This window comes from Humulus lupulus, chromosome 3 (genome assembly GCF_963169125.1).
Source record: "Humulus lupulus chromosome 3, drHumLupu1.1, whole genome shotgun sequence".
NCBI lineage: Eukaryota > Viridiplantae > Streptophyta > Magnoliopsida > Rosales > Cannabaceae > Humulus > Humulus lupulus.
In genome coordinates this window covers 185,993,079-186,065,167 of record NC_084795.1, presented here as the reverse complement: position 1 = coordinate 186,065,167, position 72,089 = coordinate 185,993,079, and positions in this window count along the sequence as shown.

Below are 72,089 nucleotides of genomic sequence, written 5' to 3'. Positions count from 1 at the left end.
GGAGAGGGTCCAATCCGGAGCAGCCGCGGGTCCTTCTGGCCAAGGTAACCCTTACTTGTTTAAGAGTCTAGATAGGGCCACTGCAGACCCCCGGCTGGTTAGGTTCAATCCTATGCAGATCGTCCATCGTCACCGAAGGGATCCGGACCTGAACACACTCCTGCTCAATTGTGTTGACCGGCTCGTGCTGGATCACCAAGAGAGTCGGCCTAGGGGTATCGTAGTAGTAGATAACACCCTAGCTTTTAGGTCGATCTTATTCGAGGAGTATGGGACCAACCTACGCACGTGGCCATCACTCCAGATGGGTATCTATGCTCCGGGGCTTAGGCAGTATGTAGAAGAGTCTAGCCCTGAGTCAAAACCGGACCTAGAACCTGCGCCAGTTCGTGAAATAATCGTCTTAGGTTCTTCCAGCTCGGGGGGTAGGGCTCCCTCAGTATTCATATTCTCTTTTAGCTTTAACCTTTTGTCTTTATCTTTGTATGATTGCTAACTTGTAATAACCATGTATATTTTTTTTTTTTTGACAGAAGAGATGTCTCAGCCCGAGGATAGCTTGCGGGGCATAGTCTTCGGGGGGAACCCCCCAGCTGGCCCAAGATCGAAAAGGCTCCGGGGTTCCAAGAGCTCTGCCGGGGTCTCCACTAAATCTCCTGCAAAGGAGAAGGAGAAAACCCCGCCAGCCCAGGTCGTGGGGGCGATCCTTCCAGCTGCCGGAGCAGGAAAAATGCCTCCGCCACCTCAGCGAACTCCAACCGTCACCCAGGACGCAGGGACGGAGCTCGGGACTTCGTCTGCGGCGGTCTCCGATGTACGCATCCCGGTCAATCCCCAGGACCTGGAGAAGATCCCAGAGGTCTTCCGGGGAACGGTGTACGAATCGGCGAGCTACGTCGTTAACCATATCTACAAGTTCACCGATAAGGAACTCCGGAGTATTGAGACGATGAGCCCGGTTGACGTCATGGACTCTTCCATGAGCATGACCCTAACGGTAAGCTGCCCTATTCTTTTAAAGATTTTACCATTACACTTTGCCTAATTTTTTCTCTGAGCCAGTTTATCTTTCATTCCTCGCAGGGTGTCGTCGCCCTTCACCGAAGCATCATCAGGGCCAGGACTCAGCTCGGTGACATGAGGACCGAGCACCAGGCCACCCTTCAGGAGGTTAAGGCGGCCAAGGATGCCCTGAAGACCTCGAAGGGCGAGTTGGAGAGGGCCCAGGTCGACCTGGAGAAGACCCGTTCGAAGGTCCAGGAGCTCGAGACATCCCTTGCCACCTCGCAGGCGGACCTTGAGGCATTGAGGACAGAAGTCCAGGCCGCCCTGGAGGAAGAGAAAACCATCTCGGAGCAGTCCATGCAGGATCTGTTCTACCACTGTTGGCTCCATAATCCAGAGGCTGACTTCTCTTTCATGCCACCGAATTTCTGGGCGCGCTTGTTGGTGAAGTTCCAAGCTCGCCTCGACAAAGAGGCGCCACCTTCGGAGACTGGGGAAGCCTCTGGTGCGGCGGAGCAAGGTGAAACGGAAACCTCCAAAGGGCCGACTGACGGAGCTTAGGGCGCTCTTCTCTTTTTCTCTTTATATATTTTGAAGTATTTTTTTGTAACTTTTGCCTGAGGTGTCTTTACCTCGAGACAATTTGCCATGCGCTTTTAACTCATATTTTTTCATGCTTTCGGCTACTATATATATCCCTCTTTTTTTTTTATAAACTTAGTTCATGTTAATTTTGATCCATATCTTGAATTCTTTAAGAAGAACAACGATAAATAGATTTAAATTAACTTCCAAGTTGTATGACCCAGTTAAAACCAGGAACTTATTTTGAAAACTTAGTTCGTGTTAACTTTTATCCATATCTCGAGTTCTTTAAGAAGAAACACGATCAATAAATTTAAGTTAACTTCCAAGTTTTATGACCTAGTTAAAACCAGAAACTTATTTTGAAAACTTAGTTCGTGTTAACTTTTATCCATATCTCGAGTTCTTTAAGAAGAAACACGATAAATAAATTTAAGTTAACTTCCAAGTTTTATGACCTAGTTAAAACCAGGAACTTATTTTGAAAACTTAGTTCGTGTTAACTTTTATCCATATCTCGAGTTCTTTAAGAAGAACCGCGATCAATAAATTTAAGTTAACTTCCAAGTTTTATGACCTAGTTAAAGCCAGGATAGGACATAGTTGGCGTTAACCCTTATCCGTGTCTCGAGCTCTTTAAGAAGAGCAACGATTCATAGATAAAAATCAACATCTAAGTCGTTAAGGAGACCTGGTTATATCCAGGTACCATATGCCCCGCAAGTAACTGGGAAAGGGTCTTTCGTGGTTACTTTAAGATTACACTTCCAAATGTGCGTAAAAAGCTGATTTTTATTAATATATAGAAAGTGGCCTTCCAGGACTTACAAGTGGATCATTGATAATATTTCTTTAAGTGGATGGCGTTCCAGGTCCGTGGTACGGCTCCTCCATCAAGTCGGGCTAACTTATAAGTTCCCTCCTTGACGACTTCGTTGACCTGGTATGGTCCTTCCCAGTTTGGTCCCAACACTCCATCTTTGGGATCTTTTCCGGCCAGGAAAACTCTCCTTAGGACCAAGTCGCCAACGCTAAAGGCTCGTTTTTTGACTTTAGAGTTGAAGTAGCGAGTGATCTTCTGCTGATAATGGGCAAGCTGGAGTTGCGAATCCTCTCGCCTTTCATCAATTAGATCGAGGGAATGGGACAGGAGCTCATGGTTCCGATCTTGGTCGTAAGACTGGACTCTATGTGACAGAACCTCAACTTCCACGGGGAGGACTGCTTTACTCCCAAAGGTTAGGGAGAAAGGAGTATGACCCATAGGAGTCCGATGCGAGGTCCGGTATGCCCATAGGACCTGGGGGAGCTGTTCTGGCCAGACCCCATTTGCCTGATCTAATCTCTTCTTAAGGCTCGCCTTTAGAGTCTTGTTGACAGCCTCGACCTGGCCGTTCGCCTGAGGATAGGCCACGGAGGAGAAGCTTTTTGCAATCCCGTGTCTTTTACAAAACTCGGTGAACAGGTCGCTATCGAACTGAGTGCCGTTGTCGGAGAAGATTTTCTTCGGTAGACCGAATCGACAGATGATGCTTTTAACCATGAAGTCGAGTACCTTCTTCGATGTTATTGTTGCCAACGGCTCTGCCTCGACCCACTTAGTGAAGTAGTCTATGGCTACCACAGCGTAACGGACTCCGCCCTTTCTAGTGGGCAGGGCGCCCACTAGGTCTATTCCCCAAATAGCAAACGGCCAAGGGGCCGAGATCATCTTCAGCTCGACTGGAGGAGCTCGGGCAACTGCGGCGAATCGCTGGTATTTGTTGCACTTCTTCACGTATGAGATCGCGTCTTTGGACAGAGTTGGCCAGTAATAACCTTGCCTGAGAACCTTTAAGGCCAGGCTTAGCCCCCCAGCGTGGTCTCCGCAGAATCCTTCGTGAATTTCCTGCAGGATGGTCCTTGCCTCACCTGGAAGAACGCATCGGAGGAGAGGTAGGGAGTGCCCACGTTGGTACAATACCCCATCAATTATTGTATATCTAGGGACTTGATATAGGACTCGCCGCGCATCGCTACGTCCTTCAGGCAGCTTGCCCTCGACAAGATATTCAAGAATGGGGGTCATCCAGGTCGGTCGAGCATCAATCATCTCGACCTCTGCCCGATCTCCTTCTATACTTGGTTTTTCCAAGAATTCTATTGGCACCAACCCCAGGGTCTCCGTCTCTCCCGAGGTGGCGAGTTTGGCAAGGGCATCCGCATTGGCGTTCTGTTCTCTAGGTATCTGTTCGATCGATCCTCGCTCAAATGCGGACAGCTCGACTTTTACCTTTGCCAAATAGGCGGCCATCTTGGGTCCCCGCGCCTGATATTCGCCCAGAACCTAGTTTACCACGAGCTGGGAGTCACTAAAGCACTGGACGGAGCTCGCTTTTTAACTCATTGGCTATCCTCAACCCGGCTAACAAAGCTTCGTATTCCGCCTCGTTGTTGGAGGCCTTGAACCCGAACCTTAGCGCCGAGTGGAACCTATGTCCCTCGAGGGAGATCAGAATGATTCTGGCCCCGGAATCGTTCTCGTTTGATGAACCATCCACAAAGATCTTCCACAACGATTCGGGCGAGGTGAGCTGATATGAGCCTTCTGATGGATCCTCCTGGAATCCCGTGCACTCTGCCACGAAGTCGGCCAAGGCCTGACTTTTTATGGAAGTTCGTGGAGTATAGAAAATCTCGAACTGACTGAGTTCGACCGCCCACTTTAACAAACGTCCCGATGCTTCAGGTTTTTGCAAAACCTGCCTTAGAGGCTGATTGGTCATGACGTGTACCGAGTGGGACTGGAAGTACGGTCTGAGCTTTCGCGAGGCCGTGATTAGGCAGAATGCCAATTTTTCCATCAGTGGGTACCGTGATTCTGCTCCAAGGAGTCTCTTGCTGATGTAATAAACTGGCTTCTGAACTTGGTCTTCCTCTCGTACTAGTACGGCGCTGGCCGCGTCCTTAGTGACGGTCAGGTAGAGGAAGAGAGACTCTCCTGCCTTGGGCTTGGATAGCACAGGTGGTTCGGCCAGATGTGCCTTCAGGTCGAGGATTGCGCTTTCATATTCTACTGTCCATTCAAACTTCTTGTTTCCCCGGAGCAGGTTGTAGAAGGGCAAACATTTATCGGTTGACTTGGAAATGAACCGGTTGAGTGCTGTTACCCTTCCTGTGAGGCCTTGGACATCTTTTCGCGACCTGGGGGAAGGAAGCTCGAGCAGTGACCTGATCTTGTCGGAGTTTGCCTCGATTCCTCGGGTATTAACTATGAACCCCAGGAATTTCCCGAATGCGACACCAAAAGTGCATTTCTGGGGATTGAGCCTCATGTCGTATTTCCGTAGTATTTTAAAACATTCTTCCAGGTCGGAAACATGGTGGTCGGCAGTCTTTGACTTGACGAGCATGTCATCAACATATACTTCCATGTTCTTTCTGATCTAGTCCGCGAACATTCTGTTCACTAGCCTTTGGTAGGTAGCTTTGGCATTCTTCAAACCGAACGGCATGACCTTGTAGCAATAGACATTAGTCGGGGTCATGAAGCTAGTGTGTTCCTGATCCGTCGGATTCATCGCGATCTGATTGTAGCCTGAGTACGCATCCATAAAGGGCATGAGCTCGTGCCCCGCCGTGGCGTCCACCAGTTGGTCGATCCTTGGCAATGGAAAACAATCCTTGGGACAGGCCTTATTCAGATCGGAGAAGTCAGTGCAGGTCTGCCATTTCCCATTGGGCTTCGAAACTAGCACGGGATTGGCGACCCAAATTGGAAATTTGGCTTCCCGGATAAAGCCACATTTATTGAGTCAGGCTACCTCTTCTTCTAGGGCTTCAGCTCGGGTTGTCCCTAAACGCCTTTGCTTTTGAGACTTGGCAGGAATGCTTTTATCCAGATGGAGCGCGTGCATGATGACACTAGGGCTAATTCCTACCATGTCCTCGTGGGACCAGGCAAATACATCTAAATTAGCCCGGAGAAACGTAACCAGCTCCGTCTTCCTCTTGCTACAGAGGTTTTTTCCGAGCTTGACCATCCGTGACGGAATTTGCGGATCGAGGTTCACCTCCTCGAGCTCCCCAATGGCCTAGAGCCCAGATCTGTCTTCGCCTACCCGGAGCTCAATGTCCTCACTCAAGGCAACCTTTTCCTCTTCGGCGCTCTGAGGTTTTTCAATCTCAGGATCCACCAGGGGTCCCTGAGATTCCTCTTTGCCCTAAATGGCCATTTCCAGCTGCCCGGGTTTAGATTTTCCCTTCATGGAAATGCTGTAGCATTCCCTGGCAGCGAGCTGATCGCCTTTGATAGTACAGATTCCGGTCGAAGTAGGGAACTTCATGGTGAGGTGTCGAATGGAAGTGATAGCCTCGAAAGCTATGAGGGTAGGCCGGCCTAAAAGGGCGTTGTAGGCAGCGGAGTAGTCAATGACCACGAACTCAAGTAGCTTGGAGACTGTTCGAGATTCTTCTCCTAGGGTGATCACCAGCTCGATCGTCCCTATCGCTGCCGACCCTTCTCCCGAAAAGCCATACAGCATCATGGAGGTCGCCTTTAGCTCGACGACAGTCAATCCCATCTTTTCTAAGGTGGATCAGAATAGGAGGTTTATCGAGCTTCCGTTGTCCACCAACACCCTCCTTACTCTCCGGTTGGCTAGCTGGACTGCTACTACCAAGGGATCATTATGAGGGAATTGGACATGGCCTGCGTCTTCCTCCGTAAAAGTGATCGGTTGCTTTTCTAACCGCTGCTGTTTTGACTGGCGCTGCTCCGGGACGAACTCCGCTCCGTTGTGGGCCTTTAATTCATTCACGTATCTCTTTTGGGCGCCTCTGCTCGTTCCAGCCATGTGCGGTCCTCCAGAGATGGTGGATATCTCTCCTTCGACCACGGGAGGAGGGACGTCCTGATCTACACGAGGCCCGGGCTGACTGGCTGGGACTTCTGGAGCGGGTCGACTCGCTGGGACCCTGTTTCGTGAGTGTTGCGCCAAGGGGCCTGCTCGGATGAGAGTCTCGATCTCATCTTTTAGATGCCTGCAATCGTTGGTATTGTGGCCGACGTCGTTGTGAAAACGGCCGAATTTGGAAGTGTCTCTCTTTCCCTTATGGTGTTTCAATGGTTCCGGCCTCTTCCAGGGGACCCGAGTAGAGTTGGCCAGGAATATACTTTCCCTGGACTGGGTGAGCTCGGTATATGTTGTGAACATGGGCTTGAACTTATCCACGGACTTATTCTTCTTTTGACCGTGCTGACTGTTTTCACCATTCCCCTTTCTTTTGCCACGACCGGGCTGGTTGTTCTGCGCGACGTCGGGGGTCACCATCATGATCTCCGTCCCCGTTCCAGCGGGCTTCTCGGGAACCTGGCTGGTCCCCGCAGCTGAAGCTTCAGCTTCTTCCAAGTTTATCCCCTCTTGGGCTCTGTTAAGGAATTCGTTAACTAAGCTGACTCCCTTCCTCTGAATGTCTTTCCACAGGTCTCCCCCGACCAGGATTCCAGTTCTCATGGCCATGAGCTTGGAGCTATCATCTGCGTCCCTGGCCCGAGCAGCGACATTCGCGAATCTGCTCAAGTAGGCTTTCAGCGTCTCACCGGGCTGTTGCCTTACGTTGGCTAGGGAGTCGGCCTGAACACGGGCGGCCTGAGAGGCGCGGAATGCCCTTTTGAAATCAGCTGAGAAGGTCTTCCAGGAGCTGATTGACTGTCTTTTACTCTGCTTGAACCACTGCCTGGCAGGTCCAGTCAGTGTGGAAGGGAAGATCAAGCAACGCAGCTCCGGGCCAATGTTATGGGCCATCATTAGGGTGTTGAACATCCCCAAATGGTCCGAAGGATCTCCGTCCCCGTTGAACTTTGACAAGTGAGGCATACGAAAACCAGATGGGTATGCCGTCGCTGCTATGTTGGGGGCGAAGAGTTCCATCTCGTCTCCCGAATAATATTCGTCTTTTTCTTTTTCTGATAGGAGCTTCCTCATCAGTTCCTCCATCTGAGTTAGGCGCTCGAGGGTTTGGTCCTGAGATCCTGGGTCATTCCGGGGCTGCTCAACAGCTCCGGACCCATTGTACATATTAGGTGGGTTATTGCCCCTCCTATCTTGAGATAGGTTGTTCGGGACATTCCCTCCGTTATGTACTTCGGATCGGACCCCCCCCCCCCCCGAGCGAGCCTGGCTACCATCTCTAGCTCGGTCCTCTCTGTGAGAGTTGAGGTGATCTCGAAGGTCATCTCCCTGGGCAGTCCGGTGGCTATGTGCCGAACTTAGCCGCTGGCGCAGGTCTCCTCCGAAGAGATCACTCCGGCGACTGCCGGTCCAATGACTCCTGCCGGATAGGCTTGGAGTCCGCCTTTGGTGGTGAGGACCTGAGCTTTCTTCGGGCGCCCTGCTACGCCGGGAAGGTCCCGCTGATGGTGGATTTCTCCTACTACTTCCGTAAGCTGGGATGTCTCAGACGGGCCGAGGAGGAGACGGATATCTGATCGGAGATGGAGGATGCCTGACTGGAGAAGCGATCCTGGTTCCGTCTGGACGGATCAAATTTGGTGGGGGACTTTTGGCCCTGCCAACTTACTGGTCCCGCGCCGGGCGATCTGGACGAGGCGCAGGACGGTCTTCGGGGACGGGCTGACGTCGAGGGCCCTCCCCGGATCTCCTCCGGGAACTTCCTCCAGCTCTTCTGGGTGTCCTCGAGGAGGGTTGAGAGCTAGGAGTCGACGTCCTAACCGAACGGCTGTATTGTTGTTGTCCGGTCCCAGGCATTTCCCTGAAGTTGGCCTCTCGATGGTGTGATGAAGGGGTGGAGTTGGCTGCCGAAAGTCTATCCGAACGGCTATGCCTGGACCGATTACCCCGGTGAGATTTTGGAGCCTCACCTTGCCTCTCTCCAACATTAACGTTGGTTGTGAGAGGGGGTAGTCGGGCCAGAATATCCTGGATTTGCTGACCGGCTGCTGCTAACTGGCTCCTCAGTTGAGCATTCTCATCTCCACCGCAGTATAATAACATGGGTTCGGAGTAGGTGGCCGGGGCGCCGAACTACCTGTATCGTCCTGGCCCGCCGGCTGCTTTCCTGGCCTCTGTTGGACTTCAGGAATTTGTTCGTTAGGGATGGCAATATGATGAGCCTCCTACCCATCATGCTGCTCTGTTTCGTTGCCATGCCTGGATCGAGTGGTCACCATAGTTGGATATTTGCAGCAGCACTAATCGAACTTGCTCTCAATGAAAGCACCAAACTGTTGACGCGGTTCTTCGCCAACAGGTAATTAAGAGAAGAAGAGAAAGGGATTGGTACTGAATATAGAACCGTCATAGATACAGAATCTTAGAGAATGAACTAGGTGACTCAAGACACGTTTTTAAGTGGTTCGAAGGTTAAAATCCCTCTACTCCACTAGTCAATATTATTGATATATTCTGGGTATTTGGTTGCAAAGCATATATCTATTCAGATACTATTTTTCCAACCCCTATCAACTCCCAGGTTCTCCATATTTATAGGAGAAGGCACCTGGAAGTTGGTAAGGAGGTCATCCCGTGACCTTATCATTTGTCATATCAACTCTGTGACATTCATGATTAATTCCTAAACCTGACACATAAGTATGGTCAAATCGATAGGTAAGGAGATAATGGGCCGCACGGCCCAACCCAGCCGTGGATATCTGAACACGCACGTTCCTGCTGCGTGTCCGAGAAGTCAGGGAGATATTGGACACGTGATGTCAGATATATGCACGTTTATCTTGCGTGTGTTGACTTTACAGAGGGTCAGAGCTCCATACATAGTTCGTGCCACGAGCTGCTCCCCTGACCCGACCTTCGGCCTTCGGGTTCCTTCCCCCAGTCTTGGGCAACCTTGGCGAGTTCTCAGGGATTGCTCGAGCTAAGAAGGTACGACCTCGAAACGGGAGCTCCGGCCTTGGGGATGTTAATGGGCAAATCGTGATTATTCCGTAGCTCGGCCTGCTAATCAGCCCGTGGGAAAACCAGGGCGTACAGGATCGTAAAAGGACTTTTGGCAAATTGAGAATTAGTCTGAGTTCTAGAGAGAGAAAGTGTGTTTTTCTTGAGAGAACCCTTTTTTGTATTCTTGAATATTTACACTTAAGAAACTCAGTTGACACTGGGTCATCTTATCTTCAGTGTGAATAGAGTAATAAAATCTCTAAGTGGATTAGGCTATTACCCACTGATCGGGGCTGAACCACTATAAAATCTCTTGTGTTATTTACTTTCATTGATTAAACTGTCTGTTGTCGTTTACATTCTCTTGAAGGCTTGTCGTTATTGACATTCTCACGTCGTTGGCTAAAAACACAATCAAATTTTGGTGCTTTCATTGAGAGCCTGAAGAGAAGGACAGACAGTCCCTGAAGCTATATGGCGCCTAAGAACACTTATGCGGCCTCCAAGAGGGCAAGAACCTCTAAGGAGCATGCTAGATCAAAGGGTCCCAACGTTCAAGATCGTGAGACTGAGCCTAGAGTCATGCTCGAGGATGTAGCTCCAAAAGTTGAAGAGCTCCAGCAGACCATGAGCGCATTCCAGGAGGAGCTGGCTCAGTTCAATGCTAGGCAGGAGGCGTTTGCTGAGGAAATGGCCAGGCAGAAACGGGAGATGGACGCTAGGAGCGAGGAGATCCGTCGACAGCAGGAGGAGGCCGACAAGCGACATCGCGAAGCTGCACTTGCTCTGGAGGTAGCTACGCAACTGACCCGAGCCAATGCTCAGGCTGCACCTGGGATGGCACCCACCCCAGAGGCAAGGACCACAGGAGTTGGTCGTAAGAAAACTGATTGACCAGGCAGGGGTGGTGGTAACCCACCTGGTCATGAGGAGGAGGGAGTCCGATCGCGCACTGCCTCAACCCAAAGGGGGAACTCTAAGACCCCCTCAAGGAGCCACCGATAAGAGACTTCTAGGTCAGGGAGTCATAGGTCAGGCAGTAAGAAAACACCCTCTGAGCAGGAGCACAATAAAGCTCCTCTTAACAAAGAGACTTCCCACTTCAAAGATGGGCATGGGTGTGATGAGGCTGACAGTCATCACACCAACCAGTCGAAGGAGAAGAATAATAACCAATGAGGAGGAGAGGATCGACCAGCTCAAACAGGAAAGCCACCGAGACATCCCAACCAGCGCAATGGCAAGGAGCACGCTCCACCCAGTAGACCTTCCGAGAAGACTCGGAGTACGGTGTTCGACTGGTTAGGAAAGAACACTGCTCAGAAGGACCTGAGGGATGTCATAGTTGATAGAAGGAGGACCGGCCCGGTCGAAGGGCAAGAGCCAATCCGTCCTACCTGTCGAGTAGAAATACTCGACGATGGTGTGCCGGATAGGAGTGCCCGACCAGGCGGTCCCAAGAGTGAGTCCCCAGTAGTGGCCCCAGGCATCCAAGCCCAGCTTGATGCCTTGACAGCGGCAGTCAAGAGTTTGTCAAAACAACCAGCTATTGATCTGGTAGACCACAAGAGTGGTAGCCCTTTTTGTGCTCGAATTAGAGCAGCTCAACCACCAAAGAAATACAAAGCACCGGTATTGCCAGTTTATACAGAAAAGGCAGACCTGGTAAGGCACGTTGGGAAGTTTGAAGATCAGATGGAGCTGCTTTGGGTGAGTGATGACTACCGCTGCAGAGTCTTCCCCACCACATTGTCAGACACTGCCCAGGAGTGGTACTGGAAGTTCAAACCAGACTCCATCACCTCTTGGGAGAGCTTTAGGAAGGAGTTCTACAAGCAGTTCAGCACTGCCCGAACCCCTTTTGTTTATGCCAACCACTTGGTGGATATTAGGCAGGGTAAAGATGAGTCTCTCAAGAATTACATTCAAAGGTTCATGAGAGAAGCTAACCAAGCTACCGCGGTTGGAGATGAGGGGAAGATGGTGGCGATCTCTTCCGGTATTATCTATCGAAGTCCTTTGTGGGACAGCATCCATCGCCATCCAATTTCAACTTTACAACAGTTTTTAGACCGGGCGGACAAGTACATGAAGTTGGATAATGCTATTGAGAAGGGAGAGAATGGGTTGAACAATCCAAGTGGATCAGGTGATACTCCGAAGGATAGCGGAAATGATCAAGGTGGTAGTAAGAAACGTGGGAATAATGGGTCTGACCGCCGCAATGAGAAAAAGGCTAAGTCGGGATCAAGCGACAAGCCAACGAAGTATGAACCTCGATTCACCAACTACACCACTCTTTCGGCGACCCGGGCGGAGATCTATTTAGCCAGTCATCACGAGGTCCCTTACCGGAAACCCCCACCAATCAAGAAGGAGATGAGTAAGAGGGATATGAACAAGTTTTGTCGTTTCCATGGAGACTATGGTCACGACACGAATGAGTGTAATCACCTTAAAGATGAGATAGAGTTTCTCCTCCGGTCGGGGAAGCTAAAAAAGTACCGAGCAGAGAAGACCCAAGGAGAGGGGAGCAACAATAATCCTGGGTTCAAGCGGCAACGGTCCCCACCTTTGCAACCTGAACCTGTGGACTTCACATTAGATACTATATGTGGAGGACCACATCTTGCTGGAGATAGCAACAAGGCAAGGGAGAGGTATGCTCGCACCCTTCGTCATGAGTTGGGTGCGGCATCCACCTCCGAGGTTATGACGGTGGAGGAGCGACCACCAAAGAACCCAAGGTATGAAAGTGAGTCCCTCACTTTCACTGAGGAAGATGCTAAACACGTGAGGTATCCTCACAATGACCCTCTTGTTGTGACAGTCCAAATAGCTAATATGAAGGTGAAAAGATGTCTGGTCGATACAGGAAGCTCCGTAAACATTATTTATAAGTCCTCTTTTGAAAAAATGAAGCGATCTATCAATGACTTGAAGCCATGCTCTCACGTCATTTATGGGTTTACTGGAGAAGGATTGTCACCAGCTGGGACAATCAAGTTACCAGTCACGACGGGGGAAGCCCCCAAGCATGAAACCGTAATGACTGAGTTTTTGATTGTTGACTGCCCGTCCGCCTACAATGTGGTTATTGGTCGACCACTACTCACCAACTTGCATGCGGTAGTTTCAATCTGGCACCTATCCATGAAGTTCCCCACCAGCGCTGGCATAGGCTGTGTCCAAGGAGACCAAAGGGAAGCTAGGGAGTGCTATAATGCCTCGGTGGCTAAGGCGAAGAAAGGTGCCAAGGAGAACAACATGATTGTGTGTGTTGAAGGAGAGGAGGTGGATGAGATGGATGTAGACCAGAGTCTTATAGTAGTAAACGATGAAGAGATGTTAGAGGAGTGTGGCCAGGAGAGCACTCTTAGTTTGAAAGAGCAGAAGACCCCATCCGGTGATGAAGTCACCAAATAGGGCGTTGCCCAAAGCGAGGGAAGAGATTTTGATCCTCGCTTTGGGGATTATGAGAGTGATGTGGGACCGTCCGAGGAGTTAGAGGAGGTCCCTATAGATGAGAATGAACCGACAAGAGGGGTCAAGATTGGAAAGAAGTTGAAAGCTGAGGTGAGAGCACAGCTGATAGAATTCTTGCGAAGGAATCAAGATGTCTTTGCCTGGTCTCACAAGGATATGGTGGGTATCTCACCAACTGTGATCAGCCACGTGCTCAACATGGATGAAAGCTATCCAGCAGTGCAGCAGAAGAGGAGGTTGCTGAACAAGGATCAAGCAAAAGCTCTTAAGGAGGAAGTAGAGCGATTGAAGGAGAATGGGTTTATCAGGGAGGCATACTACCCTTCATGGGTTTCAAACCCAGTGTTGGTGCCCAAACCCAATGGAAAGTGGAGGACTTGTGTAGATTTTACTAATCTAAACAAAGCATGTCCGAAGGATTGCTTTCCTTTACCGAGAATAGACCAGTTGGTAGATGCAACCTCTGGTCATGAAACATTATCCTTCATGGATGCATATTCGGGGTACAACCAGATCAGCATGCATCCTCCTGATGAAGAGCATACCTGCTTTCGAACGGATATAGGGCTATACTGCTATAAGGTCATGCCCTTCGGATTGAAGAATGCAGGAGCTACCTATCAGTGCTTAGTGAATGGTATGTTTCGTGACTTAATCGGCAAGAGCATGGAGGTGTATGTAGACGATATGCTGGTGAAGTCAAAGGAAGCTAAAGGGCATGTGCGAGACTTAGAGGAGTGCTTCGCAATACTGAGGAAGTATAACATGAAGTTAAACCCCCTCAAGTGTTCATTTGGAGTGGGTTCTGGAAAATTCCTTGGGTTTATTGTGAACTCCCGAGGAATAGAGGCAAACCCAGAGAAGATCAAGGCCCTCGTTGAAATGAAGTCTCCAGCTAGAATAAAGGATGTGCAAAGCTTGACTGGGCGGATTGCAGCTCTAAGCAGGTTCGTTTCGAAATCAACGGAAAAGTGCGTCCCGTTTTTTAACCTGCTTAGAGGAGGCAAGAAGTTTGAGTGGACTGCAGAGTGTGAACAAGCTTTCCAGGCCATAAAGGAGCATTTGGCCCAACCTCCTGTTCTTTCTAAGCCAGTTGATGGAGAAGACCTATTTCTGTACCTAGCAGTCACGGAGCACGCTGTTAGTGCTGCCTTAGTATGTGAGGAAGATAAAGTGCAGCACCCGGTATATTATGTTAGCAAGCGATTGATAGGAGCGAAGTCCCGTTATCCCGTGATCGAGAAGTTGGTACTTGCATCACGAAAATTGCGGCCATACTTCCAAGCACACCCCATTAAGGTCCTTACTGATCAGCCTCTATGCCAATTCTTGTAGAAGCCGGAGTCATCTGGTCGGCTACTTAAATGGGCAGTTGAGCTAGGCCAATTTGAAATCAAGTACCAGCCGAGGACTGCTATTAAAGGCCAAGCTTTGGCGGATTTCATCGCCGAATGTACCGGAATCGCTGATGTTCCCGACCAGCAAGAGAGTGTTACTGAGCAGAAAGAAGAAATTCCTACTTGGCAACTTTTTGTTGATGGGTCGTCGAATGAGCACCATTCAGGAGCTGGAATTATATTAGTCACACCAGAGAAACACCGAATTCATTGTGCACTGAGATTCAGATTTAATGCTTCTAACAATGAGGCGGAGTATGAGTCCCTCCTAGCAGGCTTGCGACTAGCTAGAGATGTATGTGCCCGGTCGGTGGAAATAAATAGTGATTCCCAATTGGTGGTCTATCAAGTATTGGGGGAATACCAGGCAAGGGGCCTACGCATGGTGGCATACTTAAACAAGACCAAAGATCTGCTAGCCCAGTTCGAGGAGTATACCATCAAGCTAGTACCACGGGAGCAGAACTCTAATGCAGATGCTCTAGCAAAGCTTGCTAGTGAAAAAGACGCCGAAACTCTGAATATAGTATCGGTAGAATACTTGGCGGAGCCGAGAATTGATAAACAAAAGGCCATGCCGATCATGATAGCCGATACTTGGATGACTCCCATCATTGCTTACCTTGAGCAAGGGACCCTCCCAGATGGTCGTAATGAAGCAAGGAAGGTTATGAGGCAAGCTGCTAGATACACCATGGTGGATGGAGTGTTGTATAGGAGAGGGTACTCCTTACCTCTACTCAGGTGCATAACACACGACCAGTCAAAGAATCTATTAGCTGAGGTGCATGAAGGGTTTTGTGGAGACCATGCTGGGGGGCAGAGTCTATCTAAAAAGATCTTAAGGCAAGGATTTTTCTGGCCTACCATGAACGAGGACTCTATGGAATACATGAGGAGGTGTGACAAATGCCAAAGATTTTCCAAAGTGCCCAGAGCACCCCCAAATGTCTTGAAACAAATGCAAAGTCCATGGCCTTTTGCAGTGTGGGGTATTGATTTGATCGGGATGTTGCCCAAAGGAAAAGGAGGAGTGCAGTTTGTAGTGGTCGCGGTAGATTATTTTACTAAGTGGACTGAGGCCGAACCATTACCAGGCCCACCATCTGAAGGAGGTCCACAGTGACCAATTTTTTCACATCTTTCTCCGCAGGACTCATGCTAGCCAACTTCTCTGCTCGCTCGAATGGACCCGCACGTGTAAAGGCCAAGTTGTTGGCCTTAATGTCTGATGTAAGGAAGTATTCTTTGTGATACTTCCCAGGGTTCGATTTGTGAGAAATACCACTGAGGTATGTAGTCCCCCTTTGCCTGTGGTAGAAGTGGAAGAAGCCCGTGTTGTTGTGGGAGGGATTGGTCCTAAGGTCAAATAAGTAGTGCACCTCGTGAGGGGTGGGCTCGTCCCAACAATGCAGGAAGTAGAGAATGTACAATGCAGACAGTGCCTGGATCCCATTTGGTGCAATCTGGAATGGGGAGACATTGAAGTAATCCGCTACAGACTGGAAATACGTGTGTATGCTCCCCCAGGCCGATTGGCTCTTTGATGAGGGCCCGGGCATATCACGTTCGCCTCGCTAAAACCCAAAGCCTCGATGTGTTTGGGGAACAACGCGGGATTAAGCTTTGAAGCTTCGGCAATGAACCAGGAAGGTTCTTCTTCTCCCCCCTTCCGTGGCCTTTGAACAGCCAAGTCCTAGATCACAGTGGCAAACTTCTGAGAAGGAGATCCTGAAGGAGTTGCAGTACGGGCATCACTGCGTTTCACCACCTTTTGCACCGCTCTACGGGCAACTTGTGGATCTTATTCCTGGGGAAGTCTGTTAGATTTCTTCACCCTCATCTTCGACTGAGAAGCTTATTGAAGAAACTGTTCCTCGTGGAGGAGATACAAAGCTGAGCGAGGAAGGATCTGCTTGAAGCGGCGAAGGCGGTCTTCTGGAGTACAACTGGAAGACGATTTTGATGAGGAATCGCTGTTTAGAGGAGTCTCGATTGACTGCGGGACGGATGTATCGGAGTCTGTGTGGCTGTCACCTCCCCTATAATCAGAGCGATTCATCTACAAAAATAAATAAAAAATGGGGAGGTGAGTAACCATACAGAGAGCATTCAATAAGAATAAAATTTATTTTTATACTTAGAAAAATTTATCTAAGTGGTAAAAATATAACACACAGGGGAAAAAATAATTTTAGTGCCCCAGAGTGCCTAAAAAGTACTTGAAGTATTTAAGGTCACTAAAATTTATATAAATGGAAAATTTTGGAGTTTTCCAAAGAGGCTAGATTCCCTATGTGTGCGTATGTACATGCCAAAGTGTTGTGTGTGTGTTTACAAGAAAATCAAGAAGGCCGAAGCCAAGGGGAGTGAGTGTGGTCCGATCGGACCACATTAGTGATCCTAAGAAATGGTCGTGCCTAGTGCATCCGCTCGGATGCCTAGGCACTCTAAAACATGCGACTGAGGAGATGAGTAGCAGCTGCCTGGAACCGAAGAGACTACCTCCGTGCAAGCCGAGCGCCAAGTCTCCCCAAGAGGCCCGATCGGACGTAGCACACCCGAGGAGATGCGTGCCCCACGGTCCGAGCGAGTGGCATCCGATCGTCCGAGCGCCTGACACCTCCGAGGATCCTAGCCACTAGCAGCCCACTATGTCCGATCAGACATGGGCATCCAAGAAGGGTAAAATGTGGTCCGATCGGACCACATACTTGCCCAGAAAATTCAGTGGCCGATCGGCCACTTTCCCTAACTATCCATTTTTCATACCCCAAGTCTAAACATAAGACCCAAACCGTACAAGCAAAGCCCTAATATCCCTATCATAAACACACTTTTTCATTCACACATACAAAAGCAAGATCAAAACATGGAAGTGGAAAGGTTTTTTCATGTTCTTGAAAACCCATTATACTATCAAAAACCCCAAAACCCATACTCATGATATATGTCAAATTAACCCATTTTTCTTGAAATTCCTATGAAATTGAAGGTAATGTTGGGTTACCCATACCACAAACATCATCAAAACAACAAGCTAACACATTATACAAGCATTCATATGAAATTCAAGAACAAACTCAATCAAAAAAGTTATCAATGAGTTTCGGCCATGACATATGTTTCCATAGAAATTTTTTGAAAAATTACAACAATGTAAAGGCATGGAAAAGAAGACTTACTCAAGGTTGGAGAACCTTTGGCTTGCTTGAATATTTCTTGAAGGTGGAGAGCTTTCCTTGAAGTTCTTGAAGATTCGGCAAGAAGAAAAGGAGCTTTGGGGTTTCGGCCAAGAGAGAAGGAAGAAGAAGAGAGGTTTTTTAAAAAAAAATGTGATTTTTCTTTTGTGAAGAAAAGTGTGTAAAGTTGGGTTATTTAAAGGGAAAAAAGTGGGGTTTATTGTTTATTTTTGGACCCTTGGCATTCTGGGACTATTTTTTCTCCCCACGATCATGGGTAGTATTTTGTAGTGATCGTGGGTCTGCTGCATGGAGATGAACAGTTATTATTTTTATAATGACGTCGATTGGAGAAAAAGTTTATTATGTGAATGTATCATATAATATACTTGGGGGGAAAATGTTATCCCAAAATTTGAAAAGGATGATGTGGCAGTAAAATTGACACGTGGCATGGATTAGTTGGGTGATCTGGCTTAGCAGTAGCCCAATGCATCAGTGAAGAATTTGGACTGCTTGAGAGATGCCATAGTCAAGCCAAATACACCCGAGGAGAATACTTGGGCTAAGGCGTGCTTGGCTCAGACCCTAGTCTGAGGAGCCCAAGTGTTTGGTTCAAACCCAAGTCCAAGGAGCTTAAGAAATGGGTTTGGACTTTGGCTCGCGGGAAATTCGCAACAGGTCCGATCGGACCTTAGTTTGAGGAGCCCCTAGATGCTTGGCTCGGACCATGTCCGAGGAGAACCTCTTAGGTGATTGGCTCGGACCATGTCCGAGGTGGGCTTCCTAGGTGGTTGGCTCGGACCAAGTCCTAGGAGAGGTCCCATGCATGCCAAGAGATGGACTTAGACCTTGGCCAAGGAGAGGCCACAAAAGGTCCGATCGGACCTTAGTTGGAGGAACCAAGTGCTTGGCTCGGACCATCTCCGAGGAGAGTCTCCTAAATGCTTGGCTCGGACCATGTCCGAGGGGAGCCTCCTAGGTGGTTGGCTCGGACCATGTCCGAGGAGAGCCTTAGGTAAATGGCTTGGACCATGTCCGAGGAGAGCCTCCCAAATGTTTGGCTCGGACCATGTCCGAGGTGAGCTTCCAAGATGGTTGGCTCAGACCAAGTCCGAGGAGAGGTCCCATGCGTGCCTCGGACCATGTCCAAGGAAGGCCTCTATGTGTGTGCGAAGGAAATGGCCTCGGACCCTAGTCCGAGGAGAGGCAAGGGTGATTGCCTCGGACCCTAGTCCGAGGAGAAGGCAAAAATTGGTCCGATCGGACCCTAGTCCGAGGAGCCAAATGACTTGGCTCGGACCTTGGTCCGAGGAGAACCAAGTGAAGTTGTGGTAGGATTTTGGTCCGAGGAAAGCAAGGGGTATGGTCCGTATGCAGGTGTCCAACATGCATATATCCAACCAGAAGACGATAATCATCAACAAACAAACTAGACTATGTCAAATTCCCGGAAATGACTTCAGTAAGAATCGGTCTGGGTACCGCGGGAATCTCTCATTCCTCACCCAAATTGAGGAATCTGTTGTATTTTAAATATTTCTTGTAATTTAAATATAATATGAATAATAAAAAATTCCTATCTGAAGGGGATATCAGTTGAGGATCCCAAGCCTATAAATAGAGGGTTGATGGGATCGTAAAAGGACTTTTGGCAAATTGAGAATTAGTCTGAGTTCTAGAGAGAGAAAGTGTGTTGACACTGGTTCATCTGATCTTGAGTGTGAATAGAGTAATAAAATCTCTAAGTGGATTAGGCTATTACCGACTGATTAGGGCTGAACCACTATAAAATCTCTTGTGTTATTTACTTTCATTGATTAAACTGTCTGTTGTCATTTACATTCTCTTGAAGGCTTGTCGTTATTGACGTTCTCACGTCGTTGGCTAAAAACACAGTCAACACCATGTATGTATGAAACTTTTTAAATGAAAAGTCAATAGTTCCTTTGATCAAATTTTGTAACCCTAACCCTTGGCGTTAACCTTAGTTACATGTTTATAACTAAATGAATTGATTAGCAAGTCTGACACAATTTAAAATACACAGTGTAACGGTCCTAGATTAGGTGGGCGTTACAATAAGCCTGCGTGCCATAGTTTATTGGGGTAAAAAAAATCAACGCTCAAGCCCCCAAGCACTATTGTAAGTATTTTTCCATTTAAACATATGCATCTTGCACTACTTTTTTGCCATGATTGTACTCTTTTCATTGAAATGACACTTAGTAAATATGCAACTTGGACTTTGTTAATTCAACTCAACATAACGTCACTCACGAGAGTTCAAAGTCGCCGACTTAGGTCTTGTGCTCGAGTCTCAAAGCTTCAAGTCTTTATCGAATTCTCTTAGCACTTAGACAATCTTTAGACATTTAGTGTTGCTCTATAGGCTCATGGTCCTCAAGAGTATCTTTAATGCGAAGTCAACTGACACTCGACGCAGCCCTGCATCCCCGAGTTCAATGACTCAGGACTGGGCCAGCGTGCGGTGCTTAAAGCTTGAGGATCTTCCTGCAAAAGTTTCAATAGTTAAGTATTTAATGTTTCTTCTTAGGCTCGTGGTTCTAACAGTAACTTTGATGCCGGGTCAAGTGAGGGCAATTGACTATCCTATGTCTTCGACATTCAACGACTCGGGCTTTGAGGAGTCTGTTTGTACTATATGGTTTTGCCTTAGTGCTCAATGTTTAGGACATTTAGTGTTGTCTTCCAGGCTCGATGTCCTTGATAGTGACTTTAATGTCATCCTGTGTTATCGAGTCCCAAAGACTCAGGTCCCTAGGCTACCTGCCCCCGAATGCATTGTCACCGCTTGGTCAGCATGGGCCTTTCAATTTTCCCCTTGACTACACAACTCGGGACCTAATTATGTGGAAGTCGTGAACTCATCATCCTGCGTTCATGTAACTGAGTTCCCCACCCTTAGACTAGTTTTTTTGTGACACTCAAGTTTTAGCACTCGAGGTCTAGCTCCAAGTTTCAATGACTCGGGCTCTCTCTCGCATCTCGAGATCGTAGGACTAGGTTAGTGCTCCTCGGGCACAATACATAGGAGGTGAGGTAAGTCTATTCTTGCAAAACTTAGGTATTTTAAACATTGGGTCAACTCCTGACTCTGAGTGTAAGTGACTCAGGCCCCAATTTGTATCTTGAGATCATGGGACTTGGTTATTACTTCTCGGGCATGAAATCCACTGTCGATAACCCTAAGTTTATTCTTGCACTATTTTGGGGCAACTAGTGCATGGTCCCACAGAGTATTCTGCTTAAGTCTTAGGTGACTTTGGCTTGTACTCGAGTACAAACGACACGGGCTTCTATTCACATCAGAAGGATTGGGATTTGGTTATCACTCCCCGGGCTCGCACTGTCCTCGTGATAATATGCTAAATCCAATCTCGCGTTACTTGGGTCTCTTTAGTACTGGGTATTTCACCAGCCAGTTAGCTATGGGGTCTTATGACATCAGGGGAACTTCAGTCGTCGACTTGCTTAGCTTCCTCAGTTATCAGCTTCCCGATGCTGTTCTTTCTTGAGGCTTTCTGGGACTTGGTCAGTGCTCCTCGGGTCCACGGGGAGGTAACTCAAATCTAAGCCTCAGAACCAAGTATAGAGGACTTAGTTTTTCGTTCACATCTCGAGATCAAAGGATTTGGTCAGTGCTCCTCTGGCGCATTGTCCACTGGAGGTTACCCAAGTCCATTCTCGCGCTACTAGGACTACTAATCTTTAGTCTCTAGACACTAAGCCTACCTCGCTCTTAACAAACTTAGTTTCTTTGGTCGCAGACTAAAGACTTCTAAGTTTCATAGGTTTTTCTGTTTTTTTCTACTCTCTGGGTATTGACACTAGGCATACTCCCCTTTTGACAAGCTTATTTTCCAAGGTCATCCTCCCTGAGGTGTGGTACTCTACGAGTCTACCCTAACCCCATGCCCCCCAAGTGATCGGAGACTACTCTGCCTGCACTAGCCCAGGACAGTGAGCAGGTGCTCTACGAGTATTACATACAGAATAAAGGAAACTAAAAAATATAAGCAGGATTTCTGAATTTTTTTTACTGTGTTTTGTCTACACGGTTTCTATTAATTATGCTCAGAGGCTACGGGGAGATTACAAAATAAAATTATTGCTCATATCATTGGTAATACCGGCGAAGGTGCTTGGCTTTCCAGGCATGGGGGTATGAACTCCCCATTTAGTCGGGCTAACTTGAATAACCTCGGACATACAAAACTCTCAACTTGCTATAGGACCTCCCAGTTAGGTCCTAACACTCCCGCACCAGGATCATGGGTGCCTAAGAAGACTCTTTGCAACATGAGATCTCCGACCCCAAAATTTCTATCATTCACAAGAGAGATGAAATATTTGGCTACTTTCTGCTGGTAGGATGCTACTCGAAGCTAATAAGGTTCAAGGAGAACCTCCACAAGGTCCAGGGAATCTCAGACTAAGTCATGGTTTGTGGTCGGATCATACATGGTTTGTGATTTCTACCTCAACCAGGACCATGGCCTCATACCTATTGGCCATAGAGAATGGCGAGTGGCCAGTGGAGATCCTAGCAGTGGTGGGGTAACTCCACAATGCCCTAGGCAACTCCTGGGGCCAAGCGCCTTTTGCCTAATAAGGCATGTTCTTGAAGGTGGGTTTGAGCATCTTGTTGATTACTTCGTCCTGACCGTTTTCCTCTGGGTGGGCCACAAAGCTAAAGCTCTTCTCAACCCCATGCCGCTGACAAAAGTCTGTGAATACCTCGTTGTCAAACTGCAAGCCATTGTTAGAGACTATGTTCTTCGAGATACCCTAGCGGCAAATTATGTTCTTGGTGAAGAAATCCAGTGCCTTCTTAGAAGTGATTGTAGCGAGTGGCTTGGCCTCGAGCCACTTCGTGAAGTAGTCGAATGCCACTATAGCATACTTCACTCCTCCTTTTCCAGTGGGCAATGTCCTTATAAGGTCAATCCCCCATACAACAAAGGGCTAAGGACTAGTCATCTAGGTGAGCTCATTTGGAGGAGCTCAAGGTATATGGGTGAAGCATTGCCACTTGTCACACTTCTTGATAGATTCCATCATGTCTCCATTCATGTTAGGCCAAAAGTATATGCGTCTCAAGATCTTCTTGGCGATGCTCTACTCCCCAGCATGGTCCCCACAAATTCCCTCATGCACTTCACGGAGTATCAGATTGCCGTCCTGCCTGGACACACACCAGAGCAAGGGCAACAAATATCCTTTTCTATACAGTTTGTTGTCCCTGATAACATACTGAGGCGCCTGGAAAAGCAGCTTCCGAGTTGTTTTCTTAACCTATGGTAATTTCCCAAACACAATATTTTTCACTATGGGCTCCATCCAACCGTCCTAGGGTTGTACTGGTTCTACTTCCTCGGGAGCCGAGATGCTCGGCGAAGCTAAGTGGTTAATGGGGACTACATTGATTAGCTCAGCATCCTTGGTGGTTGCAAGTTTGGCCAGGGCATTAGTGCTAGAGTTATGTTCCCGTGGCACTTGTTGAATGGTTAATTTTCTAAACGCATTGTAGCATTTCTTGGGTCTTCGCAAAAATAAGTGGCCATTCTTGTCTCTGGAGCCTGGTACTCCACGAGTATCTAATTACCTACAATCTTTGAGTCATCAAAAATCTCGAGGATCTCAGCCTTGAGATCATGTGCTACTCGTAGCCCAATAATTAGTGCCTTGTACACTGCTTTGTTGTTTGAGGCGTCGAAACCAAATCTCAGAGCGCTATAAACTTATAGCAAAATGAGGCCTACTCCGACACCATTTTAATTCGATGATCTATGTTTGCATAGCTTCCATATGGGCCCAATCATTGGGGCATCCTCATTTCTCTTGTGGTTTCCCATGCATTCGATGATGAAATCCACCTGCACTTGACCCTTTATGGAAGTCCTCGGGTCATAAGTTATGTTAAACTGACTAAGTATGACCGACCACTTGAGGATTCTTCCAGATGACTCCGAATTTTGGAGGACCTGGTGTTGGGGATTTCTCGAGAGGACCTTGATGGGATGCACCTAGAAATAGGGCCTTAACTTATGAGAAGCTACCATTAGGAAAAAGGCCAACTTCTCCATTAGCGAGTATCTAGACTCTGCTCCGAGGAGTCTCTTACACATATAGTACATGGGGTGTTGGACGTGGCCTTCGCCGCATACTACGGCGGCACTAACGGCATTCGCTGAGACAGCCATGTAAAACAAGAGGGGCTCCCTGTCTATGGGGTTTAGTAAGATAGGTGGGTTTCACATGTGCGCCTTCATCTGTTGGAATGCCTGTTCGTACTCCTTCGTCCACTCAAACCTTTGACCTCCTCGAAGTATGTTGAAGAATGGGATGCACTTGTCAGTGGCCTTGGAAAAAAATTGACTTAGAGCAGCGATCCTCCCGGTGTGGTTCTGAACATCCTTATGCTTTCGGGGGGATGGCATATCTACCAAGTCATTGATCTTCTCGGAGTTTGCCTCTATCCCTCGTGCATTGACAATAAAGCCCAAGAAATTCTCGGAGGCAACCCCAAAAGTGAACTTGTTGGGATTTAGTTTCATCCCAAACTTGCGAAGTACTGAAAATAGTTTTTACAGGTGCTTTACAAGGTTAGAGGTTGTTCTAGACTTGACTAGCATGTCCTCTAGATAAACCTCCATGTTTCATCCCAACTGTTTGTTGAACATACGGTTCATGAGCCTTTGGTAGGTGGGAACAACATTCTTCAACTCGAAGGGCATCACTTTATAGCAGTAAACTCCTTTAAGCAGTTCGGAAGCTGGTTTGTTCTTGATCTGCGACATGCATGGAAATTTGGTGATAGCCCGAGTATGTTTCCATTAAAAACAAGAGCTCATACTCGAAGGTGGCGTCGATCATCTAATCTATTTTCGGCAACGGGAAATAGTCTTTTATGAAAGCCTTGTTTTGGTTAAAGAAGTCTATGCAGGTCCTCCAGGTACCATTTTGCTTGGGTTCAAGGACCGAATTGGATACCCACTTAGGGTATTGGTTGTCCCGAAGGAATCTATTTGTCCGTCTTTAAGGATTCTGCCCTGGTCTGGTCAAACGTTCTCTGATTTTGTTGAATTGAAGCGACGGTCGGACCGACATTCAAGGCATGACAAATGATATTTTGGTGAATGCAAGTCATGTCGGAGTGAGACCAGTAAAAACATCCTGATTTCCCCACCAGCGCTTCTGAGACTTCTGCCTTTAGATTTTTTCTAACCTTGGTCATCCTTTCAGGGATGGAGGCATCGAGGGGCACTTCCTCGACTTCCTCCATGGGCTCGATTTCCTTCTCTTACAGAACCCACGGGTCCAACTTGTTGGTTTCATCAACCCAAATGACATGCACCTCCACCTCCTCGGGAAGAGGTTGCTCGGGAGTCAATGCCTTGACCACCATTAGTGGTTTCCTGAGGGGAAAATTGTTTCATTACCTCGCCTCTTTGTGGTCTCCTCGGACTGTGCCAATCCCTGAGTCCGTGGAGAACTTCTTGCAACGATGTCGAATGGAGGTAACCGCCCCAAGATGGCGTTATACGCTGAGGAGAAATCCACCACTACGAAGGTGCAATACTAAAAAGCATGGTGTGGAACATCTCCAAGCATCACGGGAATCGTGATCTGGCCCATCGGTATGATACCTTCTCCTAAGAACTCATATAGAGTTGAAGTGCACGGGAAAAAAATAGCCTATGGTCAACCCGATCTTCTCGTTGGCTAACTTGAACAGGATGTTCACTCAACTCCCATTGTCCACCAGGATCTTACCCACCATCTTATTGGAAACTTGGCTCTCAGCCACCAAAGGAACGTGGTTTGGAAAGTGCACTATGTTAAGGTCGTCCACAGAGAATGTGATAACTTGGTCGGTCATCCTTGGCATCTATGTTGGCAATTTGGCTAACGCCAACACTTCATCGTCATGGTATATGGCCCGCGCATACCTATTCTATGAGCCTCGGGAGGTGCCCCCCAAGCAGGGTCCTTCGGAGATGGTCCCCACTCGCCCATTCACTGGGAGAGGCCCGTGAACTATATGTTTTTACTGAGCACTGGGCACCGTGCCTGGAGCCAACGGCTGCGGGCTATGCAGGAGTTACTGCTGCTGAGGCCTAAGCCTGCCATTCTCCATCTCGAGTATACTGGTGGAGGTGTCCAAGTTTGATGAGGTTTTCGATCTCCTTGAGTTGGCGACACTCATTTGTGTTGTGCCCTACATCGTTATGTCTACGATAAAACTTGTTGGGATCTCGCCTTTCCATGTCTCTGTGAATGGGTTGTGGCTTCTAGTAATTAACGTGTTATTCTATGGCCTACAAGAAATTCTCCCAAGAATTCCCTAGGTCAATATACTCGGAGTACTGCGAGACGTACTTCTCGTCGGGGGCGATTCCCTGTCCTATCTGCACTATCCCATTTTCCTTGGGCTTTTTTCCATTTCCTTTACCCCCGCATCTACTGCTGCTGGGGGTTCGGCTAGACGAGACAGACTGTGATGGAGTAGGAACTCCAATAGAGAATGCAAGTTGATAAGCACTACATCCAGTGGGTTCTGCCCCATATCTCGCCGAAGCTTCACTAAAAGCAGCGAGTGGCACGGCACTAAAGCCAGCTGGCAGGACAATTAGACTAAACTGGGCTCCCACCACACTTTGTTGGATATGAGCGTAGGGTGGATACTGGGTCCCCGAGGCCATGAATCCTGGCATTTTTAATGCAGCAAAGGAAACAGGCCCCCCAAATGCTCCGATCTAGGCATCTTCTGAGTTGATATACTCTTGCCCTTGACAGATGAAGTCATCAAGCCTTCGGCACCCTCTCCGCTTGAGGTCATCCCACAACGAGGACCCCGCACGGATGTCGGCCTATAAGGCCATTAGATGCTGGTCGTTGTCAATCTTCTTGGTCCTAGCAGCTTCCTCCTTGAAGCGATTGTTGTAAGCTTTGAGGTTCTCGAAGGGTCCTTGCTTTATGTTGGCCAAAGCATTGACCTCAAAGCTCAAATTCTGAGTAGCAATGAAATGTTTTTGAAATGAAGACGACTTCTGGTGCCATGAATGAATGGATCCCAACTTGTGCTTCTTGAACAATTCATCTACTGGTCCTATCAAGTTTATGGGGAACACATGACACTTGGCATCTTCGGAGACGCAAGGCACCGACAGTAACCTATTGAACTTCAAAAGGTGATCGGTGGGATCCGTACTGCCATCATAGGCCATGATGGCAGGCAACTTAAAGACTCGTGGTAATGGGGCTCCTACAATGTGAGGAGCACATGGCTCCTTGTCCTCGTCCTCGGATTAGAGTCATGGCCCTAAAGTTGAGCCATATTGGGCATTATCCCCTTCAAGCTCTCTAACTCTGTTCAGAGGGGGTCACAGTCTTGGGTGGCAATTTATGTTGGATTATCCCTCTTTCGAGCATTGAGGTTGTCCTGGAGGTCTAACTGGTCCTTCCTCCCGGGTTCGCGCTCGAAATCCTTCTCGTAGGTCGGTTCAGCCTCAGAATGCACCACTACCCTCATGGTATGCTAATTTTGTTTCGCCATCAGACTCAACATTTTTAATGCAAACTGAGATGTTGATGTGGCGATCTCAGTTGACAAAGGTTTTTCACCTGTTGGGTGCTTGGCGGTGATTCTTATGGTGACTGAGAGGTGGTGGGGGGACATCACCTCCGGGCCTCGTATGATCCGTATTGGCATGCCTAGGCGGAACTCCTTGGGCTCCATGGGTGCTGATGGCCTAGCGCCATCCTCAGGAACCTACGCCTCTACCCTTACCAGCTGGTCTCGGGGCCTAATTATCTTCAAGGTTTCGACGAGCCTTCTTTTGCTTAGGAGCAGGGTTGTCGTTGATCTTATCCTTGCCACAATCTTATGGCACAGATGGGGTTCCAACTCCACCTGGGTGTACGACGAGCATGCCAGCTGGTGGATCTTGTGATATATTAGTCGGATGCTCTGGAGGCATACCGGCTGGGTTGACAAGTGGCACTCCATCTCGGTGCACAGGTGGCACTCCAGATGGGTGCACAACTAACATACCAGCTCGCTTCAAATATGGTAATTCGCTAGGGGAGGGGGGCACTCACAGCCCTTGGAGTGCCTGAATAGCCTTCATGGCGCTAACCATCTCCTGTAGGGCTGCGATATTACCCTCCTGGGTGTTGAGCTTCTACTGCTGAGTGGCCACTGGTAGCGGAGCGCCACCACATGTGGTGTCTCCTCCGCATATTCCTCCTAATACTCATCGTCCGTGCCATCATATTCGGTGTTTACGTCGTAGTCTTCCACCATCTCAGGCAAGTCCTACGGTGGCGGAAGGCTGGTTTCTCCTCCCTTAACTTCGGCGGGAGGAGATGCATCGTCTGGTGCGTTTCTCTGAGGGGTCACCATGACTACGTTCTTCAAGCTCTCCATGAAAGCACTAAAATGTTGACTACCTTTTTTGCTATCAACTTAATCTAAGAGTATAAAAAATATATATATAAAAGATGACAAGGGTTTTACGTGGCTCAGGCTATAAAAGAGCCCTAGTCCACGAGTCTTTGTAATTTAGTGAGGTTGACACTTATTTTAGCAAGCTTCAATGGTGGTTCTCAAGTAGCTTATATATTGCACTGAGTTACAGAGTTTCTTTTCGTTAAAATCTGAACCATTTACAAGAAGATACCTCAGCCTATCTATAAAGGTTGGGGTCATTAAGGTTAATAATCTATCATTGATAAGAATTCCCCCATCCTGAGGTAATAATGTTGAATTAATAAAATAAGGGCTGCACTAAATAGAGACTACGACCTAGGCGGATTGCACGGGGCCCATTGCAACTTTATGGGAAACATATCTCTGACTGTCAAGGTGTGGCGCACGTTTGCCCATGTCAAGCGGCATTGTGGGAAATGCCAATTGTCGAGGGTAAGAACTCGACACCACTAATCGAGGATCATCAAAAGTTGTCAGATGATCCTCTGGCGGCCCATAGCCATATTTACTGACACCTAGAATTTACCCTAGGTCCGAGGGCCAGAATCCTGGACTTGAGCGATAGGCGAGTGAAGAGAGCCCCTCTCGAGATGTTGCCTCACTGGGAGATATCCTCACCATGAGGACATGCATTAGGGCATGGACTCACTTGGAAACATCCATGACTTGGAGATTGGCTTGGGACGTGGCCTCACCTTAAGAGATCCTCGTCTCGAGGGCGAACCTCGGGGCATGGCCTCAATTGGAGATATCCATGACTTGGCCAAACTTGATTTCCTTGAAGAGTTCACACTCCGAGAACTTCATGACTTGTCGCTAATTACTACTTCATGACGTGTGGGGTAGCGAAAACATAGACAACATATTTGTTGGTAACTAAAAATTTATTAAATTATTATTTAATAATTGGTAAGTACTTTTCTTTAGTTATTAATTAATAATTTATGAAATTATTCTTTTAATAACAAAAGTTTACAAACTTTTGATAAAATCCTAATTTTTGAAATTTGGTCATCTAATTTAGAACCTAGGGTTAGGGTTTGAGTGTGCAACTCCCCAGGCCCACAACAAAGGACGAAGGCCATGGAGATTACAAGAAACCTTGATGCCCAAGGAATTCCTTGGTGTATTTTAGTAATTTCGTTTAACAAAGAGACTCTAGTCAATACCCTAATGTTTAATTATATTTTATGATTGGTCGCATGTTTATATGATTACTTCACATGCCTTATAGAATAAGAACTGCCCACTCATTGCATCATTTCAATGACATGCTATGCATGAATATTTTTTTTTTTTATTAACATGTCTCCTAAGATAGAAAAGTAGTATAGTTCTTTTTCTACCATAAATGGACACAAATAATGCAAATTATATTTAAGTAATTAAATTGGGTAATGTCACATTAATAGCATGTCTAGATTAACTTAATATGTTATAGGATTATTAATGAGTTTAATACCTAGGAAAAATATAGTTTAGAATTAATTAGTAATTATTCTAAATTTGGTAATCTTATAATTTTAAGAGTTAAAATTTTGATTACATAAGTGATTTAAATTTAATAGTTAAAGTTTGGTAATAATCATTTAAAAATTAAATTATGAAATATTTTAATAGAAAACATTTTTTTTCTAAAATAGTGTGTGGGAGAAAGTTACACGGCACCATAACCTACGATCTCTACTATTGGTTGAAAAATCTTGTTTCTAGTTAGGGCCTCGAGACGGCTTTGTTTTCTCCTCCATATCGGAATTTGTTTTGGATCGGATTTTAACAGGTAAATATCTTGTGATAGGGTTTTAAAATGTATTCCATGTTTGACCTGTCCTATCGACTACACTACAGGGATAAGTCAAGAAACCTGAAATAGTAGGTTACAGTCACGAAAAATGTATCTACCCTACCTGGATATATTTTTTACCAAAATAACGGTAATTGTTTATTATAAGGATATCATATATTTTTATATATTAACAATGGAGATCGTATTGTTTTAACTAGCAAGTGTTTGGTCTATCAGATCGACGACACTTACTTGTGTTGGTTATCTCATTGTTGTACTTGTATGAATAGGTTTTTGTAAGCATACATCAGGCTTATTTTTTATTTTATTGTACGAATACTATGATTTATGGTGTATGGTTGTATATTTTATTTTTCTTTTGTTTAATTACACTAATACAATGACTGAAGGAAGCCCTCATATGTCGATTCTTGCAAATGACAAATTACCTGGTAATATTAAAAGGTGGAAAAGAAACAATAAACTATTGCCCATGACTAAGCACACAACTTAGATGCCTAGAAATAACAAAGGCAAGGGCAAAGAAGTTTCCCACTCCAACAACAATGGGAATTGTTCCCACTCCATTAAAGATGGGTATTGTATGAAATAGTGTAAAAGAAACCTCGAGGAGTTAAAGAACAAAAAGAAAAGTAAATATGATTTGATGAATACTGAGGCTTGGTTAGTGGAAAATAATTGTTATACCTGGACAATTGATTTAGAAGACACTAATCATGTTTGTTTTGATTTGCAAATTGTTAGCTCTTGGAGAGATCTCTAAGAAGGTGTAACGACCCAAATTCGCTAATAAGGCTTAAGGGCCTTGATTAGTGTGCCAGGAGGGCAGGTTGGGATTAATGTGTGATTTTATGAGTTAAATGCATGGTTATGATTTAAGAGCATGTTATATGACTAATTGAATATTCGAGATGCATGACTACGTGGTTAGTATGCATGTTAGGTGAAATAAATATGCATGTGGACCCCGTTTGCATGATAGGGGGTAGATTGGTAATTTTAGCCCGCTGAGGGCATATATGTGATAATTGTATTCTGTGAATTGTACCACGTGAGTGTTGAGTTATTATTGTGATGCACGTGCCGAGACGGTCCTAGAGAGCAAATTTAACTTAAGAGTCACAACGGGATTTCTATACCCGGCTCGGGAGGAGCCTAGGGGTACTTTGGGAATTTTATGGTTAAGTTGAGATTTAGCGGGTAATGGTTATTGGTGATTGAGTAACCTGGGTAACCATTAGTTACCGCTGAGAGTAACTAGTTCTAGATAGAAAATGGTAGAAATGAAATAGAAGTAAAAGGACTTAAGTGCCCTTGAGGTTTAGTTAAGAAAGGATAGGCAAGGAGGGGTAAAATGGTCATTTGGCTGGGAATTAAATAGGTTGCAGCTGGGTATTAAGGGGTACACGGTTTGGGGCTTGGTCATTTGTTGTTTTGATGAAAATTAGAAGAGAAGAAAAGAAAAGCTAGAAGAAGAAGAAGAAGAAGAAGAGGGGAAGGAGCTGAATTTGGAGACTTGGAGATGGATTCAAGGAAGCAAGGGGTGGATTCTCCACTTAAAGGTAAGGATCCTAGGAAATTTTAAGAGTTTTATCTGTTGTGGTTTAAGATTTTTGAGGTTTGGTTTGAGGAATTTAAGCATGGTTTAAGTTTGGTTTTGGGTTTTATATTTTCTGAAGTTGAAAATCAAAGATGTGGATTTTGGGGATTTGATTGTGTGTTTGGGTTTCTTTGATTGTGTTTCTGAGTTGTAAAATGGTCTATGTGGGGTTTTGAATTGATTTTGGGGCTTAGGTGTGAGTTTGGGGATGATTTGGGAGTGTTTTGGATGATGAAATGCAGAGGAAAAACCCAGTTTTTCTGGGTTTGCGAAGAAGCGCCGCGGCCCTGTTCTTGGGCGCCGCGGCGCGAGGCTGTTTTCAGTCAAGGGAGCTTTCTGACTTCGCTGGGCGCCGCGGCCCTTGCGGGTAGCGCCGCGGCGCTACCCCTTTTTCAGGATGGGAAATTCTGGTTTTTTGGGCATTTGTTCCAGGGGCTCGGGGGATGTTTCCGATGATTTGTTTTAGGAATTTGGGAGTCCCGAGAGTGTGGGATTGGTCCCGGGAAGTGGTTATGATTTGATTAGTATTAAAGGATGTTTCATGTGTGTTGTGACTAGGATATTGGAGAGGCTCGTGCTTGAGGACCGTGCTCGCGGCTTTAGTGCATCAGGAGGCTCGAAATACAGGTAAGAAAACTATAACACCCGTAGGATAGGGCATGGGCCCATAGTATGATTGCGGGGCGCAGCCCTATGTTGCATCACATGTTAGGATACAGACTTAAATGAATTAATATTCGTTTGAATGTTGTTGTGTTATACTATATGTGTGATTATAATAAAATGAACGGCAAGGGCCGAGAGCGGCGTAGGCCGGGTGCGGCAGCGGGGCCGGAAGTAACACTTAGCACATGGGATGCTATAGTCAGGGCAGGGCCCGGTGGATACATGTGTTATCCTTACGGTGAGAACCGATACCCCAGGCTTCGGTAAGGCTTCTGGGGCGGCATGGCCGTGTTTGCTTAGTCTAATGGTTGACTTGTTTATCTGTGGACTATCTCATATGATTAACTGTATATTTGCATATGTTATGTTCTGCATGAGTTTTCTTGCTGGGCTTCGGCTCACGGGTGCTCCGTGTTGCAGGTAAGGGCAAAGGCTGAGTCAACCAACCATGAGTACGGAGAGCGTGAAGCGACGCGTACATGTTTGGCCTGCCCGACTGCTTTGGTTGGGGGTTTGTTTGAAAATGGCTGTAATAATCTATGATTTTTAGAACTGATCAACTGTAAACTTATTTCAAGATGTAAATAGTTTTCAAACCTTAGGTTGGGATCCCAATTGTTTAATACTAGAAGTTTTTATTAAGTCAACGCACTTTCAAAGATTACAGCCTTAACTTTTTATTAGACACACTTTTGATTCAAAACCTCGGTTAGCGAGTTCATTGCACTGTTTTGTCTTAAAACTCACTTAGTAACGGCTCTAAGGAAGTAGGGCGTTACAGAAGGGGAGTTCACAGTAACAGTGGGGACAATGGCTTTTGTTTCAGCCAGAGCACTATGAGAGGTGAAAATTTATTTTACTTAAAATAAATTTTTATCTCTAGCATACATATATTTTATTCCTGATTTCAAAAGGAATTTAATTTCTGTTTCAAAATGTTTAGAAAAAATTTATTCTATATATTTTAATATTAATATTGTTATTATTTCAAGAAATGACTTGCATATTTGTAACAAAAATCTAGAGGAATGTCTATATGTGATAAGATCTCACTACTCAATACTGAAATGTTTAAATTCGAACATTCAAAGCCAAAACGACAAAGAGTACTTGAAGACAATACGTATCTTTGGCACCTAAGACTAGGATTCAAAGAGTAGTTAAGGATGAGCCTCTAAGTTAGTGAAAGGTAGGAACTCTCCCAGTTTGGAGATCTTGTTTAGAAAGAAAAATGACCAAAGGACCTTTCTCCTCTAAAGGTGTTAAAGCCAAAGAACCTCTCGAGTTAATTCACACAGAAGTTTGCGGTCCAATGGACGTTCAAGCTTGAGGTGGTTATGATTATTATGTCACCATCATGGATAACTCATCAAGATATGATTATGTATACTTGATGCTAAGAAAAATATAAACCTTTGAAAAGTTCAAGGAGTTTCAAGTCGAAGGTGAAAATTAGTTTTGTAAAACCCTTAAAGTACTACGATCAGATCAAAGCGGGGAATACCAAGACAAGGAATTCAAAGATTTCTATATAGAGCATGGAATTATTTCACATCTCACTGCACCAGGTACTCTGCAACAAAACTATGTTGGAGAAAGGAGAATAGGATTTTTTTGGAAATGTTGAGATTAATGTTCAATTACACATCGATACCCCTATCATTTTGGGGATTTTCTATACAAACAGTTGCGTACATCTTAAACCTAGTTCCATCTAAATATGTAGCTAAGACACCCTCAGAATTAAGGACAGGTCGCAAACCTAGTTTCAGGCATATGCATATATGGGGATGTACTACACATGTGCTAAAAACTAAGACCGAGAATTTGGAACCTGGATCTGAAGTATGTTTATTTGCTAGATATGCTAGAGGCATTGGAGGAGGTTACTTCTATAATCCAACAAAAAAGAAAATATTTGTATTGATGAATGCTACTTTTCTCGAAGAAGACTATGTGAGGGACTTCAAACCTCGAAGTAAGGTTGTACTCGAGGAGTTACTTGGTGATAACATCACACCATGACCAACTTTATAAGTTGGAACAGAATAGAACACAATTCCAAACCAGGATACTACACTAGTTGGAGGGTTGTAAGACAACTCGTTCTTTACAATGGAATCGGAGAAGCACAACTTCAAGTATCCGATGACAATGTTGGCGACTCGTTGACTTTTGGTCAAGTGATGAATAATCCTAATAAGGAACAATGGGTTGAAGCTATAAATCATGAGATGGAGTCGATGTATCCTACTCAGTCTGAGAACTTGTAGATTCACCTAGAGATGTAAAACCCATTGGGTGTAAATGGATATACAAGAGAAAGAGAGGAGTTTATGGGAAAGTAGAGACTTTCAAAGCAAGGCTAGTAGCTAAAGGCTACACATTGAAAGAAGGTGTGGATTATGAAGAAATAATTTCTCCTGTGGCCATGCTAAAGATCCTCTTATCCATTGCCAATCATTTTGACTATGAGCTTTGGCAAATGGACGTCAAAACGGCTTTTCTAAATGGCCACCTTGAGAAAAGTATCTTTATGGTATAACTAGACTGCTTCATAGATCAAAGCAAACAGTAAAAGGTTTGCAAACTACAAAGGTCCATTTATTTACTTAAGCAAGCATCCAGATCATGGAACATAAGATTTGACCAAGCTGTTAAATCCTATAATTTTGATCAAAATGTCGATGAGTCTTGTGTATACAGGCAAATAGACAAGGACAAAGTGGTCTTTCTAGTTTTATACCTAGATGATATATTACTCATTGAGAATGATATGAATAAATTATCTAACATAAAAGTCTAGCTAGCAAACAAATTTCAAGTGAAAAATTTGGGAGAGGCAAGCTACGTTCTTCGGATATGATTGATTCGAGACCCCAAGAAGATGTCGTTCGAGCTATCTCAAGCATCTTCTATAGATAAAATACTTGCAAATTATGCAATACAGAAATCCAAGAAGGGAAACCTCACATCTCACCATGGTGTTCACCTCTCCAACAACCAATGTCTGAAGAACCAATGAGACGGATACCCTATGCCTCCACAGTATGAAGCTTAATGTATGCAATGTTATGTACCAGACCTGACATTTGCTACATTGTGGGTATAGTCAGTAGGTACTAGTCAAATCAAGAATTTGATCACTGGACAACAGTCCAACACATTCTCAATTATCTTAGGAGAATGAGAGACAAAATAAGCCAGTATATTCCAGAGAGAAGTTGATTCCAATCAAATATACAGATTTTGACTTCCAATCTAAAAAATATTCTCGAAAATCTACTTTTGGATATTTTCAAACTTGGGTGGAATAATTATATGGAGGAGTGTAAAGCAACCTTGCATTGCTGACTCCACCATGGAAGCAGAATACGTTGATGCAAGTGAAGCAGCTAACGAGGTTATATGGCTAAGGAAATTTTTGGGTGATCTGGAAATTGTTCCAGACATGGATAAGCTAATTGTACTCTACTGTGATAACAACGGAGCGATTGCCAACTCAAGAGAACATAGAAGCCATAAGAGATCCAAGAATATAGTGTATGTACCACCTCATAAGAGAGACAGTACATAGAGGGGATGTAATCGTTCAGAAAATTCAATTTGCAAACAACCATGTTGATCCCTTTACGAAGATGTTGCCTGCTACGAGTTTTGATAGTCATTTCGTAGATTTAGGATGACGCGACATGTCTCATTTGCTTTAGGAAAAGTGGGAGATTGTTGGAATTCATGCCCTTAGAGCGTATTTCTGTATGAACAATTATTTTTAATTAAATAAAGTTAATATTTTTCTGGCATATTTGTATTTAATTATACATGCTATTTATTATGAAGATCCAATATTATTGATATGGCCTTGAATTACGTATATGTATAATGATATATATACAAGAGGATTTAATTCAAGATAATAATATAAAAATTGTACGTTATTGCTAATATGTTGAAATACATGCCCTTAGAGCGTATATTTGTATGAACAATGTTATTGAAAGTAAGAGCTTTATTTAATACAAATTATGAGTACGATCTATCTTCTGTTTAAGACAAAGTAGTTTATCCAGATTGTTAAGATAGATATAACGTATAGAATATATATTATATTATACTAAGACATGATGAAAGAAATGACTTATGATAATCTCCTTTAAAATATAGAAGTTCAACATTCATCAATCAATGGTCATTTGAGACTTAACCTCAATCCTGAAGCCAGTAATGAACTCATATTTGTGCTTTTATGACTTTTAACTTATTGTGTAAGGTTCAATATTACTATGACCGAATTCCTTATATCTTGGAGTCATAGAACTATAACTAGTTGGGAACATACTTCACAGATATGGAATTTGCTCCTTACTTAAATGAAAGCATATTAATTTTTCCTTTTAGTGTTGATTCAAGGGTTGAACATAGAGTGCTCAATTTCTGTTAGAGAACAAAAATTTCATTATGTTATTAATTTTATAGAATAATGTTCATTAGAGAATCAACGGAACTAATTGATAAATACATAATTAGAGAGGTTAATAGACATTACCACATAGCTTTAATTATGAACAGCTAGCAGAGGGTCATAACTCATGCAATGACTAAGTCAATGGATGACTTTATAGTTATAACTTCTAATAATATAACATTGTAGTTTTGAGAGTTCAACTACGAATTTCTAGTGAAATAATTCATAGTTAATATATTAATTAATGGAACTAAGATTTAGTGAAGTTAATTAAATTATTGGAGCATAGAACTACGATTCCATACTATCCCCGAACTAGCTCGATAACTCAGAGGTAGGATTTTGGTATTAAAATAAAATAATTAAAAAAATGAACTATTATTTTTAATCTCACAAGTTAATATTATTTGTGAAATAATGTTTAAATCATTTATGAAATAATATTTAATGGGAAATGAAATTATATTTATAATTCTGTGAAATTATTTTTTTATTGAAAATTAATTTAATCATATTTAATTTTGTTGTATAATTGTATACATAAAATAATATGATAATGACCCAAGAAATAGTATTTTATAGAGATAAATTATCATTGGCCCAAGGCCATGTAGTTGGTGCCAACCACAGTCCAAATCGTGGCTCACGCATAAGCCTAATGAGATTAGGGCTAGGTCTTCTTTTGATTGTTATATAAATAAAACATAGCATCAAGAGAGAAGACACAACATCAAGTGCAATTTTCATGTTATTTGCGAAGAGAGCAAAATAGAGAAGTTTGTTCTCTCTGTATTGTGCGAAGAACACTCTCTTATGTGTTGAGATTCAAAAGTATGTTCTTGTGTATCCTAAAAAATAGCATAGATATCCACTTGTATCCCTCTCTTTGTGTGAGCCATAGTATGGAAGGTGGTGGGTTAGGAGGTTGAGATGTTATTTGCTTTACACGTGTTCTACATCTACCTAAAGGCATTTGTATTTTTCTTTTTTGCATGAAGAAGATCCAATTCTAGTTTTGTTTCCTAGAGTGATTAGTTCTTATGCTTTAATAATTGTTATCACTACAAAAAAATAGGCATTTAATGGCTATATGGGGGAGACATTGTAGGCATTTAATGTCTCCCCCTATAAGAGACATTGTTGAAGGAGCTATCTTAAGTGGCCCAACGATGACTCCCAATGGGAGACTTTGTAGACATTCAACGTCTCCCCCTGGGAGTCATCATTGGTTTTGGTATTTTAAAAAATAATAAATAATTAATTAAATTGTTATTTTCATATTATTTAATTATATATATTGAAATGTAATTAAATATATTAATTAAAAAATCTAAATTATATGCAAATTTAAATTGTGAATTTTCATTAATAAAACCGAAATGTGTATATAATATGTTTTAGCTAGCTAAAAATACAAAAAAGTAATTTTGTTGTTACACACACAAAATCAACAAATATTACACTACATAGCTATACATATAGAAAGCTAGAAAAAGTAAACAATGAAAACCTATTTTTTGGGACGATGACTTTGAACTATCAGTACCATATCGCTCGGCTACTGTTGTCGCGTTTTATTACTCTGTACTGGTGTATATGGCGTAGTGTTTAGCTACAAAAAATATAAAGTACAATATATTATTTAATTATTATTATTTTATTATATATACTTTAATAATAAATAATCTGTAAACTTTTTATAAATTTATATATATACATACCTCTTTCTTCAAGTAACGTCCAAGTCTACCCATATCATTTCCTATGTCTATGAAAAATTAAACAAAACAACTAAATAAGCATATGAAAAATTGGGCAGCATTTCCCCTATATTAGTAACCTAATAATCTGTCAATCTAATCAAATCCAATCAAATAAGCACAACACAATACAAATATAATAATAAAATACATAATTCTAGACAAATCGAACAGCATTTCCCCTATAACAGTGATCTAACCATCTGTGAAAAACAAGCCAAACAATTCAAACAACACATAATAAGTTTCTTCCTTATAGCTCCGCAGCACACAAACAAATTTTCCAGAACCTACTTCACTAAAACACATAGTTCTCAACCTTCTATTATCACTGCAACACACAATTTTAATCTCAGAACCTACTTCACTATGGATGAATATTTAAGATATTCAAACTCATCTAACAAAAGTTTATTAATACTAAAACAAGAAATAAGATAATATATGTACCTCTTGCAATTAATAGTCATTGCTAGCAAATTTACTTCACTTTTGCAATGCACGCACTATGCTATTAATTAAAACATATTAATTAATTAATAAAATATTAGTAAATCAATAAAAGAAACGTAACTATATATAAATAACCTACTTAAATGTTAATAAATATTTCAAGTATATATATAATTTTCCAATTAAATAATAATATAGATTAAAAAAATTTATAAACATATAAACTTGAATTACTATTTAGTATATAAAATTAAAATTAAATTATTTAGTATACAAAGTTATTAAATACATTTTAGCAAAACATATTTACATATATATGTTTAACAAACATTAAAAAATATATAATTTTCGGAATAAATAGTAAATAAAAATTTAAAAATAGTAAATGATGTGGTATTATGTTAAAATTAAACAATGTAATATCTCAAATATACATAAAAATTATTTTTTATACTTTAAACTAATATTTCTAATAAAACCCACAAAAACTATAAAAAAATAAGCACAGAAACAATATTTTCAACCATTACAACTATAATACATTTATTAATCTTGAAATCCTACCTAAAATATGCTTTAAATCCACTTTGATGAGCCAAAAATTACCCAAAACCGCAACTATCATAAATCCTAAAATCCCAATATCAATCCCTTAATATTTAGAGAAAATTAGCATAAAAATTATCCTAACTATTATACAACACTTATAAATGATAAAAGCATACCTCAAATGGAATTTTATGGCCTAAACTTGGCCAAACTCGTTAAAGAAAACCCTAGAAATTGCCTGAAAATGCCTCCTCTCCGCCTCTCTGTTTTGTGCGTATGCTCTCGAGGAAGAAGAAGAAAAAGGGCTAAGTAATACAATAGGGGAGGCCTCTAATGTCTCCCCTGGGAAGACGTGCCTAGCCTCTAACGTCTCCCCTTGGGAGACATCCGATGTGGCACATCTTCCTAGGGGAGACGTTAGAAGTCTTCCCTTATATATATTCGGCCCAATTTCTGAAATTTTAAAAAAATATATCATATTTTTAAGTATAACGTCTCCCACCACTTTTGATGACTTACCTAGCTAGTCATCAACAAAAACTTTTAATGAGTTACATCTCTAGACTTTAAATATCCCTTAATAATTTTAATGACTTACACCATTGGTATAAGTCATTATAGAGAGTCATTAAATGTCAAGTTTGTTGTAGTGTATTATCGCATTGAAATGTTATCCCATGCTTCAGCTGCACTATCAATCACATGATCAAAAACCAACAGCCTCATCTCAAGGGATGTGACTTATACTCCCTAAAGAAATTAATGATTGATGTTAACATAATTTAACACGAGTTACTTAAATAGTGTTTGGTTCAATAGGTAGTAACATATCAATCAAGTGAATATTTGTAGTACTCAAAATAGTCTCATTAGGGTAAAAAAACTACTGTAAGAGTTCTACCTATACAAACCTAGGGGTGGTGCCACCCCTCATGAGAATCGCGAGTTATTCTCAAGAACGTCTATGAATGGAAAGTGCACATGGCAATTAACGGTGCAAAGCGAGACATTCAGGTCTCAAGTGAACATATCAAAGGTGTGTGTATTATCATTTGTTTGTTACTATGGAAAGTTGTTTAAATGCCTAGTGCAACATATTTTTCAACAAAACATTGTGGTATTTAGACTATAGTAAAGTTCAACTTGAAAGACATGTTATTTTATGCACTAATGCAATGACTTCTATAAAATAAAGTAATTATTTAATCAAGTGGGGGAAATGTTATATTTTAAATATAATGTTTGATTGATTAAATAAGTGTTATAAAAGATGCTCTAATTAATCTTGTGGGCAATATTATACTATTTTATGTAATATAATGTTAGATTAAATACTGTGACAAAGTGTTTGTCACATATTGTAACATAATAATATTGGATAATGTGTATATCTAATTGTATAACTTATTTTGGAGTTACAAAATAGCTACAAATTTGTAACTTCCAAATATCACCCAATAATGTGTAGATTGAGAGATACACATTTTGATTCAATTTCACAAAGCCATAATGTAACGCCCTGGTTAACAAAGACTTTTACATGGTGTGTTTAAAATAGTTCTTAACTCGCTGAGCAAGTCATTTGGACATAAATGTGTAATTAAAGACCAAGTACAGGTTTTTTATTAAAAAATTTGGTCAACAAAACAATTATTTTTAATTAAAATATTAAGTTTATAAACGACATCGCAAAAATCAGTTACAGACTTATAAAATACAAATGGAATACAAATTAGCCATCCTAAGCGGCAAAACAGAGTTCAACCCTAGTTTCTCGTAAGTAATCCCGGTCATGGCGATCGAGTAGGCTGCATATGTACACATCGCCCCTGAAGCTCTCCAACTCATGGCTGGTCCGACTATCCCTTTCCCTTACCTGTACCACATTGCACCTGTGAGCCCAAGCTCAGCAAGAAAACTTTAATCAACATGCACAACTTAGAAACAGTATATAAACAATAAATTAACTCAACAATAGGATATACGCAACAACTCCACAGTAATAATTAGCTTAATCAAATGCATAAACCAAACTTATAAGTCAGTACAAATAGTTAAGTGCAAACAACACTTCTGTTTATTGTATAATGTCCAGGCCCGACGCGCTTAGGCCGAGTCCTTTGGTCTCATAGCCAACCCCGATACGCTTAGGCCGGACTACATTCCACACGCTTGATATCAGCCCGCAGCGTCCTTAGGTCGGCCTTTATAGCAGATAAAATCACAAATATACATTATACAACAAGCAATCAGAGGCAGCATATACAAGCATGCCTATCAAGCTATTCTCATATACAAATATATTCACAAACATAACATATTCATTAACAAGGGTCCAAGCCTTGATCTCAACCCGGGTGCAGTTTCTTACCTCAAGTCTCGAGCAACAAGCGTATGGCAGCCCCGAGCACGATCCCTATACCTGAGCCCTAGCGGTATAACCTAGTGACAACGTATTAATAAATAACCATTAAAACCTAAACCGATTACAAACTTGAAAATAACATACTAGCCTCCAAGACCTCGAATTCTACTAAACTGGGTAGTAGGATCCTTCCCGAGCCCTTAAATATGGGTTCCCGAGCTTAAAAATATGTAATGGCTATTTCCCTCAATTAGAGTCGTGGCTTGCCCCTTAGGGCCACGGTGCACTACAAGTTAGAGAGCCTCATGGCTCTCTCCAGAGGGACAGGGGCCGCTGTGTGCCTTGCCTACGCCGCATAGCCTAGGCAACATTACAGAGACCCCCAGCCTTTTCGCACACACGGGCAGCGGCTTATGCCCAAAAATCTAGAATTCCACACCATTTTCCTTACATTTTTCCGAGCTACTCCCACCGAAATTCAGCACAGTTCCAAACCAAAACCAAAACTATATCTCACAAACATTTTAAGAATATAACCCCAAAAAAACAAACCAAAACATTACCACAGCCAAAAATCCAAACCTTGAGTTTGGAACTCAAGAACACAAAAAAAAAAAAGAACACTTCACAGTCTAATAAAAATAGAGGAATTCACTTACCCCTACATCAGATTTCTTAGCTAAAGCTCCTCCAATCTTAGCCCAAGCTCCTCCAATTTCCCCAGCATCCTCCTCAAAAATCCTCAAGAGACCACAAGCACACCAAGGGAAGAAGAGAACCAAACATAGAGAAAGAGAAGGAGAGGTTATGTTTTGTTTCTTTGTTTCAATATGCTTCTAGTGTCTATGGTGTTCTGGCCTTGTTTCCTTAAGTTTCTACAAGCTACTAGTGCCTAAGGTCAAGTCCACTCTTAACACAAGACAAAAATGCCCCTTAAGCTTAGCTTATTCCTAAATGGCCCCAAGGGCAAACCGGTCACTAGCCACAACTCTCGCTAATCTGCAATTTGTCTTATTGATTCCTAATTAATCACGACATGCCCAATTAATCACCAAATAATTGTACGTTATTAAAAAAATCCCAAAGACGCACTAAGTCCCCAAAATACCCCTATGCTCGTCCCGAGCCGGGTATTGGACCCCATTGTGACTATTCTACTAATCCGCTCACTAGGATCGCCACGAGCCGAATACTGCAAATATATCCACATAATAATGTGGTCTCAAACATTTAACACATATAAGCACATTTATACCCTCAGCAGGTCAAAATTACAACTATGCCCTTATTAACAAAAACGGGCCCACATGCATATCTAACACACATAATAATGCATATATAATCCTATCACCATATAAATCGTGTATGCCATGTAGTCGCACATTTATTCGATTAATTTAACATATATATCCTATTATGCTCTCTAGGCACCGTAATCAAGGCACTTAGCCTTAATAGTGAATTTAGGACGTTACACATAATGTGATTAGGTTATTGAGCATATGTTATTAACTCCCATTATGTATATGGAGGTTACAAAATCAAGTGGGAAAGGGTTTGGGATGTTTTGAAAAAATTACAAAAATAGAGAGGTTCACTACGAGAAAAATTAATTTCAATAAGACCGAAAAAGTATTATCAAATATACTTTTTGATGTAAGGAAAGAGGTGTTATAGTAGGTCGGAGCACTCTGCATAACACTTTTCCATTGTTGTATACATGTGTTATGGTATAGCCTACGATAATACTTTGGTTGTGTTATTTTAATAATTAGATAAGTATTTCATTATGCTATTTATAAATAGATTATATAAAAAAAATTGTGCTTATAAAGTAGTGTTATGATACACTTTATAATAACACACTTTCTGCATTTTAGAAAATAGTTTGCATAACATAATTTTATGCTTATAAACCAGTGTTATTGTAAAAGATACAATAACACATTTTTTATATTATTCTAATATTTGGATAAGCTTGAATTATTATTATATATCACTGTACATTATAATTATTTCTTATTGCTTTATTTCAAACCCGCTTCATTTAATATACTTAAGACACCCTTAAAGTTGTACAAATATATTTTTGAGTACCTATTATATGGTTCATAACACCTTCATCAAATTATACATATTTTTTTGGGAAAATCAACATGATCTTCAAATAACCCAATAATAGTGTCAAAAAACATTCAAGATTATCTAAAAAACAATCCAAAAGTTTTAAGATATAAAACACTGCCTAATTAACATAAACAAATCTTTCAACATTGCCTAATTAACATAAACACAATAGTCAACAAAATAGTCTTAAACAGTTAGCATATTCAAAAGTAAAGGTAGGTTTTCATGATCTTCCAAATGTCAGCACAACAAAGCCTTCCAAATTAGATTTTCTTTTGCACTTCGCTTGTTGAATCTGATAAAAAAAACATAAAAGAAAAACTAATAAGGTTATGAAATATCATATCATTCATCTAAAATAGTCAATAATATCATGACACATAACCAAATTTACAATAATTGAGTTTGAATAATAAACAAGTTATTAGATTATACACATTAGTGCAACTATATATACTCAAGTGACCTTAGAGCTTTAATTAAATGGTGCAAAATATTAATTCAAATTGGCACTGTTATCATTTTGTCTATCTCATATTCCCTTTCAAATGAATCAAATAATACTATCATAATGTTGGATTGCATATTTGTTAATGTTATACAAGCATTTATATAATCAAATATCCAAATAAATACCTCTTGGAATAACCTTTTAAGAAGGCCATTCAACTATTGAACCAACAACTTCTCGTATAGTAAGCATTGCATAGTTAGGATGAAATATATAAGCACTAGGCACAACAGCAACATCAATCCAAACATGCATAAAATCTGTCCATGCTATACAAAACTAAGTGTTCTACAACTTCATCCAAAAATTGATGTCTTAGATTCTGACATTTGTTGAATGGACAAAGAATCTTACTCGGAAAACCGACATTCATTACTACAGTCTTCACAAAATCCCTAGCTTTTCTCTCATATACCTTTGTAGCTCTACAATTTTGAAGGATACTTCAATAATAAAATAACAAAACTTAAACTATATAATTTTATTTGCTAACCTGTTAAGATGGATCAAAGTTTTATCCATCTACATATCATAAGCATAGATATAAAAAAGTTAATCACAACTCATATGTATAATGTTTTATTATGAAAACCCTAAGGTTGGGGACGTGAAAACTACCCTTATTCACACACCTGGGTGAGATATCTGTCAATATAATCAAACCAATTCAAGTAAACACAATTTATTTGTAAAAAGATAATACATAATTCTAGATAAAATCTGAAATAATTTCTCATATAATAGTAGTCTAACCATCTATCAATACCATGTAAAACAATTCAAACAATACACAATAAGTTTTCTTCCTTATATCACCGCAACACACAAATTTTCTAGAACCTACTTCTCTAAGACACAAGTTTTCAACCTTTCATTATCACCGCAACACACAATTTTGAATCTCAGAACCTACTTCTCTACGGATGAATATTTAAGATATTCAAATTGCTCTAACATTTGTATGATATTAATAAAAGAGTTAAGAGAACATACTTGCATACCTCTTGCAATTAATAAGCAAGTTAATTAACTTTGCAATGCTCCTTGCCAATTCGATCCACAACCTAAAAGATTAATACAAAATTAAAAATATAAGATACAATAAGTAAAATATTTCGTTATATATTGATTTTTGGGTGTATATGGTTATCTTATTATTATAGGGACTAAGGAAAAGAATAGTCAAAACTAATAGTGTTGAATAAAAATGAAGAATCATCATTCAGAATGTGTTCTTTGTCAGCATAAACAAAAGCCTTTTTAAATAAAAAAGAAACCAATAAAGAGCATAAGACCATTAGCTTGTTTTATATAGGAGCATTAATTTAAAGATCCAATCCTAATAATACATCAAATTATAACATAGACGGAGTATATCCTTAGAACACTTTGAAACTGTTTGCTAACTAACTTATGGTTTGGTTTTACAATTCTCAACCTAACTTGCTTATTCCCACCATCATAATTAGGATGCCAGTTGATGATATAGCAACTAAAAAAACAATAACCTTTTCAAGTAAAAGTCTGTGCAACCTATCTGACTTTGCTATCAAGGTACTCAGTGCATTCAGTACTTCTAACTACAGTTACATATTGAAAGATTAAAAATTTGAATATAAACGTAAACATAAATATTAAAGGGATTAAATAGACCTATGCAAAAGAAAAGACAAAATAGTAATTATTAGATATCAATTTATAATCCAGCTATTCGATAGTCAATTACAAACTAAAATGACATTCTGTTTATAAAATAATCAATAAGAACTATGTGCAATATTAAAGTAAAAAAAACATATGTAACTTGAAAACAAAAATATCAACACACTTAAAAGGTAAAATATTAATTGTTTCCCTCACCAATAAAACTCAGGAGCCATGCAGGTGGTGGGAATGAGATACACACAACACATACAAGAGACTAGGAATCACTAGTAAAAAAATATATTATACTTTTTTGAACAGAAGCAAAGCCTATATATGATGCAAAAATATACTACACTGAAACTCAGATATGGACAAATGAATATTGATGTTAAAATTTGTTTACAAGACTATACGATGCAAAAAATAAAAATACCAGAGTGATAAATACACAAGGTGAGGAAACTTAAACAACTAAAATAATGTTCATTCTAAACATGCTAGCTTCTTCCATTCTTTTAAGGATGTAAAATTTGAGAGACCTAAAAGGCAAGGTTAATGCATGCATTAATTTAGAGTTGTTCAACCTATTCTCTAATATAAAATTAACTAGCAGATGAGGTAACTAACTAGGCATGGAAGTTATAAAACTTAGTTGAATCTATCCGTAGCTTTTGATGGGCACTACCATAATTCTTTATTTTTTCATTTAAGATTTTTTTGTTTGATGAAAACAAACCAAAATTGCATATATATTTTTTTAAACATCTTTGCCCACTAGAACACAATGTTATAACTAAGGGTGGCAATTGGGTCACGACGCGATGACACGACACGACACAACACAACATGACACGATTAAGGTAAACACGAACACGACACGTTTAATATTCATGTCATGTTCATTTTTGAGTTCTTGACACGTTTAATAATCGTTTCGTGTCATAATCGTGTTGACCTGTTTAATAATCGTGCCGTGTCATAATCGTGTCAGACACGATAATACGAATAATTTGCATAGGTTTTATGATTTTTTTCATATAGTTATGACTAATCTTGTCATAATCGTGTTATCATGTCGTGTCGTGTTCGTGTTATGTTGACCCGTTTAATAATCATGTCGTGTTCGTGTTTACCTTAATCGTGTCGTGTCATAATCGTGTCGACGCAAATCTGACATGTTTACACTAATTTCCAGCCCTAGTTATAACTACTACCAAAATTGCAGCAGATACAAAACATATAGTACAACATAATATACCATCTACGAGTCACCCTATAAGTTTTATCATATTTAGCAAGAAATCAGAAAAGATAAGTCAAAGCAATAGGAAAATGGATTCTCACTGTCACATGTAGTATTAACCAACAAGAAAGTTGTATTACTAATGACAATTAAAATATAACTGAGTGCTTAGATAAAATTTCCACAGTAAAAAATATGTCTGGAAAAATCTTGAACTCATATAGTAAAACACTCTAATAGAGACCAATAATATCCTTAAAACTTACATCAAATACTTTACTCCAAAAAAATTTATATATATATAAATAATGCTAAGTTTTTTATATCTCAATGAACACATTCAAATGCAAAAGAGAGTAACATTGGAGGTTAACAAAAGATGCATATAAGAAACTCAAATATTTTTCTCGGAATTGAATCATTTTCTATGGTACAAAAATATGGAGATAAGACAAAGATATTGAAAAACCTGATTGTAGTGAAATGAGGCTGAGATTTGTAAGGATCTGTTAGAGCTGAAGCGCTTCTTTAGCTCAAAAGGAAGATCTCCATTGTTGTTTTCTCTTTCTATTTTCTTATTGAAGAGTTTTGTGAGAACTTGGAAAACACATTTAACTTGTTTTCTGAATTTTCTATTTTTTACAACTCAGTTTTTAAAATTTGTTTTGAGAGAACAAAGCCAAACACTCCATGTTGTTCTCTAAGAACTTCTTTTTGTATTTTAGAAAAAAAAAAGTTATAAAGCCAAACAAGCTATTAGTTAACCCCCCCCCCCCCCCCAAAAAAAAAAAAAAGAAAAAGAAAAGAGATGGTTGAAGCAGACAAATGAAATTGAGGCTCAACAAGATTGGAAGAAGTCCCTCTCGTGTTTATGGATTAAGAAGAAGAAGATGAAGGATCATCTCATCTTGTTCTTAAATCTTACAAATAAATTACTTTTTATGTTAGTTCTCTTCTACGAAATGCAGAGAATAATTCCCAAAACGTATGATATTCAAATATATATGAACAATGAAAATGGAATTAAAAAAAATGCAAAATAGATAAAAGCATAAACATATTGTTCCCAAAATAGAGAGTACTTATGATTTCTAATATAAGATATTTGGTTACCTCACCGGATCAAGAAGAAGATGGATAGAAAAAAAGGGCTATGCTCTGTCCCACAACTTGACTCCACCGAAGATGTTAAGAAGGGCTCCACGAAGGTGGTGACCAAAGACTACGCCCATTCGTCAAAAAATTGATTGTATTTTGGTAGAAAAATTGAAAGTATAAACTAAAATGGAATTTACTTGCCAAAAAAAAACAAATTAAAATGGAATTGACTTGCCAGAAAATAATACATTTAAAGTGGTTGCCCTCGGAAGTGAGCTTTGTATCTTCGATTAGAGAAAAAAAATGTTATCAGTGAGAGACGAGAAGGGAGCAAGCAGCGGTGAAAGAGAATGACATGGAGAGGAGAGGTGAGAGAGATGGAAAGGGTTGAGCTCTATTGTAAAGTTAGAATTAAAAAACCAAAGGAAAAACCTTTCATTTCTTAGGGTGTCTGTTGACGCGGTTCTTCGGCAACAGGTAATTAAGAGAAGAAGAGAAAGAGATTAGTACTTAAAAGTAGAACCGCCGCAGATATGAAATCTTTGTGAGAAGAACTAGGTGACCCTAAACACGTTTTTTAAGTGGTTCGAAGGTTAAAATCCTTCTACTCCACTAGTCAATATTATTGATCTTTTCTGGGTAATTGGTTTACAAAATATATAGTTCTTACAAGACTATTTTTTCCAACCCCTATCAATTCCCAGGGTCTCCATATTTATAGGAGAAGGCACCTGGAAATTGGTAGGGAGGTCATCCCGTGACCTTACCATTTGTCATATCAAGTCTGTGATATTCATGATTACTTCCTAAACCTGACACACAAGTGTGGTCTAATCAGTATGGAAGGAGATAATGGGCCGCACGGCCCAACCCATCCGTGGGTGTCTGAATACGCACGTTCCTGCGGCGTGTCCGAGAAGTCAGGGGGATATCGGACACGTGATGGCAGGATTATGCACGTTTATCTTGCGTGTTGACCTCCCATAGGGTCAGAGCTTCCTGAGAAGCTCGCTACCGAAGCAATCCATAACCCGAGCTGATCCTTCAGTGGTCGTCGGATGTTGTTCCCAGCTCCTGGAACAACAAGAAGGAGCAGGAAACTCCATCCCCTCGAGCTAGAAAGGGCCCGTCCTGAAGATAAAGCCTCTGGCCTGTGGGAGCCTCGGGCTAAATCATGTTTAGTCCGAGGATCGTCCTGCTAAACAGCCCGTGGGAAATCCAGGGCGTACAGTGTCTTACCGCAAAAATTAGCAGGCTTTCTCCAAAATATACCCGCCTATGTTTTTATTTTGTTTGTCACCCATATTTTTTAGTAAATTATAATACCTATTTATTAGTCTTGTATTCACGTATTATAACAAGGGGTCAATGGTGTAATGGTTGTAACAGTCTTGTGGTCGCGACCAGAATCATCCCAGGCCGCAGCATGGGAGACAGGGACTAACGACCGTTACCGTGAATGTCCCCAGCGGTGGCCTGGAATGCTGGCAGCCAAATCCCATTTTTTTCTTTTTTTCAATTTTGAACGGTTTTAACATCCCAAGTTACTCCCAAATCTTCATTTTAATGCCATAAACATCCAATTAAATATGGGTAACAGCCAAAGGGGTTGGTGGAATTTAAAATTCAAAGGTAGTCTCAAAACTCTACAAATAGAAGCCTAATGCTCACGTTCAAGACACACCATTTCTATCCACTACTCTTCACTTGGGTTGGGAAAAGTTCTTGAACCTTGTTCAAGTTTGTGATCTCCACTACTCTTTACTTTGGTTGTGTGAGTGAGAAAGTCTTTCTATATTGCATTTGTTATTTTCCTTGTTCTTCTATTTGTTTTGTTCCTTCTTATTACATCTTCTTCATACATTTACTTGTATTGTTTGGCTTAGAGTTGTATTTCCTTTTATCTATTTTTTTTCACATGTATATAGTTTATTTGTCTCTTTTTCCATAGAGTTGTATCTATCATTCTATTCATCTCCATCTCTTCTTATTTACTTGTATTTTTGCAATAGAGTTGTAACACTTATTTATCTATCATCTTGTCTATTGTAACATTTTGCATAGAGTTGTAATCTTGTTTTGTAACATTTCCATTGATGCTATATTATATTCTCTAACATAAGAGACCAATTAATCAACAATTTTCCATAACTTTAAACGCCGAACTTCGATCTGAAATTATCCAAAGCAACCCATAATTTTTTATACAAAACCCAAACTAACATCAACAAGAATTTCGAAAAGATGATCAAGAGAAAAGTAGAAACTCTTACCATTGTAGACAACCCCTTAGTCAGAGATTTCCTTTCCTCTCTTAGAGTTTCTAAGGCTCTACAAACAAAAGTAAAACCACTAAGAACACACCAAACCTGAAATCAAAAAGGAGGACAAGATCAAAACTCACCCTTGATTCCAAAGTATCTAGGCTGAAACCTTGGTGGTTCTCTCTCTCTCTCCTTGATTGAACTATTTCTATAACAAATTGGACCTCTAAGATCACCATCATAACCCAAAATCATCAAAGAGAGGCAAGGAATTGGATGAATAACTTATCCTTGTGTTGATCTCCTCTTGGCTGATACTATAGAGAGCCAAAGTGCTTTCTTTTTCCCTCTTCCTTTCTCTCAAACTTTTCTTTCTTTTTTTCCTTAATAAAATTCAAAAATGACTGATCAAAATGAGTACGTAACTTCCTCCCATCAGCCCTTAACTCCCATAACCACCCACTAACATTCAAATTTGAAAAATGGCTTGGTTCCATCTCTAACTAGTGTTGGTCAAACACTTAGAAAGGTAGCACAAAAACGATGTGCTGAAATATTCTAAGGCCACCTTGGACATGATCTTGGTAATAAATTTTCACACTTTTAAAGTTTCTATGATTGTTCTTGAAACTTTGGATTATGTTAATGGAGAATTTGATTAGAAAGCATTATAGGTTTGGATGATTGATTTTATATGCAGGTTACATACTAGGTTATCAATCTACAATTGTTAGAAACATGTTAGGGTCAAAGTAATGAGATTATGATTGCTAGTTTTGATGATTGGAAAGATCACTTGAGGAAGAAGATGAAGAGCCATGCATGAACTTGGTTTAATTGCATAATTTAGTTTTTCATGATGTTTTGGATGTTAGATCATATTAGGATGGTTTTATAATGGATATATGGTTGAAAGTATGATTAAATCAAGATTTAGGAAGATTTGGGTAGAATGGAGAAGGAGAATTCGAAGAATAAACGCAAGTTACGATTCATGAATTTCCATCGGACACGATCGCGCCCCATGCCTAGGAACAAGATTTTGCTCCACTTTTATTGTTTCGGTTGGGGTTTTGATAATATGGTTAAGGGTTTTTTGTTTGGAGAGTTTAGGACATTTTGAAGGACACTTTAAATTTGATTGGGCCTTACGAAGGGTAAGATTTGGGTTCGTAATCTTTGATTTAAGTTACCAGTGTCTAAATTATAAATATTTGTACATTTGAAATTAGGACTTGCCGAGGCACTTGAAGGGAGGAGATTACGTTAATGTTGGACATGAGAAAATAAGATTGGACACCTGCGCACAGGGTGTATGCTTGTCGTACTTGGTTTTGAATATCATTTTTTTTTTGTTATGATGACTATGACATATTTGGAAAGGTTATGGAGGATACTTATTCTTTAACTTGGTATGTGGTAAAAATCAAGGGGCTATCAGATGGGCAGTGGGCCTTTGCAAGGATGGTATATTTGTGGTTATAAATGACTAGAAAGACACACATAATACGTATTATGATGGTATTATGTTACACTATGATATGCTAAGATATCTTATAATATGATCATGCTATTTTATAATACGATATGATGTGTTATGGAACTATATAATGTGAGGGTATTGATTAATAATGGTATATGATTTTAGTAGTGAATGATTGAACTAGTGTATGTTCCTGTTATGTTTGAGATTTGAGAATTGTGTCATATATAGCTCTTCTTGTTGGAAGATAGCTCACGGGTACACTATGTTGCAGGTGCCATACGTAAGTTTTTTTTTAAGGTGACATAAGGGAAGTGTATATCATGAGTGTCATTCAACCTTGTTATGATCAAAGGGGCGTAAATGGCAAAGATTTTATTCAACACTTTTCTTCATGTGGTTTTAAAGTGTTTTATTATGCATTGAGATCGTAAGTAGTTTTGTTTCTTTACTTGCATATAAAAAATGTTTATTTTAAAATTATGAATATCCAAATACTGCATCATTTTCTTAAAGAATATCTTAATAAAGCTCTTAAAAATAACTAGTACCATAATGAGGTCTCGAGGTTAGGATTTTTTGGGGCATTACACTAGAGGTGGTGCCGCCTCTCGTGGCAGTTGGAATTTCTCCTCGAAATGTTCATTAAATGGATGAGCACATGACCATAATAGTTAATAAATGAGAATAGTGGGAAAGTGAATGGTCATGTGGAGGTGTGTGAGGTGTTACCGGTCTTATAACTAGGAGTACTTTGGTCAATCTTTAAGACACCAATCACTTCGATAAGGCTTTGTTATTATTTCACTAAGGTAAATTTCAAATTGAAAGATATTTTACTTTATGAATCAATATTGTTTGAGTTAGAAAATAGATGATTTTATTTAACCAAGTGGGGGAATGTTGAGATTTATTACATATAATGGTTAAGTTTTCATTACACAAAGTGGTCTAGAATAATTAATGGTTTCACTTAAGCTGAAGTGAAATTATGAGTTTTTTTTGTAGGCATCAATAATTGATCTTTTTGGGTCTAAAGTGATACAATGAGGTGTATAAGCATGTTCAAGAAGTTTGGGAAGGTGCTTTAGGTCACTTTTGGAGAAGTAGACAAGGCTTAAAGGCAACGCCTCTCCTGACAAGAGAGGACGTGTCATATCGCCTGCCTTTTCTATACATATGCATTTTTAGGCTCGAAATGATGTGTTTGAAAATTCTAATCCTATTGGTTAGACTTAACAACGGTTCCAACAATATAAATGAGGTCTTTTAGTATTGTAAAGCCTTAATCACACTTTTCAACTATCTCTCTATTGTTTTTCTCTCTCTAGCGTTCTAATAACACTCATTTTCTCCAAGAAACTCACCAAGAGTTGCTTGACTTGTGTAAGTTTCAAAGACTTGTTCAATCCCACTTCTCATTCCATCTTGGTGAAGCTTCAAGCAACTTTTGGAAGGCTTGGAATATAGATTTTGGACAGCGATACTCCCCATGTATTAGCCTTTTGATGTTCCCCTTGTTTGAAAAATCAATTGTTCAATTCAAAGGATGTCTCTCTAATAAAATAAATGCCTATCTATCTGAGATAAACTATTTTGATTTCATTTTTTAATTTTTCATTATATTTTGTGTGATCACCTTTGATAGTTCTATTATATTTTATTTGAGGATTCTATTTATTTAGGAGGTGTAATTTCACTCTCCATTTTACATCATTTTATAGATCTGGCTTTAACATTTGAATTTTAAAGATTTGCCTTCATACTATATGCATGTGATTATTGATTAGACTATAGGGTTTGTATTATTAAGTTTATTCCTATTATCCATTGTTGATTTATAGTGTGTAAACCATGAGTTCCAAACACTTCATCATATATTTAATTAACAATTAATTAAATAAAAATATTATACCATCTTGATGACATTAGAGGGAAATTTTTGATGGTCAAACCCAAAAAATGGGGATGTTTCCTTAAAATAGGATGCATCAATTCCCGAAGGGAGTGTGGAAAATTTCCGCAAGTAGATTGTTGTTCTTCCACTTGAGGATCGTTGAAGAAATCTTTGGAAAGGATATTCCTTACCCCGATAGGTTTGATGACCATGAAGTACTCCGTCGGGTGCCTTAGAGACCCTCATGTCACCTTGGTTTGGCCTGAGAGCCTAGGCACCATTACCTTGACTGCATGCCCAACACTATCAACCTCTTCAACAATTTCATGATACTGAGTCACACTCCTCCTCCTCCTCTACCATAACCTCCACCTTTGAATCTTCATGATACCTCTCATAAAGAAGAATTGGACTTGAGACAGATGTTGCATACCTCTCACCCTCCTAATTCATGGTGGCGCCAATGCACAAATAACTCGAATTAGGGTCTCTTGGGAAAGAGTTTTCTTGATACCAATCTCTAGTGGGTCAATGTCAATTTAGATTTGGGAGTTGGTATCCGCAGTCACCATCACCTCCAGTGAAAAGACAAGTGTTCAGATTGAACCACTAACTTATAATTTTGTTGTAAACTCAAGAAATCAGTCGAATCCATTAGATTGATCCCAACAAAGGTTTGATTGCATCTTTTGAATTTAAGATTACAAGTTTATGCATAAATCTTTCTTATCATTGTCTTGTAACAATGGCAATTGATAAATTTTTCAGATTTTTATGGAGGGCATGGACAATGTTTGCCAGTTGACGACCCAAGAAATCATGGATGATAAGGTTCTCACTACTTTGAAAAGTCACATCAAGGCTGACAGGAAACGAAGAGAAAGAATCAGTAAACATTTTACCAAGAAGCGTAACCTGTTCCCTAACACCATCACATTTTTGGATTTTTTAGGCATACTTGGCATATTAGTGTTATTTAATTGGTAGCGTTTTGTGGTTAATTTTTTATATTTATATTATTTTAGGTAACTTTGTTGTATATATATTTTGACGGGCTTCTTGGCAAAATGGCCTATTTTTTAAAGTCATTTTGCACTCTAGCCTAGTTTTAATAATTCTTTGCAAAATGGCCTCTCATAATTTAGACAGCTAGTCAAAAATTTAGATAGGTGGTCGAAAAATTTGGACGGCAAGTCGAAAATTTTAAACAGCTGGTCGAAAATTTTAGACAACTGGTCGAATTTTAGACAGAAGTCATTTTGCAAAAAATTATCAAAAGTAGGCCAGAGTGCAAAACCACTTAAAAAAAGAGGCTATTTTCACCAATATTTCTATTTTGCCTATATGTTGGGTATACTTTAAAGTCATATCAAATACACTTTTACTTTACTTTTAATTTTATTTGTTAGTTTAATTTTTGTTTAGTTTAGGATTAATTTTAGTATATTTTGGGTATATATTGGATATTTTTTTAGTTTAAATTAAGTATTCTATTTGATTTTTAAGAAATTTCTAGAATATACTATAATTGTCTTTAAAATATCAATTTTATCAGGGTTCAATTGGAGCTTTTATACTAATATGGTGTCATTGGTTTGTACTACATTTGTATGATAATATCACAGGTATCCTCTAAATCTTAATTGTGTAACTCTCTAAATATTCTATCTTTTAAGAAAGTACAAAATTTGACATAATTCATAACAAAATTCTAATATTGTCAATATCACCTTAATAATAAAACATATAGAAAATACTGTGTTGACGCCGTTTTTTGTCAACTTAAAATGTAGAGCACGTATACAGTAAAAACTATGGCAAGAATAACACTGCTATCCATATTTCTGGATAGCGTTCAGATGGATATCCTCGGGGAAGCAGAATTATCAAAGTCTTTCATGGAAAGTGACCAGAGCTCGCGGATGGACAGAAAGGCTTTGCCTCTCCCGTTTAGTGTCCGGCTTACTCTTTCAAGCAAACGCGACACGGAAGCTCGTCAACTCTCCCGGACTCCCGAAGGGATATCCTTCGGGGAAGCTCCTTCCAGGAGAAGCTCTTCAGGTTGCCTTTGCGGAAACAGTTCCGTGCCACGCACGGAGCAAGACCAAGCGGTCGAGTCATGGAGGAGGCATATTTGGAATGATATCCACCTGACACAGGATCCCGCCTGACACGCCTGACAGGTCAAGGCCGCACACATCCCAGCACGCCTAAGGGTACCTTTTCGCCTACTGTTCCGCTGACAACTTGGAAAAGACGGCTGACTTTGTGTATTCCCCATACTTTCACGTAAATATACCCACATAGAGTCTTGTAGCCATGCTATTACAGTAATTGTATCCCCTATTTGTGACTGGTGTAATTAAGACTAATGGGACAGAGTAAAACCCTAATCAAAAACCCTAGCTATAAAAACCCCCTCATTTTACGATGGAGGGGAGGACCAACAAATTACATAGCAAGAACTCTGCTAAAATCTCTCTAGCTTCATCTTCTTCAAGAGAACCCGAGAGAAACACTGTGAGTGTGTGAAGTTCTTGTACACCAGCCATCTTACTGTAATTCTCTACAAGTATAATAACATCGACTCGTGGACTAGGGCTCGTTAACGCCTGAACCACGTAAAAAACCTGTTTGTCTAATTATATTCCTGCACTTCTACAGTTCTTATCTTTTTATTATTCTGTTTGTATTCGTTTCCCAAAAACTCGGTAAACATTTTGGTGCTTTCATTGAGAGCTGTAGGAAGTTGTTAGTCAGCTATTTTTCTGTGTACGTTTTTTGTATTCACTCCGTGCTAAAAAGTGGTGACTACGAGAAAATCCGCGGTTGACAAAAATGCTAGGGTCAACCCCGATACTATGATGGAAGATGCGGTACAAAACGAACCCTTGGACTACCAAGGTGAAGACCCGACATCCCGCCAGGATCGGGTCAGTACTGAAGATACGACATACTTAGAAGACGAAGAAGAGTATGTCCAAGACGGTTATTACAAGGACGGCTGCTACTATGAGAAGGATCCAGAATTGGTCCAAGTAGCCGAAGAACTGATGGTCACTAAGGCCAAGCTTGCTGAGCAGGAGCGCGTCTCCGAAAAAATGCAGCGCATGATGGAGCGCCTCCAAAGCAAGTTCGGAGATCTGGGCGACTCGGACGAGGACGCCTCTGTTTTAGGTGGTGCTGATGCCACTATGCCGGATCCAGCCGCTGCTGGACCATCCAAAGTCGCCCCTAACAAGGGCAAAGAAAAAGTTGGAGAGCCTGTGCGCGCTGACGCCCCTGCACCTCCTAAAGGCGTGAATCACCAGGCCGACTGCCCCCCCCCCCCCGCGCGCAGAAGGTCTCTGGCGCTCCTAAGCCCAGACGTCCTTCAGCCCCAAGGGGGCACTCTGTGCCTAAAGGGCCCGGTGCTAAGGCACCCAGGCCCAGGGGAAGGAACAACTGCCCCAGTGATTCCGTCAACCAGGACGGTCGGGCTGCGGACACGCACTCCGAAGATAGCTGGTCCACGGTGGACCTAAGGAGAAGGTTGGAGGCCAAGTATGAAAAGGCCAAAGGAGAAAAGGCCCGGCCTCGAGGAGATGACCTGCGAAATCATCTCAACGACAAGCTCCGAGGACGTGACCTCCTGGAGAGCGATACAAAGAGGCTCGAGGAACAGATCGCTGCCTTGACCAAGCTGGTCCGGAAGCAAAGTGGGGCCCTGTCAGACTCTGAGGAGGAAGACCCGGAACCATGTATTCGGAGGATCGCGGAAACGTCCCTCCCGGATAACTTCAAAATGCCTCACATAGAATTATATGAAGGGAGGACAGACCCGCGTACCCATCTAGCTAAATACAACAAAATGATGCAAGTAGCGCGCGTCAGTGAGGACGCCAAATGCATGTGCTTCTCACTCACCCTTACCAAGTCCGCGGAGGACTGGTGGAAAAGATTAGCTCCCGGATCCATCCACAGTTGGAAGGAGCTACAGTCCGCATTCAGAAGGCAGTTCATTGCTGCCCGAGACCACGACATGGAGGTTGGTTCCTTAACCAACATCAAGCAGCTACCCAATGAGAACCTCAAAGCTTTCATCCAGAGAATGATGGAAGCTGCTGCTAAGACCAAGGTCAGCGACGACATGAATCTGATCGCCCTTCAATCGGGCCTTACTGTCGGCTCCCTGCTATGGGGGGAAATGCAAAGGAGACGGGCAGAAACGCTGTCCGAATTCATGTCAAAAGCTCAGGGAATCATCAACCTTGAGGATGCCTACCAGCAGGCCTTTGGAGTTCCCCCAGCTCCAACGCCCTCCGTGACTGCGCCGAGCTTTGCTTCGCAAGCTCCCGCGCCAGCCCTCACGCTTCCAGGAGCCCAGTTCACTCCAAGCGTGTATGGGCCTTCCGCGTCTGCTCAGACGCCAAGTCAAACCCATTTCTCTAGGTACGAAGCTGTACAAACCGGATGTAGTATTGCTCCCGGACCATCGCAACCGCAAGCGGAAGGCCCAAAACAAAATCTGAGCCAATCACGGAATAAACGAGGCGGAAGAAACTCCAACCGGGGGGACCATTCAAAGAAACCCCGTAAGAACTATGAGCCCAAGTTCACGGAGTATACCAGTTTGATAGACTCACGAGAAAATGTCTATCGGGCGACCTGTAATATGGTCAACTACAGGAAGCCCCCGAAAGTGTCTCACGGAGGAAGGCGTCCGCGAGACTCCAATAAGAGGTGTGAGTTCCACGGAGACGTGGGGCACACCACAAACGAATGCCTTCAGCTGAAGGATGAGATCGAGTCCCTGGCAAGAGCGGGACACCTCGGTCAATGGGTGAGGATACCCATAATCTATCCCGAACAGGGAGTCGTTCACGGAGCTGCATATTCCCCGGGACAAAGACGGACTGCTAGCGCTCCTGGAGCCGGTCACTCCCAAGCTCCTGTGTCTCAGTTCCCAGCGCTTCCTGCTCCAACCTCTCCGGCACCCATTGCCTTGTTGGCTCCAGGACCTGGCAACCCATATCCGCCCAGCCTTGCTCCGCCACCCATTGACGGACACGTAGCCACCATTTTCGGAGGACCGCACCTTGCCGGAAGCACCCGCAACTCCCAAAAAAGGTACTTGAGGGAGTTAGAACACTCCGGGGAGATGTGCGCCTTGGTTCAATCACCTGCTCAACGTCCCCGAATGATGGACCTTCCCATCACCTTCACGGAGGACGACGCTCGACATGTGCACTTCCCCCACAACGATCCCCTCGTGGTGGAAGCCCAGATTGCCAATAAGAAGGTCTCACGGATCTTGGCCGATAACGGAAGCTCCGTAAACATCCTCTTCAAAGCGGCCTTCCACGCGATCGGATTAACCGAGACAGACCTGACCCCATGCCCCATCCAGCTTCAAGGGTTCAATGGGGATGCACTCATGCCATTAGGCAAAATTCAACTTCCAGTCACCCTCAGAGGAGAAAGCGATGCTTGTGCCTTCAAGCACAGCACATTCGTGGTGGTCGACTGCCCCACGGCGTATAATGCCATCCTAGGCCGACCGGTCCTAATAGATTGTGGGGCCATAACCTCGATATGCCACTTATGCTTGAAGTTTCCATGCGACGATGGGCGTATCGGCACCCTCCGAGGAGACCAACGAAGTGCACGAAGCTGTTATAACGTCTCCGTCCGATCCGTCTACACGGTCCAGGAGACGGTTGCTACCGTTCCTTTGGCGGAAGAATTGCCAGAAACTGGGGGTGCTCAAGGGGCATACTTTGACGAACTCGACCCAAGAGTGGGGATCGAGAAAGCGATAGAACCGATGGAGGAAGTCGAAGAGGTGATCCTCAACCCGGGAGATCCCACCAAAGTCATTCAGGTGGGGAAAAACCTGTCGTCGGCCATTCGAGATAAGATCGTGGCCACTGTGAAGAATAATCAGGATATTCTGGCATGGTGCCACGCTGATATGACGGGGATTAATCCTAATGTTGCGTGCCACGCACTCAACATAGACCCATCTGCAACTCCAGTTCGCCAAAAGAGGAGGCCGTTAGACCCAGTGAGGGCCAAAGCCGTCAAAGCTGAAGTGGACAAGCTGATGTCCATAGGCTTTCTCCAGGAGTCACACTATCCCATGTGGTTGGCCAACCCAGTTCTGGTCCTGAAACCCGATGGGTCCTGGAGAATGTGCATTGACTTCACGGACCTAAACAAAGCCTGCCCGAAAGATTGTTTCCCTCTTCCGCGAATCGATCAGATGGTAGACGCTACATCCGGGTATGAACTCTTATCCTTCATGGATGCGTACTCCGAATACAACCAGATCAAGATGCATGTCGCGGACCAGGAACACACCAGCTTCCTCACGGACAAGGGTGTCTACTGTTACGTGGTCATGCCTTTCGGTTTGAAGAATGCTGGGGCGACGTACCAGCGTCTAGTAAACAGGATGTTCGAGGACCAGCTGGGGAGGAACATGGAGGTGTACGTGGACGGCATGTTGGTAAAATCAAAGACCTCCGGGGACCACAGTGACGACCTTGAGGAAGCTTTCGCCGTGATCCGAAAGTACGGGATGAAACTGAATCCGAAGAAATGTACATTCGGGGTCTCGTCTGGGAAGTTCCTCGGTTTCATTGTCAGCTCCCGCAGAGTGGAAGCCAACCCTGAAAAAATTAAGGATTTCATAGATATGCCTTCTCCCCGGAAGCATAAGGATGTTCAAAGCGTTACCGGAAGGATAGCTGCTCTCAGCCGCTTCGTATCTAAGGCCACTGACAAATGTATCCCCTTCTTCAATGTGTTGCGAGGAAACAAGAAGTTCGAATGGACCCCCGAATGCGAAGCAGCCTACCAACACCTCAAGGAACATCTAACCCGAGCTCCCATTCTGTCCAAACCTGTCGAAGGAGAGGCGTTGTTCTTGTATTTAGCTGTGACAAAGCACGCCGTGAGTGCCGCTCTCGTCCGGGAAGACGGCCGTATCCAGCTCCCTGTGTATTACGTAAGCAAGAGGTTACTAGACGCCGAGTCCAGATATTCAATGATCGAGAAACTCTCCCTCTGCTTGCTAATCGCTTCGCGGAAGCTAAGGCCCTATTTCCAGGCGCACACCATCAGAGTACTCACCAGCCACCCTCTCCGACAAGTCTTGCAGAAGCCCGAGTCTTCTGGCAGATTGCTTAAATGGGCCATGGAACTGAGCCAGTTCGACATCCACTACCAGCCACATGTTTCCATAAAAGGACAAGCTCTCGTGGACTTTATTGTGGAATGCTCGGGAATGAATGACCTCCCAGAAGATCCTGTCCCGGAACTTCCCACATGGAAGGTCTATGTAGACGGAGCCTCAAATGAAAAAGGAGCTGGAGCAGGGGTTATCCTAATTTCTCCCCAAGGGCATCAGCTCCAGAGCGCCATCCGTTTCACGTTCCCAGCATCCAACAACGAGGCAGAACACGAAGCCATGCTAGCTGGATTACGACTGGCCAGAGAAGTCGGAGCCCAAAAAATCGAAGTATATAGCGACTCCCTACTTGTGGTAAACCAAATATCCGGGGAATACCAGATGAAAGGCGAAAAAATGGCTGCCTACGTGTCTCTCTCCCGCGGCCTCCTGCAGCATTTTAAAGGCTACCAAATCCGCCAGGTCCCCCGGGACCAGAACTCACTCGCGGACACACTGGCCAAGCTTGCAACAGACCCGGAGATTGAGCACTATGGCCTGGTGCCTATCGGGCACTTAGTAGCACCTAGTACCGAGACACAGAGGGTAAATGCCATCATCGACCATTCCCATTCCTGGATAGGACCCATCCTCAGATTTCTCACCACCGGAGAGCTCCCCACTGATATAGCTGACGCAAGAAAACTCCAGTATCAAGCTCCCCGATACGTGGTTATGGATGGAAAGCTTTACCGCAGGGGGTTGTCCATACCCTTCCTTAGGTGTGTTGCCGGAACCGAAATCAGCACCATCATCCATGAGATTCACGGAGGCTTCTGTGGCGACCATACCTCCGGGCTGAGCCTCTCCAAAAAGATCCTTCGACAAGGATACTTCTGGCCCACCATGAAGAAGGATTGTGTGGATTATGTCAGAAAGTGTGAGCAGTGCCAGAGGTACGCCAAGGTTCCGCGAGCGCCGCCTACAGAGATTACCTTAATGACCAGCCCCTGGCTGTTCGCCGTTTGGGGCATTGACCTAGTAGGTTCCCTTCCGACTGGAAGGGGTGGAGTGAAGTATGCCATAGTCGCGGTAGACTACTTCACCAAATGGGCTGAAGCCGAACCTATGAACACGGTCACGTCTAAGAAAGCACTGGACTTTGTCATCAGGAATATAGTGTGTCGTTTTGGGCTTCCACGAAAAATTGTGTCCGACAACGGGAAGCAATTTGATAGTGAACATTTCACGGACTTCTGTGCCTCGCATGGAATCATCAAAAGCTTTTCTGCAGTCGCCAGACCTCAAGCTAATGGGCAAGTGGAAGCAGTAAACAAAATCTTAAAGACCACGTTGAAGAAAAAACTCCAAGCATGCAAGGCTCACTGGCCGGAAGAGCTTCCGCGAGTACTTTGGGCCTATCGCACGACAGAGAGGACTTCGACGGGGCACACACCTTATTCCATGACCTTCGGTTGCGAGGCCGTCATCCCAGTAGAAACTATGATCCCATCTCACAGGCAGGACACCTACAACCCTGCCCGGAACCACGCCCTTCTCCAGGAGTCCCTGGACATGATCGAAGAGCTCCGGGAGAGACCTTGTCCTACGAAGAGTATTTCCTGCTACGCAGGACCCGGGAGTGGGAGTCCTCGGACCCAACTGGGAAGGCCCCTATGAAGTACAAGAAAAAGTGGGCCATGGGACGTATCACTTAAAGAGACTCGACGGATCTAAAGTCCCCCGCGCCTGGAACGCGGAGCACCTCCGCCGTTACTACCAATAGGCCCCGGACTATCTAGTCGAAAGTCCTTAGTGAACGTAGCAAAAGTGTAAAATGTGGAAATAATCCTCCCTGCTGTAAAACACGTGCCTAACAGGCTAATCTAATGAAACACGGAGAGATTCACTCCGCTTTTACTACAATTTTTATCCCTGTGTTCAAAGCTGCGTTTTAACAAGTGACCACGCGGTCCGGAGATGTCCGGACCCCACGCTCACTTGGGGGGGTATACATGGCTAAGGCATAGCCATACGCCCCTTGAACAAAACATACACAGAACACCACTTATGTGCTAGCATTGTGTTTGAGATTTTTAAATTGTTAAGCTTAGGTTAATTTGTTGCCATGAACATGCTTGCATTACGTGTCATGTGTGCATTATGTGTTTATGTGAAAATTGCCATTGAAATGCCTGCCATTATGCATTATGAAAATTATCTCCTGTGTATCCCAGCGATGAACAGGACTGGGGGTTGGGGCACATTCAGAGAGCTACGCCGAAACACCCCCAACCTCCGGGCAAGCCCTTCAAAAAATACTCCGCGACCGCTGTAGAGCTTTGCTTCGCAAGCTCCAGCTCCGGGTCCCGCAAGGCGAAAGATGGCAAGATCCGCGACCGTTGTAAGCCTTGCTTCGCAGGCTTTAGCTCCGGATCTCACAAAATAATGCATGGCGAGCTCCTCGACCACTGCAAGCTTCAGCTCCAGGAGCAGATATGGTCGATCCCCCATTCCCAGCAGGCCTTGCTTCACAAAGTTCCTGCTCCGGGATCGCACATGGTGGGCGTGGCAATTTCCCCGACCGCAACGAGCCTTGCCTCGCAGGGCTCCATGCCAGGTCCCTTGAAGTCAGCCACCATGAGGTCCGCAATGACAGTTAGTTTTGCTTCGCAAAGATCTAACCTCAAGTCTAGCGACGCTCACCAAGAGAACTCCCGTTCCAGCACCATGGAACGGCTCACCTTAGCAATCCCAGCGAACAGTATGGCCGTTGGAGCCAGGAAACGTTCGTAACCTAGAAACTACGTGGGAAAAGACATCAGCCGTAGAGCTTCAAATTGGAAGTGCATAGGTTCTGGCCGTTGGAACCAAAACCTCATGCGCCCCTACAGCAGTTTCTACCGTATAAAAGTCTACCCTAAACGCAAAGTTAAACAGAGAACTCGGCAGAAAACAAAAGAGAATGCTATAATTATGGCAAATATGTCTGCAATGAGAAAAGAGTACAGGGAGCTTCGCCCCAAAGAAAAACACGAATGAAAAATAATAATCAGCATAGAATATTTTTCACGGAAAATAATAGCCCTTCAGGCACTGGGGGTGGTAGTGGCATCCTCGACCGGGGTCTTGGAGACAGCTGTTTACCGAGTTTTTCGGAAACGAATAACTAACAGAATAATAAAAAGATAAGAACTGTAGAAATACTGAAATGTAACTAAACAAACAGTGTTTTTACGTGGTTCAGGCGTTAACAAGCCCTAGTCCACGAGTCGATGTTATTATACTTGGAAAAGATTACAGTAAGATGGCTGGTGCATAAGAACTTCACACACTCACAATGTTTCTCTCGGGTTCTCTTGAAGAAGATGAAGCTAGAGAGATTTTGGTAGAGTTTTTTGCTATCTGATCTCTCCCTCCTCCTTCTTGTAAAAGGAAGGAGTCTTTATAGCTGGGAAGAAGCCATTTCGAATTCCTCGAGTGGACGGTCCCGATCTTCCCATTCCATGTGCGTTAGATCCAACGGCTGGAGAGGAAGCGACGATCCTATTTATGACTCCTCGGATGGGAATAAAGTATTTATTTCCCATCATTACACCACCTCGGGCCCTGAGTACCATTAAAAACCGTCAAATAGTCAGATGACTGACGCACGCATCCTCAACCAGTCGCCTCACGCACACGTCTTGGTCGCAGAACCATTCCCAGAATGACACGTGATCCTTGCCGCACTTGAGTACTTGATCTCAAACAGAAGAAATTCCTTTTTCTCTTTTATACTAATACTCAGGCGGGAAAAAGGAACCCTTCCGGGAACACAGAAGGTGCCCCCTCGCCTAGTCTAAGAAACCGATTGTACAAGCTCCCGGATCTCTCAAAGCTCCGCGACCTTGGGGGGTAAATGTTATCCAGATTTCTGGATAGCGTTTAGATTGATGACCTCGGGGAAGCAGAATTATCGATGTCTTTCACGGAGGGTGACCAGAGCTCGCGGATGGACAGAAAGGCTTCGCCTCTCCTGTCTAGTATCCGGATTACTCTTCCAAACAAGCACAACACGGAAACTCGTCAACTCTCCCGGACTCCCGAAAGATACCCCTCGGGGAGGCCCCTTCCAGGAGAGGCTCTTCGAGTGGTCTCCGCGGAAACAGTTCCGTGCCCCGCACAGAACAAAACCGAACGGTCGAGTCCGGGAGAAGGCATATTTGGAATGATATCCGTCTGACACAGGATCCCGCCTGACACGCCCGTCAGGTCAAAGCCGCACACATCCCAGCACGCCTAAGGGTACCTTTTCGCCTACTGTTCCGCTGACAACTTGGAAAAGACGGCTGACTTTGTGTGTTCCCCATACTTTCACGTAAATATACCCACATAGATTCTGGTAGCCATGCTACTACAGTAATTGTATCCCCTATTTATGGCTGGTGTAATTAAGACTCATGTACGTAGAGAAAAACCCTAATCCGAAACCCTAGCTATAAAGACTCCTTCCTTTTACAAGAAGGAGGAGGGAGAGATCAGATAGCAAAAAACTCTACCAAAATCTCTCTAGCTTCATCTTCTTCAAGAGAACCCGAGAGAAACATTGTGAGTGTGTGAAGTTCTTATGCACCAGCCATCTTACTGTAATCTTTTCCAAGTATAATAACATCGACTCGTGGACTAGGGCTTGTTAACGCCTGAACCACGTAAAAACACTGTTTTTTTAGTTACATTTCAGTATTTCTACAGTTCTTATCTTTTTATTATTCTATTAGTTATTCGTTTCCGAAAAACTCGGTAAACATTTTGGTGCTTTCATTGAGAGCTGTAGGAAGTTGTTAGTCAGCTCTTTTTCTGTGTACGTTTTTTGTATTCACTTCGTACTAAAGAGATGGTGACTACGCGAAAATCCGCTGTTGACAAAAATGCTACGGTCAACCCCGATACCGTGATGGAAGATGTGGTGCAGAGCGAACCCTTAGACTACCGAGGTGAAGACCTGACATCCCGCCAGGATCAGGTCAGTACCGAAGATACAACATACTTAGAAGACGAAGAAGAGTATGTCCAAGACGGTTATTACAAGGACGGCTGCTACTATGAGAAGGACCCAGAACTGGTCCAAGTAGCCGAAGAACTGGTGGCCACTAAGGCCAAGCTTGCTGAGCAGGAGCGCGTCTCCGAAAGAATGCAACGCATGATGGAACGCCTCCAAAGTAAGTTCGGAGATCTAGGCGACTCGGACGAGGATACCTCTGTTCGAGGTGGTGCTGATGCCCCCATGCCGGATCCAGCCGCTGCTGGACCATCCAAAGCCGCCCCTAACAAGGGCAAAGAAAAAGTTGGAGAGCCTGTGCGCGCTGACGCCCCTGCACCTCCTAAAGGCGTGAATCACCAGGCCGACTGCCCCCCCCGCGCGCAGAAGGTCTCTGGCGCTCCTAAGCCCAGACACCCTTCAGCCCCAAGGGGGCACTCTGTGCCTAAAGGGCCCGGTGCTAAGGCACCCAGGCCTAGGGGAAGGAACAACCTCCCCAGTGATTCCGTCAATCAGGACGGTCGGGCTGCGAACTCGCACTCCGAAGATAGCTGGTCCACGGTGGACCTAAGAAGAAGGTTGGAGGCCAAGTATGAGAAGGCCAAAGGGGAAAAAGCCCGGCCTCGCGGAGATGACCTCCGAAATCTTATTAATGACAAGCTCCGGGGACGTGACCTCCCGGAAAGTGATACGAAGAGGCTCGAGGAACAGATTGCTGCCTTGACCAAGCTGGTCCGGAAGCAAAGTGGGGCCCTGTCAGATTCTGAGGAGGAAGACCCGGAACCATGTATTAGGAGGATCGCGGAAACGTCCCTCCCGGATAACTTCAAAATGCCTCACATAGAATTATATGATGGGAGGACAGACCCGCGTACCCACCTAGCTAAATACAATAAAATGATGCAAGTGGCGCGCGTCAGTGAGGACGCCAAATGCATGTGCTTCTCACTCACCCTTACCAAGTCTGCGGAGGACTGGTGGAAAAGATTAGCTCCCGGATCAATCCACAGTTGGAAGGAGCTACAGTCCGCGTTTAGGAGGCAGTTTATTGCTGCCCGCGACCACGACATGGAGGTTGGTTCCTTAACCAACATCAAACAGCAACCCACTGAGAACCTCAAAGCTTTCATTCAGAGAATGATGGAAGCTGCTGCAAAAACCAAGGTCAGCGATGACATGAAGCTGATCGCCCTTCAATCGGGCCTTACTGTCGGCTCCCTGCTATGGGGGGAAATGCAAAGGAGACGGGCAGAAACCCTGTCCGAATTCATGTCAAAAGCTCAGGGAATCATCAACCTTGAGGATGCCTACCAGCAAGCCTTTGGAGTTCCCCCGGCTCCAACCCCTTCCGTGACTGCGCCGAGCTTTGCTTCGCAAGCTCCCGCACCAGTCCTCACGCTTCCAGGAGCCCGATTCACTCCGAGTGTGTATGGGCCTTCCGCGTCTGCTCAGACGCCGGGTCAAACCCATTTCTCTGGGTATGGAGCGGTACAAACCGGATGTAGTATCGCTCCTAGCATGCCGCAGCCGCAAGCGGAAGCCCCGGAACGAAGTTTGAGCCAATCGCGGAGCAAACGAAGCGGAAAAAACTCCAACCGGGGAGACCATTCAAAGAAACCCCGAAAGGATTATGAGCCCAAGTTCACGGAATATACCAGTTTGATAGACTCGCGAGAGAATGTCTATCGGGCGACCTGTAATATGGTCAACTACAGGAAGCCCCCGAAAGTGTCTCACGGAGGAAGGCGTCTGCGAGACTCCAATAAGAGGTGTGAGTTCCATGGAGACGTGGGGCACACCACGAATGAGTGCCTTCAGCTGAAGGATGAGATCGAGTCCCTGGCAAGAGCGGGACACCTCGGTCAGTGGGTGAGAATACCCATAATCTATCCCGGACAGGGGGTAGTTCACGGAGCTGCATATTCACCGGGACAGAGGGGGGCTGCTAGCGCTCCTGGAGCCGGTCACCCCCAAGCTCCCGGGTCTCAGTTCCCAGCACTTCCTCCTCCACCTGCTCCGGCGCCCATTGCCTTGTTGGCTCCAGGGCCAGGCAACCCATATCCGCCCGGCCTTGCTCCGCCACCCGTTGACGGACACGTCGCCACCATTTCCGGAGGACCACACCTTGCCGGAAGCACCCGCAATTCCCAGAAGAGGTACTTGAGGGAGTTAGAGCACGCCGAGGAGATGTGCGCCTTGGTCCAATCACCTGCTCAACGTCCCCGAATGATGGATCTTCCCATCACCTTCACGGAGGACGATGCTCGACATGTGCACTTCCCCCACAACGATCCCCTCGTGGTGGAAGCCCAGATTGCCAATAAGAAGGTCTCACGGGTCTTGATCGATAACGAAAGCTCCGTGAACATCCTCTTCAAAGCGGCCTTCCACGCGATCGGATTGACCGAGACGGACCTGGCCCCATGCCCCATCCAGCTTCAAGGTTTCAATGGGGACGCACTCATGCCATTAGGCAAAATTCAACTTCCGGTCACCCTCAGAGGAGAAAGCGACGCTTGTGCCTTCAAGCATAGCACATTCGTGGTGGTCGACTGCCCCACGGCGTATAATGCCATCTTAGGCCGACCGGTCCTGATCGATTGTGGGGCCATAACCTCGATACGTCACTTATGCTTGAAGTTTCCCTGCGACGATGGGCGTATTGGCACCCTCCGAGGAGACCAGAGAAGTGCACGGAGCTGTTATAACGTCTCCGTCCGAGCCGTCTACACGGTCCGAGAGACGTTTGCTGCCATTCCTTTGGCGGAAGTATTGCCAAAAACTAGGGATGCTCAGGAGGCATACTTTGACGAACTCGACCCAAGAGTGGGAATCGAGAAAGCAATAGAGCCGATGGAGGAAGTCGAAGAGGTGATCCTCAATCCGGGAGAACCCACCAAGGTCATTCAGGTGGGGAAAAACCTACCGTCGGCCGTTCGAGATAAGATCGTGGCCACTGTGAAGGATAATCAGGATATCCTGGCATGGTGCCACGCTGATATGACGGGGATTAATCCCAATGTTGCGTGCCACACACTCAACATAGACCCAGCTGCAACTCCAATTCGCCAAAAGAAGAGGCCGCTGGACCCAGTGAGAGCCGAAGCCGTCAAAGCTGAAGTGGACAAATTGATGTCCATAGGCTTTCTCCAGGAGTCGCACTATCCCGTGTGGTTGGCCAACCCAGTTCTGGTCCCGAAACCCGATGGGTCCTGGAGAATGTGCATTGACTTCACGGACCTAAACAGGGCCTGCCCGAAAGATTGTTTCCCTCTCCCGCGAATCGATCAGATGGTGGACGCTACTTCCGGGTACGAACTCTTATCCTTCATGGATGCGTACTCCGGATACAACCAGATCAAGATGCATGTCGCGGACCAGGAACACACCAGCTTCCTCACGGATAAGGGTGTCTACTGTTACGTGGTCATGCCTTTCGGTTTGAAGAATGCTGGGGCGACTTACCAGCGTCTGGTAAACAGAATGTTCAAGGACCAACTGGGGAGGAACATGGAGGTGTACGTGGACGACATGTTGGTAAAGTCCAAGACCTCCGGGGACCACAGGAACGACCTTGAGGAAGCTTTCGCCGTGATCCGAAAGTACGGGATGAAACTAAATCCAAAGAAATGTACTTTCGGGGTCTCGTCTGGGAAGTTCCTCGGTTTTATTGTCAGCTCCCGCGGCGTGGAAGCCAACCCTGAGAAAATAAAGGCGTTCATAGATATGCCTTCCCCCCGGAAGCATAAGGATGTCCAGAGCGTTACCGGAAGGATAGCTGCTCTCAGTCGCTTCGTATCCAAGGCCACCGACAAGTGTATCCCCTTCTTCAATGTTCTGCGAGGGAACAAGAAGTTCGAGTGGACCCCCGAATGCGAAGCGGCCTTCCAACACCTCAAAGAACATTTAACCCGAGCCCCCATTCTGTCCAAGCCGTTCGAAGGAGAGGCGTTGTTCTTATACCTAGCTGTGACTGAGCACGCAGTAAGTGCCGCTCTCGTCCGGGAAGATGGCCGTATCCAGCTCCCTGTGTATTACGTAAGCAAGAGGTTATTGGACGCCGAGTCCAGATATTCGATGATCGAGAAACTCTCCCTCTGCTTGCTGATCGCTTCACGGAAGCTGAGGCCATATTTCCAGGCGCACACCATCAAAGTAATCACCAACCACCCTCTCCGACAAGTCCTGCAGAAGCCCGAGTCTTCTGGCAGATTGCTTAAGTGGGCCATGGAACTAAGCCAGTTCGACGTCCACTACCAACCGCGTGTTTCCATAAAAGGTCAAGCTCTCGCGGACTTTATTGTGGAGTGCTCGGGAATGAATGACCTCCCAGAAGATCCTGTCCCGGAACTTCCCACCTGGAAGGTCTACGTAGACGGAGCCTCAAATGAAAAAGGAGCTGGAGCGGGGGTTATCCTAATATCTCCCCAAGGGCATCAGCTCCAGAGCGCCATCCGTTTCGCATTCCCAGCATCCAACAACGAGGCAGAACACGAAGCCATGTTAGCTGGGTTACGACTGGCCAGAGAAGTCGGAGCCCAAAAAATCGAAGTGTACAGCGACTCCCTACTTGTGGTAAACCAAATATCCGGGGAATACCAGACGAAAGGCGAAAGGATGGCTGCCTACGTGTCTCTCTCCCGCGACCTACTGCAGCATTTCAAAGGCTACAAAATCCGCCAGGTCCCCCGGGACCAGAACTCACTTGCGGACACGCTGGCCAAGCTTGCAACGTACCCGGAGATTGAACAGTATGGCTTAGTCCCCATCGGGCACTTAGAAGCCCCCAGTACTGAGACGCGAAGGATAAACGCCATCATCGACCATTCCCACTCCTGGATAGGACCCATCCTCAGATTTCTCACCACCGGAGAACTCCCCACCGATAAAGCTGACGCAAGGAAGCTCCAGTATCAAGCTCCCCGATACGTGGTTATGGATGGAAAGCTTTACCGCAGGGGGTTGTCCATACCCTTCCTTAGGTGTGTTGCCGGAACCGAAGTCAGCACCATCATCCATGAGATTCACGGAGGCTTCTGTGGCGATCATACCTCCGGGCTGAGCCTCTCCAAAAAAATCCTTCGACAAGGATACTTCTGGCCCACCATGAAGAAGGATTGTGTGGATTATGTGAGGAAGTGTGAGCAGTGCCAGAGGTACGCCAAGGTTCCGCGAGCGCCGCCTACGGAAATTACCCTAATGACCAGCCCCTGGCCGTTCGCCGTTTGGGGCATTGACCTAGTAGGTTCCCTCCCCACTGGAAAGGGTGGAGTGAAGTACGCCATAGTCGCGGTAGACTACTTCACCAAATGGGCTGAAGCTGAACCTATGAACACGGTCACATCTAAAAAAGCACTGGATTTTGTCATCAGGAATATAGTGTGTCGTTTTGGGCTTCCACGGAAAATTGTGTCCGACAACGGAAAGCAGTTTGACAGTGAACACTTCACGAACTTCTGTGCTTCGCATGGAATTATCAAAAGCTTTTCCGCAGTCGCCAGACCCCAGGCTAATGGACAAGTGGAAGCTGTAAACAAAATATTAAAGACCACGTTGAAGAAAAAACTCCAAGCCTGCAAGGCTCACTGGCCGGAAGAACTTCCGCGAGTACTTTGGGCTTATCGCACAACAGAGAGAACTTCGACGGGGCACACGCCTTATTCCATGACCTTCGGTTGCGAGGCCGTCATCCCAGTAGAAGCTATGATCCCCTCTCACAGGCAAGACACCTACGATCCTACCCGGAACCATGCCCTCCTCCAGGAGTCCTTAGACATGATCGAAGAGCTCCGGGAGCAGTCGCAGGTCCAACTAAAAATGTACCAAGGCAAGATAGCCCGACACTTTAACACGAGAGTCCAGAGCCGTGCATTCGAAGTTGGGGACCTTGTCCTACGGAGAGTATTTCC